The sequence below is a fragment of the Salvia hispanica genome, chromosome 3, assembly GCF_023119035.1.
Source record: "Salvia hispanica cultivar TCC Black 2014 chromosome 3, UniMelb_Shisp_WGS_1.0, whole genome shotgun sequence".
NCBI lineage: Eukaryota > Viridiplantae > Streptophyta > Magnoliopsida > Lamiales > Lamiaceae > Salvia > Salvia hispanica.
Window position 1 is genome coordinate 15,481,605 of NC_062967.1, and position 70,143 is coordinate 15,551,747.

The following is a 70,143-nucleotide window of genomic DNA, read 5'->3' on the forward strand; positions in this document are numbered from 1 at the left end:
GAACTTACTTTCATATTTTGTTGATTTCACCTTTATTTTGTAATTTGAATTTGTATTAACTACTTTCATGTGGGTGTTCATCATTAATGTGTGAATTCAGTTCTTTGATTTGTGTCTTACGATTGAAATATGTGATGCATCCTTTGAACAGATGTTGCTAAATTAAATTTTTTTCTTAGGTTTGAGGTACATACATTTTTCCTTATCAAAAATTATCTCTGAATTGAAATGAGTCATTTATTTATGAATAGACCAAAATGGAGCATTAATATTTCATCTCAAAGTACATCATACATGTGAGAGAAGACCTTTAACCTTTATAGACCAACCAAACCATACTAAAGAGTAAAGGGAACTTAATATCCAGGGGAAAAGTACACACACATCTTACTGGACATACATAACTTTTTATTCTAAATTTATAATTAAAACCACATATAATAATAGGATATAGAAATAAACAAACTTAGGCCACTTGTGCATGAGGGATCATTCTTGACATCAACTCTACCATCTCACTCCTCAGCTTTCACAACTGGGACTTCCTCAGCTGCCTCCTTCACCTCCTCAGCCGCGGGCTTCTCTTCCTCGGCCGCGGCTTCCTCTGCCGGAGCTGCAGCCTCCACCTCAGCCGTAGGCTTCTCCTCTTCGGCCTCGGCTTCCGGCTTCTCAGCCTCCTTCTCTGGAGCTGCTTCCTCGGTTGCAACCTCTGGTGTCTCGGCCTCGGGAGCCGGAACTTTCTCGGCCTCAGCTTCTGGAGCCGGTGGCTCGACCTCTGGCGCAGCTGGTTTCTCCAACGGAGCAACTTCTTCAGGTGCTTCTTGAGGTGCAGCTTCGTCGGCCACCACCGTTTCTTGCTCCGCCACGGCGATCACTTCCTCCTTTGGCAGAGTCTCCGGGACTGGCGCCGGTACGGATTGAACCTTCATAAGATAGGAATGTAAATTTATGTAACTATTTATGGTGTGAAATAAAGTTTCATAGAACTATTTGGTTATGCGACATTTGATGGGATATGAATTTAGACAATAAAATTTGGATGCGAACTAATTATAAACCGTATTTAACATTGATATGTAACTAAGCAAGATCAACTTGATCGGAGGAGAACTTGATTTCACTCGATAGTAGTTTGATCATGTGTGAGATAATCTATAACAAAAATTTATGTATTACTAGTAATGTTTTTGTATGTACTAAAGAAAAGGAATTGAAGTAGTACCTCAGCTGTAGCCATTGATGAAATTTGTGTGTGGAGGAAGATGTGATATCTCTAGTATTAAGAGGAGAGAGAGGATTGAATTGCTAATTTGATGATGGAAAGTGGATTATAAGAGAAGGTATTTATAGGGAAGTAAATCAGCTATTTCATAATTAAAATATTGATTATGAAAAAGTAAAGGGATGGGAAGCCACTAGGGATATACATCTCATCATGATCAGTTGTATATACTTTAGGCAGGTCTAGTTGTAAATTTTCGACTTTACAATAAAATGGGGTTTAATTATAGTTCACTTTTTGGTTGAATTGCAAAAATAGTCTGACATTTAACAGCAACAACTTACAGATACATATTTCTAATTGAAAATTCTAACTTCAAGTCCAATGAGAATATTTTGATTTATTTTATAAATTATTTTGAAAATATATTTGTCATTTGATCCTCAAAACGGCCTTAATCAAATTGACCACATCTTATTCGGGTCTTCTATGCCTAAATGTTTTTTCTGAAAACGAAGTCTCGTGCCTAATATTGAGAAAATATTTTTTAAAAAAAGAAAATTTGTTGAAGTATTTATTAGTAGAAAATGAAATTTATCTACTAGGAAAAATTTATCATAATTAAATAAAGATTAATTTTAATGAATAAATAAAATAATAATAATAATAAAATATGATTAATTTTTATGATTAAAAAGGATAGAAGTATAGAACGCTTAGGAATGGGCCGATGCACATGGGGAGGTCACAAATCCACATCATGCTTTCATGTTCCATAAATCTCATAAGTCTAACTTTCTATTAATTGGTAATGCATGCTCTTATATTAATTTATAATATTTATTATACAAATCAGTATAAGCTTCTTTTTTTGTTATTTGTTTTGCTTTTTGAAGATATATATATCCCAACTTAATTAAGTGTGAGATTTTATTTGGCATAAGAACTAATAAAAAAAATTAATAAGTTAAAATGAAAAGTAATAAAGTATAAGGATAATAAAATAAGAGAATAAATAGAAGTATTTTTTGTTAAAAATAAAATGAGTCACTGAACTTGGAAAGTTTCGAAAATGAATACAAATAAATTCACTTCGAAAACAACACGAGCTGTAATGTAAATTGGAAAAGTACAAAACATAAAAATAAAAAGTAGTTAGAAGAATAGTGTTACTCAATAATAAAATCCACCACATTAGTAAGGTAAAATTTGTGAAAATATTTTTAAAAATAAAAAAGTAAACCAACGGTAGAGAAGGCCAAAATAAGTGTCTCGTTAGTATTTTTCTTGAATAGGAGTAATTATGACAAATTGACTCATTAGATACCAAGAAATATTCTGAATAATTTGCATAATAGCATCTAGTAGTGATAGATAATTAAATTATTGTGCAAGATTGTCGTTTCTAACTCAACTGCTGTAATTCAACTCAAAGGGTAAAGTGGAGAGGTGTATAGACCACATCTCCAGCCGTATAGACCATTTTACAGATCATATTGAATTACCAAAGAGGTGTATCTCAAGCCGTAGAGATTACGATTCTAATAAACTTTTTGGTAATTGAATATGGTCTTCAAAATGGCGTACAATAAATCATTACAATCTAATCCCAATGTTATCGTCACATGCAAATTATCGGTTTAGTGAATCATCACATTTCGTGTAATTTGTCTACTAGTATTAACTTGAATGTTCTTCAAAAAAAGTATTCACTTGAATGTTTGTGCATTCTAAGCGACTTTCCACCGCTTCACATAAACCTTTTGCATTTTATTTCATTTTATCATACTATAAAATATACAAGAGAACGGAGTATTTTTTAATTAATCAAAATAAAGAAATTGACTATTTTAGGAATGAATAGAATATAAAATTCAAAATTATGCAAATACTCAGCGCATGTGGCAGCATCCCATGCACTGACTTAAGATTAAAAAGATAGATAAAAAAAAGTGAATAAGACTTAAAGATTAAATGGGAATGAAACAACAATAAATAAATTAATGTTATTTATGAAAAAAAATTGGTTGATTATTCTAAATACAGTTTTAAAACTTTAACATTATAAAAAAATTTAGACCTTCCATCCCTAAAATCCTTAGAGCCTCATAAACGGTACTCCATCCGTCCCTGAAAGTTTGTCACACTTTTTTTCGGCACTCATTTTGTGAAAATAATTATAAATAGTTTTAAGTAGAAGAAAGGTAAAGTAAGAGAGAAAATAATGCAAAGAGAAAAGTCTTAACTAAATTATTTTCTATTTTACTTTACACTCTTTTCGCTCTATCTATTTAATATTACTTGTAGAAGACGAATGCAGAAAATAAGCATGTCAAACTATGAGGGACGGAAAGGAGCAACTCCCATAAACTTACGTTATCTAAGATTTGAAAGATAAAAATATCTTTAGAAATTGTACAGTAAAGCCCTGGGATTTTTTTAAATCTGCTCTAATCGTCCATCTTATTATCATTACAAGAATTAAAGATGAATCTGTAAACAAAGTTTTTCACCGATTGATGATCATGAGTGTATAGACGAAAACTACATAATTAAAGGCTTTACTTCAATTTTGTAGGACCCGCAGTGTGTCACTGTCAGCCAATAAATAAAAATCAAGACGCTGATGTGGCGTCGTTTTCGAATTTCAATCACATACACATGGCGACCGCCCTTCTCTAGTCCGTGGGCCCCGCCTCATAGCCTTTCGGTAGTCGCACACACTTGACGTGGGCCCCAAATACGTGCCGCCACATGGTGCCACGCTGGATCACAGTCAGCACCGCCCACCTGACTCTGTGATAGTAATTGCTTTTTGTAGAAAAGGGCTGAAAACTTTTCGATTCTAAAAATTTAAGACTCTACTAACATTAATTCAAAGAAAAATAAAATGGTACTGAATTTTAAACCTAGGGATATAATAGGTGGAGAAAATGATGTTGCTTTAAAAATGTGTCAAAATATTTAAAAAAATAAAACTATGCTACTTTGATTGAGTAAAACAAATATAATATAAATATATAATGTTGTAAGTACATAAAAACAAAAATTAATAGAAAATAAAAATATGAATTAATTTATTTTAATTCTCTCTTTTTTCTCTCATTTATACTCTTTTTTTTTTATCTCTGTAATTTCTTCTAAAAATACTACTCCATAATTGGTACTTAGTATTAATTCTAACTACTGTTCTTACCAAACAAGAGCGGATCCTCACTATATGGGCCGATAAGGCTAGAAACACAAACTTGCACAAAATCAAGTAGTCATGATTTATACTATCTTGCGCATAAGCTTTGCACACCATCTTACTGCGTTTTGTTACAAAAATTAATATCTCTAGTTTGTCTCTGTTATATATTTTACCCCATTATTCACTAAAATTACACCCAAATGTCATTATCTACATTAAAATAAATCAAAACAAAAATAAAAACCAAAAAAGTCAAAAAGGGACTTCCACCAACTCACTTAATTTATTACACACTCCACTAACTCACTTCATTTATTACACACTCCACCTCTCACTTCATTAATTACACACTCCACCAATTCCTTAAAACTCGTGCCATAACTAACAAAATCAAGTAGTCATGATTTATACTATCTTGCGCATAAGCTTTGCACACCATCTTACTGCGTTTTGTTACAAAAATTAATATCTCTAGTTTGTCTCTGTTATATATTTGGATTTGATCGAATGGAGGTAGTATAAATTCATATTTTAATTCATATTTTTATATATTTGTAAGACGTGCATATCAGAACTCATTACATATGAGTAGATGCGGTGAGTGAAGAGAGGATAAAAATATGTGCAATTTTTATTTCTGTATATCCTAATAAAATATAGTCATTTCTATTTTTATAGAATATTATCCTCCAACTCATTACCTATATATCATTAAAAACTAATAATAATATGAGTTTTACTATCACTTAACACTACTTTAATTACTATCATTCTTCTCATTTCTCTTAACTTTATTAATTGTGCATTAATTACCGTGTTATTTTAAATGCACATATATTATGGGACGACGAGAGTATATAACTTTTAAAAATTGATTAAATGTGTCATTTTTCCTAGACGAATTATCCATAAAATAATTTTATATAAGATGACATTGTTGATAATATGCCTTTATTAAAGTATGTAAGTGGCAGTATATACTTTCATACATGCTTATATGTTTGTATGTTTTTCATTTCTAATTTTTAATTGACATTTGAAAATATTAATATTGGGAGAGATGTAAACAATTAAAAACATGCATGACTTTTATAAAAACTTTAAACTATTTTCTGATGATGAAGATTTGTGATCATTGCATCTTCCTTGATGCATAATGCAATCATAGATTCGACTCCTAGATGAAGCAATTTTTTAATAATAAAATATTTTAAATCTCATTTATTATATTCAAAGATTGACCAAAATAAGTCGCCGAAACACCAAAACTTACAATATTATTAGGCTCGTTCTCTGATCTCCTATTTTTCTATTTGACACAAATGCATAATCTATTCACCATTACTTGTTAAGATCAAGTCAGCAAAATTATAAGTAAAACTTAACAAATTAATATACCAACCATCAAATCTACAAATTTCAATCAAATAAAACAACAAAATAACTACAAAAAGAAAAACCCGGCACAATATACAATACATTAATGGATCTTCGCTACCATAAACAAGAATGTTTGAATCAGTAAATCTCATATGCATATTTATTAGTACTAGTATACACTGTTAAAAATGGAGAACTGAATGCGAATGCAGAGAAATACTAGGAAGAAGACGGGTAAAAGTGCCTTAACAAAAAGAAAAGAAACCGTCGATAAAAAATGAGAAAAAATTGGGGATTTCCTTTATTAATGATTACATTGTGATAAGCATAAGTTTGCCTAAAAATAACACAATCAAATGCCTTAGAGCATCCACAGTGCCGGCTAGCCGATTCGCGTTGCTAGCCGATCGGCTAGCCGAACCATTGTAGTCGCCAGCAGCGAATCGGCCAGAAAATCGGCGTGGGCTAGCCGATTCAGAGGCGCTGGCCGCCATTGTGGCGTGCCGATCGGCCGCGCCTATTTTCGTTTTTTTTAAAAAAAATTTTGAAAACCTATATATACGCGATTTTAGTTTCATTCTCATTTGCACCATTTGTTTTAACGAGTTTTCTCTCTCTCTCTAACTTTCTGTACAAGAGCATCATCGAGCGATGGACAACAACAACGAGTCCAGTCCGGCGACGAGCGGCTCTCATACGCCCACGGAACCCGTGGGATCTGGATGGGGCCGAGATGGGTGGGCGAGATGGGCCCAAGGTTTAACGTCCCTTGGGGGCAGTTGATGGGGATGATGGCTGGAGCACGGGGGGGAACCAGGGAATATGCCGTGGGGGATGCCTGGCGGACGGCAAGGGAGCGGCGGGCAGTCAGCGCCGGGGTGGGGAGGTATGCCCCGGATGCAGCAGCAATGATGCAGCGAGATGATGGGGATGATGTGGCAGGGAGGGATGCAGCACGGTATGCATCCCGGGATGCGAGGGGGGGACACGGTCTATCGTCCCTCTCTTGATTTTTTGATGGCTTCGTCTCACACGTCGACCCAAGTGGAGACGCGCAGTTCACTGGCGATGACCTTTTGTCATTGCATGATATGGGGATCGATCTCGGGGATCCGGACACTCCCGTTCCAGCGGGTCGGGCCGCGCCGAAGAAGAAGAAGGGCAAAGGGAAGGGCAAGGCGGTCGGCGAGTCCTCGCAGCCCGGTGTGGACGATACTCCCACGCGGAGGAAGTGGACGGAGGATGAGTACGCCGGCGTGGCCAAGGCATGGTTGACGGTTTGTGACGATCCGCTGGTTGCGAACAACCGGCGGGTCGTCAACATGTGGGCGAAGATTAGAGCGGCCTACGGAGGAACTGCCCGCATGGGAAGGACTACGGCGGGGAGGAGTGCCGGAAGGGGTGGGAACGGATCGGGGCCGCGGTCGGCGGATTTTTGGGGTTGTACGCCAACGCCCTCCGCCCAGGTGACTAGTGAGGAGAATGAGGAGGACGCCCGAAGGATAGCGATGAGAGAGTCGGTTCCCCTTGCCGGGGAAGTATAAGGAGTTCCTCTTACGGGAATGCTTTGTTCTTGAAGGACTCCGAGAAGTTCCGGGCGGGGTGCGACGCTGGGTGGCCGAAGAAGCGAGAGGCTGAACTATTCCGGCGACTACGGCGGCAGCCGGCGGATCCCATGACCTCCCCCCGGATGCGAGGAGTTTCCGTCCCCTCCATCCGCTACTCGTCGCCCTCGCCCGGTTGGCCAAAAGCGGGCGCAACGGGCAGCGAGGAGAGGATCCCCCCTATCGCTCATGAGGTCATTTCGGCCCCCCCACCCCCACGCGCGTACACGTTATTCTCGCGTGCGAAGACGGAGGAACGTATGTTCGAGGTCTTCCAAGAGTGGAAGGCCGCAACCGACCCCACGGAGAAGATGTTCCTCTACTCGATGCTCGAGAACATGCGGGTGGATTTGGATGCCTCGAGGGCACCTGGTGGGGGGTTCAGACGCGGGCTCGAGATACCGGGCGGCGGCGGCGACGCGAGCAGTAGAGAGTGGCGGGGCTCGTGTGTGGAAGCTCTTTTTTTTTTGAAAAAAATCATGTATTTTTTTTAATCTATGTACCTTTTTTTTTTAATGAAATGAATGAATTTTCCCGTATATGTCTCGTAAATTTAATTCCATAATTTAATCGTAAATTTTATTCTGTAATTTAATCGTACATTTTATTCCGTAAAATGTAGTTATTTTTGAATTATTTTTATTGCTGTTGGCCTATGCTGATGTGGCAGGTGGATTTTTAGTGCTGCTGATGTGACAGGGAGAGAGAGTGTTTGGCCTATAGCTGGCCTATTACCATTGTGGATGCTCTTATATAGGCTAGGAAAAGTGCGAAACGCTAACTAAAATGGCATAAGAAGTTCAACTAATTAATGAAATGCTAACTACTTATATTTTGATTTTTCAATTTTAACATACACTTTCATATACAATCATATGCAGTTTTTTGTTTAAAACAAGTACTATGTTGTTTTTCAAATCGTTTAACAAATTGAGTTACGATTATACACTTGTATACATGTAATGCAATTGTGTTTCTTTTAAGAGCACTTTAGACTGTTTTTAGCGGTAATTAAGTACTCCATCTGTTCCACTAGAAATGAAACGTTTTGCATTTTGGGTTATTCCATTAAAAATGAAACGTTTCTTAAAATAGAAATAACTTTATCTCTACTTTTCTCTTTCTCTTACTTTACTCTCTCTTCTTTAACTCACAAAACAACACTACATAAAATGTTGTGCCGAAAAGCAAACGTTTCATATTTATTGGGACGGAGGGAGTATATTTTTGCACTCAACTCGGCACGTATTTAAAGACGTCTAACAATTTAATATGTTGATGGACTTGAAATTGTGCCTAAAATCCTTTACTATATCATAGTTAAAGAGTCTTATGTAGCCACATATACCTTTTAGCTATGCCGTTCCAAAGATCAAATTTAATAGCGTATACTCATGGGCCAGCAGTGTTAACTTCCAATTACAACCAATTACATATTCTCGCATATCATATGCCCGTTAAGCAATATATATATTTCAAATGCCTACTTCATGATCATTAACTGGAGGCAACTGAGAATCATAAACATAAAGTGTTGTGACATAATAAAGCAATTGTGTAATCGAGATAAACAGAAACATAAAGAGAAATAGAATTTACGTGGTTCACCAACGTTGTGTTGGCTACGTCCACGGGCAGAAACGGAGAACAGATTTTATTCAGATTGTTTTTAGATTAGGGAGTTATGCGCCCTACTTCTATATAAATAGGCACACAAACGACGGACTAGGCCCAATAAAAAATTAAGGCAGCGAGACCCCCGTTTAGCTAGCGGCAAACTATATAGTATCAAGACGTACTAACATAAAGGATAGTAGTACTTGCATATGCAAAACTAGAAATTCATGAAATTAGAATATTTAAGCTTAATTGATATATGCAAAAAATTCACAATGTTACTAAGATGTAAGTAATTATCGATATATAGGCCATCTTCAAGGGACAACACACCTCGATTCATTATTAACATGCACAAGAAACATAGCCATTGAAAACAAACTTGAATTCCTAATTAACCAAACCAACCTTACAAGCCGATGCCAAAAGCCAACCTAGCTAGGCTTAAACGGAGCAGCTGCATTTGCACTGCGATAGGCACTTCTTGCAATCGGCGAGGCGCGGATAGCCGGTGCCGCAGTCGCATTTCTTGACGCATTTGGAGCGCGACGCGCCGCCCCAGAGGCACCGCGCCGTGCACTGCATTATCGGCACGCATCTGGGGCAGCCCGACTTCAACTGCCGCACGATGCAGTTTCTGCAGCCGCCGTTGCCGGAGGGGCTGCAGCCCTTGCACGGCGGAGCCACCAACAACAGTACCAGCATCACCAAGCAGACTATAAACGGCGCCCCTCGCATCGGAAAATATTGTTATCAGGAAGGGATTGGTTTTGGCAAATTAAAGAGACGGTGCAGCCTTTGTATTTATAGACGTTCTTATGTTATGTTATGCCATCACCTGATTTAATTCTGTGTCTGATGATTGTTTGTTGGCTGATTAGTTTCTTTCATTGTAGTTAAGTGGATTTGACTTCTTGGCTGTTTACTGATAAATTTGGTGTGAAAATTGAATGCCTGGTGATGGCCACAGGGTTTGCCTTGGATTGCTAAATATTAATGGCTCCTCCAAATTGAATTCCAACACTGCCGCGTGCTTCGGATAGAAAAGAAAAAAAATGGTCAATTTATTATTCTAGCATAACGTAAGAGATACTGACTCACGACAACAAAGTTGATGCTACTACTATAACTTTGTTCGATACTTAGATTAGGACAATAAAAAAGGGTTTATCGACATTATTTTTATTTGATTGTGTTCTAAGGTTTATAAGAGCATTCACTATAATTTCATCCACGAGTCAACATGCCATGTCATTATTTTTCGTGTCAAGCCACAACGCTCATAATGTCTTTGCCCTTTGAAACCATATGTTTCACCGATTAATATAAAACTTATTTTTTCTCTCACTTAGCACATAAAATAAAATCTCTTAAAAATATCCGTATCATTCCATAAATGTGACATCTTTTCTGAAACGGAGGTAGTATCCGAAGGGACGTAAATACTTTCTGTTTAACTCATCCATTTTTACTCCGCGTATCTTAATTTAAACTTTTCCTGTATTCAATTTTTTAGTTCTTGTTCTGAATTTTAGGGTAGGACTGATAATTTTATTAGCGATTATCGGTTTACCATTAATTGAACCGAAATTGCTTGGTTATTAAATAACCAAAAACCGAAGATCACTATTTCGGTTCAGTCACGATCATTTATTTAGGATGCAAATAGTTAACCATTTGGCTAAACTGTGATTTAACCGATAATTAATTACATTGTAATTGTATAATATTAAAATTTAATTCTAATTACAATATGAATATATTACTACTGAAATGGGTTCGGCCCATATATCTCATCTTAGCCCAAGCAAGCATCACCGATTTTTTACATCCGATCATTAATTACATTGTAATTGTATAATATTAAAATTTAATTCTAATTTGCGATTTCATACGTCCACCGAGGTAAATCAAATCCGGGATAAAATTCCAATGCAATTATGCAAGATAACCATGGCACATCTATTGAACTACGTGTAAATCTCGAAAATAAAATACTCCCTGTAGTATTAGTAGAGGAGCTACTTTCCTTTTTGGTTTGTCCCAATCAAAGATGACCCATTACTTAAAATGGAAACACCTTTTATCTCTACTTTATTCCTTCTCTCCTACTTTATTCTCTCCACTCAACACACAAACTAAAGTTGCATAAATAACCATGGCACATCTATTGAACTACGTGTAAATCTCGAAAATAAAATACTACTGTAGTATTAGTAGAGGAGCTATTTTGAATCATGATTGAACATTACCAGTACTCCATAATTTATTAAGTGACACATTTTTCAAGTACATTTATACTATTATTACTTTATTAGTATGACAGTTAAGTAGTCATAATCAACGGTGTTGAGGAAAAGAAATCAATCCTACGGTGGAAATGATCCCACAGGGCCCACATGTATATTCAACTTCAATCTTTCCAAAAACCCCATTTTTATCTTTTCACTGTAACGTTCTTGGAAGGGGAGGATGGCGTTTGGGGCCTCGCGGGGGCTCCGGGACCTTGGGAGGGGTCTGGCGCATTAGGGGGCCCCCACGTGGGGCCCCGGGGGCCAAGGGTTTGGCTAGACTCCCCGCCCGGTGCCCCCGAAAATGCGAATCAAATTTCATGTTGTACCCTGAAAAAACAAAAAGAGGATCATATATTTTCGGTTGAATGATGATTTATTTTGATGTGAGTCTCTTTAAATAGAGATTTAACGTCTGCAAAGGAAAAAAAAAGGAAACTAGGGAAAGGGGAAATAAATTAAATTTAAAACATCCCGAGATCACTCATGATCCCGATTTTTTTTAATGATCTCCCTTTTCCCCCATGATCTTCTTTTGGGCCCCCCCGGCTTTTCTATGATCTTCTGTACTGGCGAAATTTTTTCCCCCTCTTCGAGGAGGCCCGGACAAACCCCAAGTTTTTTTGGGGACCTCCAAAAGAATTGGTTTCAATGGCCGGGGGGACATGGTATTTGATCGGCGGGGAACATATTTTAAAAGGTCGATTTCGTCCGCCCCTTGCCCTTTTCAAAGTGGAGGTCAGTTATGCTTGCGGTGAAGCGTTGGATGCGAAAATGTGCTCATGTTGTTTTTCCCCCTTGTCTTTTCTTGGACTTGATTGAGTTCGTTTAGGGGGACCCCCCAAAAAAGTTCGCAAAAACATGAGCAAGTGATCTATTTCCAAAATTTTCGCCGCATACCCCGCCTTGAGCACCAGACACGATTTTACCGAAGACATTAACCGAGTTGATCGGGATCCCCAAACCCCGATCATCGAATAAAAAACCGTTAACCCAAAATCACTTGTTCAACATGAAGACCATAACCCATGTTTCCAAGTACGGAATTCTCCGCCAATGTGCATAAGGGGGCGGGGCCCCGGGCCACTTTGTTCACGGGGTTTGTGGAGTGATTGTGGCTCGAAGACCCCACAAAAATCATACTTTCCATCCAGTAGGATTTCCTTATCTTTCTCAACACTGGAACCGGGGAGGGGGAAGGGTAGCGCCATTTTAACCTTATTAATAATTCCTTGATGGCCCCTGGCTAAGATCATCCTTGAGATCGAGACTTCAATCCCTAGGAAATTGGGATTTCCCCCCTAAATCTTAAGGAAAAGTTAATTTAGTTCGAAAAACAAAGGGATCGCAGATAACTCCGTGATCGATGTCACCCAAAAAGGAGCAAGTAGGAAATGCCTTTAGGTGCGCCGATGGAAGAAGGTGTCGAGATTGAACAAACCCGAGAAGAAAAAGGGGCCCCGGGTATGGTGGAGAACCGGCCGAAACTTTTTTGGGGGTAAGGGTCTTGTTATTTGCTACGGGGCCCGGGGGGGCCTTGTTCAAATCGGGTACGAGGTAAAATCTTTTAAAGATCCTATTGAGAAAAGCGTTATTGCCCCAAATGGGTAATGGACCCCCCATGGTGGCAATACTAAAATAAGGGCAATTTTGGGGTTTTTTCACAAGGGGAAAAAGGTTTGGTGAAATGGCCGGGCTCGGGAGAAACCTTGAGAAAAAGGGAAGCTTTGGTGGTATGTCCGGTTCCAAAGTTTTGATTTTGAATACCCGGGTGCAAAATAAGATTTTTAGGGGGATAAAAGATCGGGTTTTTTTCTAGGAGGGCAAAAATTCTTCAGGGCCAATTTCCCGACGGGAAAGTAGGGAATCGGTTTGGGGGAATGGTGGGGGTTGGGTGCGTGTGAAGAAAGGAATAGTTTGGGTTTGAAAATCCCCAGAGCGAGTGGTCATGTGATGTGATGATTTTGGGGGAATGGGGGGAGAGGGGCAATTTTTGGGGGAAGGGGAGATAGCAAATTTTGGGTCCGTAGATGCGGAGAAGGAGGGACATTATCATGAGAGTTGGCGGGCATTTCGGGTTGGGGAGGCGTTTTCGGGATTTGGGGTGTTAAAGAAAAGGGGGAAGGGTCAAATTTAAGGGTGATGTGGAGCGGGAGAGTATGTGGGGGGGGCGGTCGGGGTGATGTGTGTAGTGGAATGTAAGGGGGGGGGTTGTTAAGAATGTGAATATGGAGAGGGGATGGTAAAGATACCGGGGAAATGGAGGGGGGAGTTGGGGATTGAAAGACTTGAAGGGGGAAAAATTTTCAAAAATGATATCGGAAAACTACCTTTCCATTAGATAAGAGAGCTTTTTATCCTTTGTGTTTAGGGCTTAACAAAGGGAAAGTGGTGTCACTTGGAGCTTTTTCTTTTTCGGGGCCAGTATGTGGATAACAAAACCCAACCTTTAAATCGGGGTGATAGGTCGGGGCTTAAAGGCCTCTCATGGGGAGAGGGGGCCCGGAGAATAGGGGTGGGCATCCCGGGTTTATGAGGTGTACCCTTTTTAAATGCATCATCCCCGAAATATGTAGGAGGGGCGGGGTAGAAGAGCGAGCCCGCTCAACAACATGACGATTTTGTTGGTAGCCCTTTTTTTCGGGGGTGATGGGGGAAAAAAGATGATGAATCCCCTCTTTTGAAGAAGAGAGGTAAGAGCCCATATTCTCATTTTTCGATTGGAAGATAAAATCTTGGGTTTAATTGTGTTTCAACATTGGCCCTTTAAATGTTTGAAGGCATCGGACTTCCCTTGGGTTTAAAATAAACATTCTTTTTATTGATCGATAAAGTTGACAAAATAAACAAAACCATTCCCGAAGGGGTTGGGGCGGCCCCCAAAGATCCTTTTAACTAATTGAAAAGGTTTTTTGTATTGAGTTTGAGAAGAGGCATAAGGTGGCGATGACTCGCCCGACAAGAATGACATAATAAAGAGACTTATTTAATGAAAGGATATTTTCTTTTAAATCTTTCCCACAATATTGAAAGCCAAGGCCAAATCTTTGCCCAGGATCTAAAGGCTTGAAATTCGGAAAAAGGGGAAAGGGCCCTAGTCTTAAAGGCAAACAGATGAGTTAAGCTTGAACTCTTGGGAATTAAGGCTTAACTTTTGGGGGATTTTGAACAAAAAAAAATTGTAGAGGGTTGTCAAAATGACCTTTTAGGAGTATGGCCTTTGGGGATTTGATCCTTCACAAACAATAAGATGGATGAAATTCAAAAACACATTGTTATCACGAGCAAAAGTGAGACACTTAGCAAATTTTTGGTGACTTTGGGGACATTAGGAGATTATTGAGCAAGAATGAATTTTGTGGAAGGAAAAGGGCTTAAGTATTGGCCCTGACAATACCAAGGGCCTCCATCACCAATTGTAGAAAAGGGTTTTAATGGTTTGGGGAGGTGTTCAAGGTTGAAAATCTTAGTAACGGGTTAGTGGCGCCCCATTGGGGGACCGGAGGGGAAAAACCTCTTTTGAGATATTTTGGGGCATAAACAAATTGGGCAAAGTTCCCCAGAGGGGGGTGTGGTTGTTCAGGGGGAATGTTTTCTTTTTGGGCGGGGGGCTTTAGGAGTTTTTTGTTTCCGGGCCCTTTTCCCTTGAATGGCCCGTTTAAAAACGCGGAGAGATTGAGTTGTTATGTAGGTATATTGGAATGAGAGAAGGTTGTTGTGTAGAGAGCATATTTGTAACAATGGTTCCCTCTGTTTCACCCATTGCTCGGATAATGAGCGGCGGAAAAAAAAATCAGGCCTAGGAAAACCTATGCGCTGATACCATAAAGGAAAAGCAAGAAAAGAGGTATGCAATATATTTTTTGCTGTGTTGAATGATGATGTTATTACTGATGTGAGTCTCTTTAAATAGAGATTTCAGAACGTCTGTACAAGGAATAAAAAGGAAACTATGGAAGGGAAATAAATTAAATTTGAGGCAATCCCTGAGATCACTCTATGATCCCTGATTTTGTTCTATTATTGATACTCCCTTTTCTGGCTTTGCTCCATGATCTTCTACAGCTGTGACTGCCACCTTTTCTGGCTTTTCTCTATGATCTTCTAAGTCGGATAAGTTGTATCCTGTGCCTCCGATTGAGAATGGGACCAAGGGCAAGAACCATTTGCCTAAGGTTGTGTTGAAGCCTTCAAATGGCACTGCAAGAGCTAACCCGAATGCTAGTAAGGATACCAACCATAAGGAACAGTTTCCCTCTCGATCAGTGTTCTCTTCAGTTCATCGAAAATCTGAAGAGCCTGTGATACAATACAGGCCGTTGAAGCTTGTTTATGACCATGACATAAGGCTAGCACAAATGCCTGTTAATTGCAGTCTGAAAGTTTTAAGGGAAATTGTAGGTAAGCGTTTTCCAATGTCAAAAGCCGTGCTGATTAAGTACAAGGACAGTGATGGGGACTTGGTGACTGTAACATGTTCAGCTGAGCTTAGGCTGGCAGAGTCATCAGTTGACAATATGATTCCGAAAGACCCTGATACTGAAAAGGGAAATGCGCCTGGGATGTTGAAGTTGCATATTGTTGAAGTGAGTCCGGAGCAGGAGCCGCCTTTACCGGAAGAGGAAGAGATTGTGGAGGCTGAAGGAGATGAGAATGTGTCCCAATCTTCTGCCGCGGAATCTCTTGGGGATGCTGTGGACTCTGAGATTGATAGCATTGACAAAGTTGCTCAAAAGGAGAAGACAGGAGGAACAGAGGATCCGGAGTGTAAGGAAGTGGAGATGGATGATTGGCTATTTGAGTTTGCGCAGCTGTTCCGGACCCATGTAGGGATTGACCCTGATGCTCACATTGATCTTCATGAGCTTGGGATGGAGTTGTGCTCTGAAGCCCTTGAGGAGACAGTGACTAGTGACGAGGCTCAAAGTCTTTTCAACAAGGCCGCCCTCAAGTTCCAGGAGGTGGTTGCTCTGGCTTTTTTCAACTGGGGAAATGTTCATATGTGTGCAGCAAGGAAAAGAATGCCTGTAGATGAATCGGCTGATAAAGAAACGATGAATGCACAGCTTCGAAATGCTTATGATTGGGTGAAAGACAAGTATACCCTTGCTAAAGAGAAGTATGACGAGGCTCTAATGGTCAAACCAGACTTCTATGAAGGATTGTTAGCTCTAGGCCAGCAACAATTTGAAATGGCTAAACTTCATTGGGCATTTGTATTAGCAAAGAAAGAGGATCTATCGAAATGGGATCCGAGCGAGACCATTGGTCTCTTTGACAGCGCAGAAGAAAAGATGAAAACAGCAACAGCAATTTGGGAGAAGCTGGAGGAGCAGAGAGCTAATGAGTTGAAAGATCCTAGTGCAAACAAGGATGAACTATCGAAAAGGAAGAAGAAACAGGGTAATGGTGCACAAGGTGACTCGGGTCATGTAGGGGACATTTCACCCGAGGAAGCAGCAGAGCAAGCTGCTGCTATGAGATCACAAATTCACTTATTTTGGGGCAATATGCTTTTCGAAAGATCTCAAATTGAATGTAAACTCAACATGCCTGGATGGAACAAGAATCTGGATGTTGCTGTGGAGCGATTTAAACTTGCTGGAGCTTCTGAAGCCGACATCTCTACAGTTCTGAAAAATCACTGCTCTAACGAAGAACCTTCTGTTGGGAAATCAGAAAAAGACTGAGGTTGTTGTGCCTACTGGTGTGGTTTACAAAGATGACCGAAAATTTCCACAACTGTAGGTTCATGTGTGACCGATGCAGTGCTCGATAACCCTTTTATGATGGTATACTCGATCGTGGTTCTAGAATGGAGTCGGAATTTTATTTTTAGCTCTTCAGCTGGATCGCCTACCCGTGGGATTTAATCGACCCCATACTTTAATGTTTCCTATCATGTCCTTAGCTTCTAGACTTGAAAGCTAACCTAATTTTTGCAATGGTCATAAAGAAAGTTTTGTTTTTTGCATGTACTTCTAATTTGTCGAATCATGTTTGCTTCTCATCATCTTCTAGAAATCTGATTTTGAGCTCTTTGAGACCTTTGATTGTGAGTTCTTTGGGTTTAGATATGTGATTTGTCTACAGAGTTTCTTGTTTCTGAACCTAAAATACTTATTTACTTGCTGGAATGTTGATGATTTTCGTTGTGGAGTTCTTAGGTATATGGTCACCTCCATACCTGAAAATTGGGAGTACATAAATATTAGGAAGTTATAGCAACCTAAAATACTTATTTAATTGCTGGAATGTTGATGATTTTCGTTGTGGAGTTCTCAATATTTGTGGCTTCGGTTTACTAAATATTGGTAATAACTACTATCTTAAAGTTTAAGCTAAAAAATCAATATTGACTCACAGTCTAGTTTATAATTTCAGTATTGACAAGCCTAATTTATAATTGACAATTAGAGTATTACTCCATTATTTATAAGGGATAATATTTAATAACTAAAAAACATAACGAGCAACAAGTTTTTTTTAATTTTCAGAACACTAGATATTTGTAAAATTCATGATAAATTCCGAAAAAGAAAAACAAAGAAAGAAAATATAAGAGAGAGAGAATGGACGATGGGGTAAGGGCTTCTAAATTTGCCACGTGGCCACGCAAAAAAACCCATGTTTCTGCCAAAACAAAACAGAAAAGAAGAATACAATAGAAGGTTGTAGAAACTATATTTTGGTAAAACATACTCCTATCCTATACTTGAATATATAGAAAAATAAAAAATAAAAATAGAAAAATAAAGAAAAAATGAAGAATGTATAAACCACAAATTATTTGCAAAAGAGCGAAAAATGTTTAAAACCAATAAGCCTAATCTGTGTCAATCTCAGAGTCACAAACGCATGAACAAAAACCCAAGCACTACAAAGTAATCACGCAATTCGCCACCTTCTTCTAACAAAAACTCATCACTCTGTTGTTTTCAATCTACTCTTTCTCTGTTTTCAACTTCTCCTCTCTAATTCGAAAAAAAATAATCCCAAAATCATGATTTCTTCAATCGCTTCAACGTCCACAAAAATGGCGTCAACCGCTTCCGTCAATCAATTCCCCCGCATATTCCAGCAGAGCTCCAAATTAATCCCCAACGCCTCCTCTTCTCCGTTCAATCGGATCAATTTCCCGTCTCTCTCAGCAAAGCCGGCGGCGAATTTCTCCATGAGAGCGGTGGTGAGCGACGACGAGTGGGGGCCCGATCCAGAAGCGCCGGCGGTGGCGGTTTTGGAGAAGAAGGCGCCGGAAATCGACGCGCTGAAGAAGCAATTGATTGCCAGTTTCTACGGAACGCAAAGGGGGCTGAGCGCCTCCGCCGAGACGCGTGGGGAGATCGTGGAGCTCATATCGCAGCTCGAGGCTAAGAACCCTACCCCTGCCCCCACCGAGGCTCTCACGCTGCTCAACGGGAAATGGATACTCGTGTAAGTTCTGCTTCCGCCATAACTTAATTGGGGATTTGTGTAATTACATTCGAATCAACACAATTGCAATATCGAATTACATCTTGTTTGTGAATTGATTTTGAGATGATATGTAATTGATCTCTGTAGCTATACATCGTTTTCGGGTTTGTTTCCCCTGCTGTCGAGGGGTGCTGCTCTGTCTCCGGTGAAAGTTGAAGAGATATCGCAGACAATCGACTCCGTTTCATTCACCGTGCAGAACTCCGTCGTGTTTGCTGGACCGTTGGCCACAACTTCCATCACCACCAACGCTAAATTCGAACTCCGGAGCCCCAAACGCGTGCAGGTTTGCTGTTCTACCTCTTTAGCATCGTTCGTCTCATTTAAAGTGGAGCATTTTCTCTGATTTTGTACATTATTGATAATGTTTTTAATTTAGGGAATATGTCATTTTAAATAGCACGTCTCGGAAAATGAAAACGAGTCACTTTAAATTGGTCGGAGGTAGTGCTTCACTTCTCTTTGTTATGAGTAATTAGGTTGTAGGAGTATAAGATATTAAGGTGTCCTTCGGTTACCAGGACTCATTATCGTATGATTATTTCGCATAGGATTAAGTCATGAGATTCAATCTCGTGAACCAAACATAATACAAGTAGTATTTAATAATGAGATAATCTTTGTATTTTATGCAGTAATATAAAATATCTGAATTAAATATATCAAGCTTTATCAATTACTGTGAGTCTTACAGATTAAGTTCGAAGAGGGGGTGATCGGCACACCACAGCTGACGGACTCTATCGAACTGCCAGAAAATGTGGAGTTTCTGGGGCAGAAGATTGACCTCTCGCCGTTCAAAGGCCTGCTCACCTCCGTGCAGGACACGGCCTCATCCTTGGCCAAGACTATCTCCAGCCAACCGCCATTGAAGTTCTCCATCCCTGATCGCAACTCTGAGTCGTGGCTGCTGACTACATACCTCGACGATGACCTCCGGATTTCGAGAGGAGATGGAGGCAGCATATTTGTGCTCGTCAAGGAAGGCAGTCCCCTTTTGAATTGACTCTTTAGACACCACTCTCTCTTTTCTCTTGGGCTTGTGAAATAAATATGAGCGATCAATAATAACTTAGATCAGATACTATCTATGTAGTTGGAGTTATCAATGTTCAATACAATATTATGACAATACAACGGAATGGTGATTGGTTTTAGGGCATCTGCAAAACGGTGCTTGGGTCACTCACAGGGGATGGAACGCATCCAAGATGTGTTGGAGGGATTTGTGGGATGGGCATCGCGATTTGAAGTCAAGGGCAGCCTGACGTCCTGTCACGTGCCCCTTGCTTCTCGATCAATGGGGAGGATGTGCCCCGTGAATGGGATTCGTTTTGAACTTTTATTTTACAAAAAATCAAAATATTTGATATCTCTACTACTACATAACGGAGGGTGTATCTGAAAAACTAATCACTAACTAAATTACAAAGGAAGACAAGATACATTGAGCTAATAATTTGATATCTTCAAGTTAACTCTCCTACTAATAATCAATGAATCAACCTTAACTCATCCAATTGACTAAACAAGAACCAACAACATAGTAGTAATCCTAGTTTGCAATATACAGAAACAAACGAGTACAAACATCATAAAACACCTCAAGTATAATCCCATGAATCTCCTCTCCATTCATACCAAGATAGTAATTCAAGAGCATCCTCAAATCCTTGGGCCGACGAATCCCTCCGCCCACGATCATCTGCTCCATCGACTCCCTAAAGTCCTCCCGAGGATCCCATGTCGACATCTCAGCCGCCACCATCACCACGAACTTAGTAGCCGCCGCCCTCTCCCGCCGCCTAACTCTCTCTGCCTCATTCCTCCCTTCCATGATCATCTGATCCAGCCTCTCCTGCACCATCGCGTGCGCTATGCTTGAGATGCTCTCGTACCTTCCCGAGCCACTCGAGCTCTCCGCCTCCTCAGACGAGGAAACGCTGATCCTACAGCTGCAGCACAATCCTCTGCTCCGCCGTTGCTGCGTGATCGAGTTCTTGGATCTTTGCTGCATTCTTGAGTTTAAACTATTGTGTCATGTCTTTGAAAAGTGATTTTATGTGTGAGTGAATTGGGTTTTGGGGTGATCATGATTGTGTCCTGAGGTTAAAGTGTGTGTTGTGTGTGAAAAAAGGTGGTGGCGTGACTTGGGTTGGGGAGGAATTGAACAGATAAGGAGGGAACCATTTGGTTTGTTTATTATGGTAATGATGGTTATGATTTTACCTTAGATCTGAACTGACTTTAGTTACTTTAGTGTGACATGTATTAGGTGGCATGTTTTCAAATTTTAAGAACATAGGTTGAATAATGATTACTCCCTAATTTATTTACATGATTAAAAGGGTGTGCTTGTCTAAGTTTATATTTTTAATGTTGTAAATATTTAATTGTGATGTCAATAAGAAAATCTACAATGAATGAACTAGTCTATATTTGTAAAATTGTACATTTAATTTTCATGTCAATAAGAAAATTGAAATTGAATTAACAATTACTATCATGAAGTCAATTAGAAACGTGCCCACGCGATGTATGGAAAGGATCCACATTAAGGACCACTGTACGAGTTATACCATCACACTTTGTTAAAGTTAAAAGAGACAATTCAAACATGTAGTTTTGGACAATTTACTTTTTCAGGACAAAGAAATTATTATTACTAATTTACCATAAATAGTGTTAGTTTATAGTATTTAGTATTGGAAACTCTTACACATATATAGATATATTGCGATACATTTCAAAATTAAACATGCGGGATATAGAAGATGAGAAATATAAGAAACGAAAATTGAAAATACATAGAACAAAATAAACTAAAATTCAGGAGCCTATGTAAGATGAGGTATACGTTGATAGTGCTCTAGATTGTTATTGGCATGGCCTCCCCAGATATGAAGCAGTTTCTTCATTCACGGTGGTAGCACAACATACGAATGCAAAGAAGACAAGGGTGAATTGTGAAGCTCTGTCAATGAACTTACATGCTATGAAAAGTGAAGCTAAGATTTGTTCCATTAACAACGTTTTGATGTTACAATCGATACGCTATTAGTGGAAAGCTAGAGGATAACCGTTAAAGGGAACACATGCACCAAGGCCAATCCACCGTGCAGCCACATGTGCCTCAACTGGCATGGAAGACTCCCGAACCGTTACGAGAACCAACGATCCTCCCACATGCACAGGTGGGCCCAACGAGCTGAGCCGTCCTCAGTTGGGCCCCCAACGAATTTTGGTCCAAAAGTGGTCTATGCCAAAACCCCAATAGAGTACTCCAACAATTAGCCTGGCCAAAGTCCGATTGCAATAACCGAGGTACAAGGTTCATGAGCCACAGGCTCTGGCCTGGGTGGTGCAAGCACTTGATCTTCTAAAAAATTCACCATCAAGTGATTAATTATTAATCATTTTTTTCAAATCTAGATTGGAGCAAATTATTATAGTTCGATTATCAACTCATAACTAGATCGATCTTTTCTTTTAATTCAGCAAAATTAAATGGTTAGACACAATAAAAATTAATTAAAGCCACTCTTTTAATTATTTAGTTCACGATTTTCCAACAATTAGAACTAATACATTTGCTATGGTGATATTAAAAAATGGCAATTTGAGATAAAAAAAAGTTTTAAAAGTAGTAGGTAAGTTTATTGTATGTAAAAGTGCTTATTTGTCCTTTAATCTAAATTAATATTATCACATGATAGAGCTGATAACTTTAGTGTACGCAAAAGTACTTGTTTGTCCATATATTTATAAATTAATCACAGGGTAGAGCTTACCAACATGTGAAATGAGGACGAAGAGATCAATTTACAAGATTGCAAGATTGAACTCGTGAATTCATACCCAAAAGAGGAGTCATTCATGAGTTGTCAAGCTTCAGTTTTTCGAATTATCATGTGCTTGAATTCAAAAATTGGGCATGTTGAGTCGGAGTACGAAGGAAAAATAAAGCTGAAATAAAATAATTACTTGTATTTAAGCACATGAATATAATCCCAAGAGCTCATGTATTGAAATATATATACCAAATAATAACATTTGTCACAATGTACATGGCCCCTAGAGTAGTAATTCAAAGCATGAGATACTAACATAATATACACACTACACTACTCAAAAATTAACTAATGAACTTTCTTGCTAAACAAGCTCCTAATACTAAACAAGTGACTCCTCCGTATCACTTCACCCGAAACGCCACCGCTACCACTGCCCGCGCCGGCCCGGCCTTCACCATACCCACAGCTCAAATGATTCCGGTAGCCAATACACGTAGGCACATTCAAACTCAACACTCTCGCCTTCGAACCCCCAGCTTTCGTCAAACCATAGTTCCCATCTCTTTTCGCCACCTTTTCCCGGCCGCCGCGGAGCTGCCAAACGGGGCTGCTCCTTCCCAAGTGAACCCCGGCTCTATTAGGGCTATGCGCCCATCTCCTCGCCTTCGACTCCCCCGCCGAGTTGCTCCTCGAGCACGGCGCGCTGCTCGCTTTCCGAGCCACCGCCGCCGGGCGCGGCCGAGAGCCGGCGGACCTGCTCCTCGAGAAAGGCCATATGTTGATATTGAGCTCGGCCGCACTCACCGCCTTATTCACTGCCCCACCGCTCTTCTTCACATGGCTGAAATCCCTCTCCTTGTTAGCGGCGTGTGCGTTTTTCTTGAATAGATGTCTCCACCGTTTCGACTCAGGTTCAGTAGCTTCGGTGGGTTTTGGCGGAGGCTCGGGGGAGAGATGGAGGAGATGGAGGGGGAGGAGGAAGCCGCCGGAGAAGAGCTGGTCGGCGGAGAGGAGATTGGGCTGAGGTAAAGAAGGGTTTCGGAGCATCCAAAACTCGAATTCCGGTGAATTGGTTGTTGAGGGAGTTTGAGGGGAGGAATGTGGTTGTTCCATTCTCTCTCTCTTTCTGTCTATCCAGTTTTACGTTATCTTATTTTTATGAGGTCTTTGTTTCACTAATAGGAAAAAAATGTGGTTTTGGGGTTTGGAGATAGAAAGAGACCCTACATGGAGTGGGAATAAGCATTCAGTAGTACTAAAGGCAATGAAAGGGACGCATATACTCTCAATTAGACCTCCCAAGGTTTACCGAACCAGCGGTTAAAATCGAAACCGTAACCGCCGGTTGCGGTTCCGAACTGAAATAGTGAGAATTTACCCGAACCAAAACCATCAATTTTTGAACTGTGGTTCGGTTCTAGTTCAATAATTTTCAAACCGAAACCGTGCCGTAACCACCGGTTCCGGATGGTTTCAAACCGGAACCACGAAAAACTGTCAGAAAACCGTGAAACCAAGCTGGAACCGTGAAAAACCAACGGTTCGAAACCGTGAAAAAACGTAAAAAACCGCCGGTTCAGAACTGAAACCGAAACCAGCGGTTTTAGAACCGAAACCATAACTGCGAAACACCCTCGCGGTTCGGTTCCGGTTCGGCAATTTCCACAACTAGAACCGGCGGTTTTGAACCGTAACCGCCGGTTCCAGAACCGTGGGCACCTCTACTCTCAACCAAGTTGACTCCGTATTCCTTTTTTTAGTTCTCAACTAAGTTAAGTCGTTTTGTTTTTTTCTAAAAAAAAAAACCAAATCTGTGAACCATTGCATATTGTTTTGCGCCACATGCCAATTCATTAATGAAATTATATAACAACTGGATTTAATTAGAATATATAAATGTATATAATTAAAAAATATATATTGAATAAAAAATAAAAGTTATTACTTTAGAGATGATTAATCAATGTTGATAACAGAAGAAACGATTTTAAAGACTTTTGATTGCATGTACCAAGATTGGTTGCACTAGAATGATAAATACATCACTATGATATTGTTCTGTTTCCAATATAAAATAATACCAAGATACAAGAATTGTGAGATTATTTTAGTCATGCGAGGTTTACTATGACTAATTATTCCATAATTATTTATCTAGGATTAAATTGTCGGATTGAATCTCATAAATCAAACACGCTACAAATTTAAACCCGGATACATTTTTTGCAAAATCGAACACCCCTATATGGACTAATTTTGAGAGAATTTTGACTCAATCACATATGTACAACCGCTACTGTGACTGCCAGCTTTAATTCCTGAAATGGAAATGAAAAAAAATGAATATTAAAAGAAACTAAGTCAGTTACTAAGTTGGAAGCTCACAACATTTCCCATACCAACTCGGAAGCTGTTTCCTCCACCACCAACACTTGTTCACTTCTCCTCATTTTCTCTCTTCCGTTTCCAAAACCTAGTAAGATTTTTCTTTTGAGTTTGAAAATTGCATGCTACTGTAGTTTGGAGATCATAAACGCCGTTGAAGATATGCTTGAAAACGTTCATTTTTTTTCCGTTTACAATAGTTTTTTTTTTGCTCATTCTTAGGAGGATTTTCGTTGACAGAGATGCGATCTGATTGCGCACTTCGAAATCTGTGAAAAAAACAAAATGTATGCATGTTTTGTTTGTGAAAGCTGAGCTGATACACATTTGGGGATATTTTGAAGTGTTAATTTGAATGACTGAATTTGGATAATGCGTACGGTGTCTGGTGAAATTTTTCGTGAGTAATCGATGCAAATGTAGATATTTTGTTAGTTGTTACTCAGAATTTTTTGATAGACTCAGCGGAAATTGTTATTTACTCTGAAGCGCATAAAACCTTTGCCAAATTGCTCTGTTGGCTGTTATTAGTAGAATGTAAATGAAAACTTTGATGTGTTTATAAGCTTATACTGTTTCGTTGTGGTTATATTCAACTGTTTTCATCCGTTCCTTTAGGTAATGGCGTACTGGCGTAGCATCATAGCTAGATCGAAGTTGTTCTACCAACAGCACCAGCGATTTTCGCCTCCACTTTCGCACATTAGTGGCAGAGACCGTGAAGAGTCGCCTGCTAAAAGGAATCCGGAGATGATCACCAATTTTCTGATATCCAGAAACAATGCAGGCAATTCTCGGCTTATGCGTTCTGAGGTTCCGGCAGGCTATGGGCTGCTATCAGGAAATGTATCCCGACTTATGCGTGCTGAGGTTCCCGCGGGCTATGGGCTGATTTTCCATAGAAACATGTCGAAGGTGCCTTTGGACATTGCGGTGGCTGAAAAGGCTGTTGAGGCAGCTCCGGTGGCGAATGAAGTGGCCACTGCAGCAGCAACTTCAATTTCTGACTATAACATAATTCAATTTGTGCACTGTTACACAGGTTTGGAATGGTGAGGGTGTTTCTCTGAAGCCAAAATCTAATGCTTTACTTGAACTTAACACTTTGTGTTATACTGTTAAATTGTTGATTGGATTGATTGTGGTTGGCAAAGTCATCTCATTGGGAATTTTTATTAGGTGGGCATCAATTGCAGTTGCGGCTCTTTTTATGCGTCTCGCGCATATTCCTTTTGAAGTAAGTAGGGTGGGATATTACCAAAATTCCAAGGAGTAAGTTCCAAACCAATTTCTATGCATATTTTGGGGATTTTCCATTAATTTGGGTTGGGATGAATAAGAACAACAAGGTTACTATGTTGTGAATGTGAAATATCCTCAACATATGCATTTTGGATAATTACTGTATGGATAGAATTGATGTTTTGGATGTAGTATCTGATGCAACTTCTATCTCATAACTATACACACAATTGTGTTGTACTGTTTTGGAAGTTGCGGCCGTTGCCATAAACAGAGAAACGGTAAGGAGAAAGAATAGAAAATTGAACATAGGAAACAATTTTACATTGAAAATGCTGTAACAAGGAGTATAATGGGATATGAGTGAGGCACTATACTTTTCTTCCTTTTTCCCACTTGAAGACCTGTGTCCTTAGCTTTGATTTTTGGAGATGTATTAGTGGATGTAATTGAATATTGACTTGCAGCCCATTGAGTTTACTGACAGCGGAATTGATATGGTGGTTATGGACTGAGGGTGGTGTTTACTTTTCTGTAAGATCACATTCCCTTTAGTTCTATATAAAATTTTCTTATGCTCCCTCTGTTTCCTCTGGTTTTGCATCCATCTTTCTATACTATTTGACTCTTTTAATAAACAGTGTCCTATAAATAATCTACTACACCATCTATTAATCACTTCCAATTCAGATTGTGGAATTGGTGGTGAAAGAAGAACCCTCATTTAAAACTGGTGGAATACTATGGTTTACGGATTTATCAGGTCCTACTTACGTGGAACTTCCTATCCTTGTGGCATTGACATATTGGGCTAACAAGAATGTAAGCTAACTTCTCCATCATATTCTAACTGCGGCTGTTGTTTTGAATTTGTTTTTCTGAAATCTCACCCCTTAACTATCACTGATCCCTCTTCAGTTGGATCCATTTCACTTTACCAAAGGCGCCAGAGCAGACGAGGAAAGTTCCATCCATTACGGATTTGGAGTAGTATCCGCTGTCGGTATCGTTATAGGATTCCACACGGTTTGTAGTGCATCACCCTCATTATGTGTTTTCAACAATAATTCATCCCCTTAAAATTATTCTCATATTTCGTTTCCAGACCTTATCAAGGATCTATTGCTGTGTTTTTCAATTTGTTCATTTCATGCTTTCATTACAGTAAAATGTTTTAATACTATTGACTACATAACGCATTATATTCATTATCTAGCTTTTTTGTGCTTGTTTTTATTGCTGTGTATATACATTTAAATCTAGTGTTATCATAATCTTTGGTATTTTTGAACAATCTCCATGAAATGAATAATTATTTCGTGCGTATTTTGCAGGGTTTGTACTTTTACTTGTGGACCTATAACCTCTTTGCAATAGCATCTTCAATGGGTGTGTTCTCCTTCTGTTCTTCTTCTTTATTTGAATAATTGAATCTGTTACATGTATTTTGATCTGTTTGAAATGTTGTATTCATAGTGATGAGAAAGCCTCGAGTTCAGAAATTGTTAGGGATATCATTGACCATGCCACATAAAGCTGGAAAATAGCGATCCTGAATTTAGAGAGACCAAAAATACTAGTACTATTCCGATTTCCGTATCTTGAAATTGTTGTTTTGTCTCTTCAGTCAATATGGCTACGTGGTTCAAAAAATGTGTAACCCTACAATGGTGATGTGGATTCAAAGAGACTAACTAGGATGTTAAAGTGTGAACGGCAGACATGTTACTCCTATTCCCTTTTCTTCATTGATTTTGTCTAAATTGTTCACACTGACAGACGTATACTCCGTTTTCTAAAAGTAAATTTTTTTTATTTTGATCCGTTTATTATAAATTGAAACTTTTTATTTTAGAAAACTTTTTTATTTTAGAAAACTTAAAAATTGAAAATTTTGTTTTTATCTTTATCTTACTTTTATTATTTTTTTGCTTAAAATTTACTATATCATTTTAAAAGTTTCTATTTGAGTATGATATAGTATTCATTTAATTACAACGAGTTGCATGTTATCGAACAATAAGTCTACGTAAAATATATTTTTATATCACTTGATTTAGATCATTTCTATTAAAGATAGTTTACCAATTAAGTTGAATTGTAGACTTTACGTAAGAACAATAAGTCTACGTAAAATTTACATAAGATTCGGGCTTCAACCACAAGAATTTCGAGCTTGAAAGTTTTAAGTTTTAAGTCATATTGTTACTTCCTACAGAACTAATCCATTTCTATTTTTAAAACTTTTTTTTGCTATATACTAGTACTCCCTCCGTCCCGGCTAAGATGACACGTTCCTTAGCCGGCACGGGATTTTAGGATAAATGGGTTAATGTGTTTAATTGGAGAGAGAAAAGGTAAGTGGAAGTATTAAAATAGAGAGGGAAAGAGAGGTGAATATTTTAATAAGGGTGGGTAAAAGTGGTTGAGTATATTAATTGTAGAGAGAGAGTTTTCAAAAAAGCAAATGTGTCATTTTGGTTGGGACAAACTAAAAAGGAAAACATGTCATCTTAAGCGGGACGGAGGGAGTACTACACTACTACTAATATAAACTACTCCCTCCGTCCCACTTTAGGAGTCCCGGTTTACTACTTTTGGATGTCCCACTTTAGGAGTCCCGGTTTACTACTTTTGGATGTCCCACTTTAGGAGTCCCGGTTGAAATATTCCATAATTGGTAATATGCCCCACATTCCACTAACATTTTTCCACTCACATTTTATTATAAAACTAATATAAAAAGGTAGGACCCACATTCCACTATATTTTTTCACCAACTTTTCTTTACATTTCTTAATACCCGTGCCGAACTCAACCGGGACTCCTAAAGTGGGACGGAGGGAGTAATTAGTATTCCCTCCGTTCCATAGTAATGGAGGCGTTTCTTTTCGACACGAAGATTAAGAAAAATTGTGTTAGGTGAGTTAAGTAAGGGAGAGTAAAGTGGAAAATGAAAAAAGTTAGAGAGATGGAGTGAAAATAAAGTAATAGAGAGTAAAGGAGGTGTCGAAAAATGTGTTGACTTTTACTAAAAAATAAAATGACTCTATTACTATGGAACATACCAAAATGGTAAAATGACTCTATTACTACGGAACAGAGGGAGTATTTATTAACACTTCTTTAATTCTTTTTCATTCATTTATTTATTTTATATTAAAACTCGTATATTGAACAAGCCTCCATAATTAGAGGATGGATAAAATATTTTGTAACTAAATGAAAATTACTAATTGCATAATAAAATACTATAATTAGCACTAATAGCCCTAGCCCTAGCCCCGTAGCATCTAATGTTCCAACACTAAGTTTATACTTCCAAGAAAAAAATATTGCCCACGGTTCATTAAAAAATATGGTTGAAGTATTATTAATCAAAGATACTCGCTTCATTACAGGAATAATGATTAATTTGGTGAAGAGACCAAAATGGAGTAAATAATAATAATAATAATAATAATAATAATAATAATAATAATAATAATAATAATAATAATAATAATAATAATAATAATAATAATAAAATATACTCCCTCCGTCTACGAAAATTCGTCTCGGTTTGACCGGGCACGGATTTTAAGAAATGTAATGGAAAGTGAGTTGAAAAAGTTAGTGGATTATGGGTCCTACTTTTATATATTAGTTTTATAATAAAATGTGAGTAGGAATGAGTTAGTGTAATATGGGTACCACTATCAAAAATGGTAAAAGTGAAATGGGACAAATTTTGGGGAACGGAAGGAGTAATAATAATAATAATAATAATAATACATTTAGTAAGACCAAAGTCCAGGTCCACTTTAAGCATTACTACTGAAAATATATATAGCAGTGGCATACGAACTGAAAGCTACAAACTATAGACTTTCAGCAGTTAAAAGTTAGCTACAGCACTATAGACACACATACTAAATAGCAGTTCTTGGATTCATTGGTGACAAATAATCGGATCAACGTCTCAAGCCACCTCTTTAGAGGAGCGCAGGCGATATATCCATCGGGAAAGGATTGCCTAAAACATTGTCCATGTAATAGTGAGGGTGTGCAGCATCCATCACCACGAACTGCATGTCCTCAGACGGCTTCCAGTGCCGTTTCCTTTGGTTGATGAACCAGTTGTTTATCTGCTTCTGATCCAGACCGGTCGATTCAGCCAACGCCAGCTTCTGAGATTCCTGAGTTTGAATAATGCACTTTACAATCTTGTTGTGTTGATCATTTTCATGAAAAATGTTTTAAGTCCTGAGATGATTTGCATACCGATGGATATGGCCACTTGTAATGCCTGCTCCACCAGTCGAGGAGTTGTTGACGGGCTTCTTTAGGCAGCTTTCCTTTCTTTCGTTTCTTCATGAATTCCTGTTTGAGGCTGCCAAGATATCCGCTGTATTTCCGTAGAAGCTGGCCTTTCAGCTCTCTGTCTTCTGCTTGAGGGTCTATGAAGCTGTTATTAATGTCGACCTCTTCTTCAGACGAGCCGTTAGTCTCCATTGCTTCGGTACAAGCTGATAAAATGGAAGAATAATTAACCAAGTAAAAAAAAATGATGTCTTCATAACTTGAACATTGGAAATGTTTTGGACTGTAGAAGTAAATCGTCGTCGTTGAAGAATTGCAATAACAAGACATTATTTCAGGTATGAGAAGAGTGACTACTACACATGGCTTCTGCTAAGCATCAATCAAATATTGTGAATTAACAATAAAAAGTCACCATCTTTAAAGTTCAAAATGTTATCAGAAATTCAATATCCACACCTGCAATTAAAAAGGTCTTACATAGATTCTGAGCCAAGAATTTATAGTATAACAATTATCATGTACAAATGTTTTTGACTAAATGAGAGTAGGGCCACAATGGATACTGATTGTTCATGTAAAACAGAAAGGGCCTCCAATCACAAAAATTACAATTTGAAATAAGTTAAATGGTTAGCTGGTAGTAATAAAATATAGTAGTAGTACTACTTAGTATGTGCATTGAAAATTTGAAATATCCTTAAATCCATATAGTATAATCAGTAGTTTTATAAATGGAGTAGATAAATCTGTCTGACACATGCAACAAATTTAAAATATCATATCTATGTCAGGGATACTGTAGAATAAAAGAGCTCATAGACTGATAGACATCTTAATGGTAACATAGAGTATTTCTCAGAATCGAACACTCATTAGCAGACTATGTATGCACATCTTTCTGACTTACCATAAAGCATAATTAAGAGCAATATTTATTGACCATATCTAAGTGTAGCCGAGTTCAACTTGAAGGAATGGCTTATACACATATAGAAGTGTAACCACATTTAACCTATAGAGCTATGGTGAAATTTATGAAAGTAGAAGTTTAAGTAAAGAAACAAGTGTCTCCTTATGAGCAACTTCAATGGACCTAATTCACAACAAGGATGGCATTATGTGCATAGCATTTTTAATAGTCTTCAAGAAATGCTTGATTTAGCTCAATACTCTTTTTTTTTTATCAGAAGTTGTTGGGAAAGCTGGTATTGTTAAATTCATACACATTTAATTTATTGTTTCAACCTCTCCACAATTCATGACACTAATACTGGTGCTAGTCTATAAAAATCTCATAAAATAAAGAAAACAGACTAGAAAAACTCAAAGGTGATACACCAAAATAAATCACACATTAATTGCAAATCCATACTAATACCCCCAACATATTATACTCCACATGACTTGAAATAAGACATTATTTAATTATCTGCATCGACAGTGGAATATCTAACAATATATATTTCCAGACTAATGAGTCCGAAATATAAGGGTTAGCAGAGGGCTCTCTTCATGAAACTGAATTTCAGAGTAAAATCAAAATATTATACTACCATATGCCTATATCAGGATATATAGTATACCTAGAATGATTAGCTCAAAATAGGGCATGATTGATGATATCAAAAGAAACATAAAAAATAGTGAATCCAAAAATATTATTTTTTTAAAAAAATTAAACAATGGATCTGAAAAACACCAAACAAAAAATCCTAATTTATTTCTGGGAAACATGCACATGCAGTCATCGATTAGATACAAGAATTCAATTAGTAAACAGTGAGAGAGATCTGTGAAAATATGCATAGAAAAAGAGAGATGTTTGAATTAATTGAATTTACCAGCGGAGGCGGAGGCGGAGGCGGAAGGGGAGAGAGCGAGGGCTTTGAATTGGCACTCAATTCTGGATAGAAAAAGCATGGCTTCTTTGAAGGGTTTGGAGAGCTCTTGCTCGTATTTCGTCAGCATCTCGCAGTAGGCCTCCATGAACTGGTCCAGCGCCGGATCTTCTCCGACGGAGCTCGTGCAGTGCCGGCTCATCGCCGCCGCCGACGCGCACGCCTCCTCCAGCTTCGCCACCACCTCCGCCGGCGCTCCTATCTGTTCCAATTTTCAATTTTCAATTAAAATTTCTACACACCTGTCTCTATCACCTCTCTCTCTCCAGAAATCAAGGGTTTTGAATTAAGCTTTTTTTAGAGAGAGAGAAAGGGATTATACCTTTTGGCAATTGGCATAAGCAGACAAGAGGCGGTGGTAGTGAGGATGAGCCATGATTTTAGCCTTGGTGTCGTTGGTGCTATCCATGAAATAATAGCCTGTGCTGGTGATGTCATTGGTGGAAGGGAGAGGGAGAAAAGGGGGGTTTCCGGCGCCGGAATCAGGCATGATTATGGGGCAGTAACCGTTGATATTGTTGTTATCTCCAAAGGCCATGAAGCAGGAATTGCTGCTTGAGCCACCACCACCACCACTTTCCATGTCTCAATATGTGTGATTGAGTAAGTGCCCTTTGGTTTTGGTTAAAAACCCTTGAAGAAGATTTGATTATGATTTATGTGGTTTCTCTCTCTCTCTCTTGGTTGTACACACGCATAAGCAATCTGTCTTTATTTGCAAAGAGGCTCCCGAGTTTTATGCTTACTTGTTCAGCCTTTTTACAGAAAATCCTAAATAGTGGTTTGTTGTAGTTAGTGTTAGTCTTTAGTCAGTTGATGAGGAAAAGTAAGGGTTATATCTTTAGGCGTTGGAAATGGGAAGGAGGAGGAGAAGGGAGAGAGAAAAGGTAGGGTGGGTAAGGGTAAGGGTTGGATTGTGGAGCAAAGCGTTACCTTCCCAATGAAAACTCTCGCTCTCTTTTCTTTCACTGCCACTGAAACACTGCCAAGACTGGCAAACTAGGGAGGGAGAGAGATTGTGTTAATGTGTAAAAGAAAAAGGGAAAGGGAGAAATGAACGATCAAATCGAGGGTAGTTTAGTGAAGCAGATGTGGTTTTTGGGGCACGGAATCACAATTCCTGTGCTAATTTTTGTTTACTGACCAAACCCCTGCCATACATCTATTTGTCCACTCTTTCATTATTGGTTTTTCGTTTCTCTATATCCAATTTCTTTATTACTGTAATAGCCAGGATGGCAAGGCAATCCATTTCTTTAATTCTTGTAAGAGCAAGGCCATCCACAATGCTGGATGGGGAGGAGGGGCCGGACCGAGGATCACGGCGTTGGAGGTGGCGTAGGCGGGGTTTGGGCTGCGACTGGGGACTCGCTAGTTTGAGGCCCGTCTCGGCGTAACCTCAAATCTTTTTTATTTATATAAAATTCGAACTTTTGCCTATAGATATCATATCATTCTATAATGTTGGAGTTCAAACTCGAGTTGCACAATTAAATGATCGACCACATTCGCTCAAGTATAAGGAAGAATAAGTAGTTTTTTGTCTTTTTAATTTTTTTATTTTTACGAATTGTAAATTTCTATTTTCTAGGTTTTATAAGTTTTAATTTCTAAATGAACAATGAATTTTCCATGTTATAATTGTCCAACATTTTCAATTTTACGACTAAAATAGTTAGTATAGTTGTGAATAATGCAATGTAATGTTTGTAGTCTAGATAGGGCCTGCAAGATTGTGAGAGTTATGGTCTGACACAGAAAATGGGAATGATGACGTGACTGAGACTTGTGGCCAGGCCCCAAGACAGGGTCAAGGATGCCCTCATACATAATGCCCTTTCGTCGGGCCACAACTATTTGTCACGTTATTATAATTTCCTTCATTTTCTGCATCAGATCCTAACTCCCACAATAAGGCATACACTCCCGCACCTCTTCCTGTGCCTTTGACGATAATTTATTATATTCATTGTTTTAGTCGTAAAATTGAAGTACAATAAACAATATTACTAGCATGCAACACAAAATTACTTCATTAAATAAATTATTTTATTTACAAATACTTGAAAACAAAATGGAAAATGCAAAAGTATGGCAGTGCTGGAAAACGTTGGTGCGCGTCCAAATATCTTCGATCGGGTCTTCATGTCCAAATCCGTCAGAGCATTGGAGGAAGTACTTGTCACAACCAACGAGTGCATCAATGACACACAGAAATATCGGTTATCACATCCGAAAAGTCTCAACTATCTTGAGACGAAGTGAATAACAGTACTCCCTTCGTCCCAAGATAAGCGAGTCACATTCCTTTTAGGGATATCCCACTATAAGTGAGTCATTTCCCTTTTTAGTAAAAACCTCTCTTTTACTTTATTCTTCATTACTTTATTCTCTCTTCTCTCTTTTATTTTTCTCTTTCTTATACTTTACTCTCTTCACTTTAACTCTTTAAATATTAGTAATTCTTTAAATTCCGTATCCAAAATAAGTGCATCGCTTATCTCGGGACGGAGGGAGTACTATTTTGTACGAGAGGCCACCTCACTATCACAATTCTAATCTTGATGCTTAATCCTCACATCGCATCATTCGATAAGATCTGATGTTATTTTATACTACCAGTGGCTATACATGTGATTTAGTTTACACCTAAGTTAATTCGGCTCTGTCACAATCATTCATATTTTAAAAATATGCTCGTAGTAACAAAATTTAGAGTGAACTTCAAAAATGGTCCCTGGACTTTAAAAATATCACCAGTAGTCCCTGGACTAAGGGTTAATATCAAAAACGATATTTTGAGACGAAAATGCCCTTTTGAGGGGTTTTGGGGTTTTGGGCAATTTGGTCTTTTTACACTTTTAACATTTTAAATCTGATATTATTTTAGTTATGTACTAAATCTGATATTATTTCAAAATTATCATTCTTCTTCCCTTTTGTCATCCTTCACTTAGTTTCTTTATTTCAATATTAGATTTAATTTTACAAAATTAAATTTTAAATTTCAGTTTTTAAATATCAATAAATTTTTTTAATTATAAAAATTATTAAATAACAAAAATTATTAGTCATAATCAATATTTGATAGTGTCTAATATTTAATCAATAAGATATAACAACGTCTTAGTTTTAATCAATATTTAATAGCTTTAATCATAAATAGACAATATAACACGATTTATTCTAAAATAAATATGCGTCTAATGTAAGACTAATATAATTTTCGTTTATTAATTTGAAAACAATCAATCAAAATGACTAGAAAATTTCAACAAAAATACTCCTATACAAAATTTTTAGTCGACTTCATAATATTCAATCACAAGAAATTATAACAACCGAACGAAGGCTAAATAGAATAGCTCTTATTTTTCCATCACGGTTAACATTATTTTTCTGTACTTCTTCAATTCAGCTTAATATTATATTAAATAATAAAAATTAATAGTTTTAATCAATATTTATAGTTTCCATGAATTAATAGTTTTAATTAAAAAAATTTATTGATATTTAAAAATTGAAATTTAAAATTTAATTTTGTAAAATTAAATTTAATATTGAAATAAAGAAACAAAGTGAAGGATGACAAAAGGGAAGAAAAATGATAATTTTGAAATAATATCAGATTTAGTACATAACTAAAATAATATCAGATTTAAAATGTTAAAAGTGTAAAAAGACCAAATTGCCCAAACCCCTCAAAACCCCTCAAAAGGGCATTTTCGTCTCAAAATACCATTTTTGATATTAACCCTTAGTCCAGGGACTACTGGTGATATTTTTAAAGTCCAGGGACCATTTTCGAGATAAACCCATAGTTCAGGGACCATTTTTGAAGTTCACTCCAAAATTTATGAAGGTAAATAGAGATTTTTTTAGTGACTGGTCAATTAAAATCATAAAGGTAAAAGTAATTTAAACATGATTAATTTGTTTTATTTAAACTTTATATTCATAGCGTCCCAATTTCTATTAATTCTTGAAATATTAAAAATTATGAAATTTTAGTTAATTACATAATGCATCAGAACTTCCCGCATCAGATATATCGCAATTTCAGTATGTTAGAATATTGTACAAGCTAGCTTAGTTAAATGACAACGGACTATCAGTTTATGTATCAAGAAAAAATTTAACAAATTTATAAGTTTGATACATCTAGCAAATAAATTAAATAGGAGTCAAAGTTATTCGAAATACTCCATACAACTATAACCTTTGGCAGAGCATGCATGTTTACACTTGAATTATGTAGGAGTAATATTTGGGTGTAGTTTCCTTTAAAAATTAGTAATCCACATCTAATTATCGCGTCATATTTTTCAACACAGACTAGTCACGGCGCCTATCTAAGTAGATATTTGTAGTAAAGAATTGAATAGGGCAAAAGATATACGTATAGGTATAGGGAAAGCAACTAAATAATTTGAAAGCACTAAATAATTAATTTTTCTCATCCTCCCTTCCCACCACATATTAAAGTCAACTTCAACAGTTACGGAGTACTATGTTTAGATTAAATCATTAATAAGTATTACTCTTTTTTCATTTTACCGTAGTTGAATATTGGTAGTTCCCTCCATAGTAATTTTAATTTTTTCATAACAAAAATTAATAATTGTAAAATCCTTTTTACTAGTGAAAAATTATTTTAAAATATAAATATAAATAATTGAGTCTAATCATTTAAAATAATTTAAAATTAATAATTTAAAATCATTTTTTCATAACAAAAATTAATAATTGAGTCTTTTAATGAACTTATGTTTAAAAATATTGAAAGAAGTGTCTAATCATTTTGAATAAACTCAATATACAGACGTCATGGTTGGAGAAAGTATAGTAAGATGTTGAATTGGTGCAATGAGCTGTGCAGCAATAAATGTAAACACAAGCCAAACTAAACTAAAAAGATTGATTGGTATAAAGCGTAGACACACGAAAAACCAATTGTAAATAAGGAATGCAGTTTGATAAATTTTGAAAAAGAACAGACTACCATATATGTTGTGGATGAAGCAGAAAATTGGTTTAACTAAGTGGTTTTCCACTGCACTTGTCAATGTGCAACACAACACTTGCACAATAATAAAAACAAAAGAAACAGATATAGAAAACGATGAAGTTACTTTTGCGTCGCGGAAATGTGAGTCCGACACTACTGTTCATTTGATTTTGTGGTTTTTGGGTATCCCCAAAAATAATATCGTGACAGCAAATAATCATATGGAGTAGTGTTATTTGTCTGATTCCAATTTACGCAGGGAAAATACATGTAGCTCAGCTTTCATTTATCGATTTTTTAAAATTCATGTATGTATAATAAGAAGAATCATATTGCATACAATTACACTAGATCTATATGACTTGATGCTGTAGTATAAATTTTGGTGTCCCATTTAATTTTGTAATCATCAACTAGGTTACTTCCACCAAATTAAGGGCATAAAGTTATTTATCACTTGATTACGAGAAACGGCTAAATGTTTACTATACCGAAAATTTGGTACTAGTAAAATCATATAGTAGCTTTTATTATACCAAAATTTGCGTTATACTAAATTTTTGGTATAATCATGTTCATCACGGGATAATTACAACGTACATACAAAATGTTTCACTAATGTTTCAATTGAGTATAAAATGTTTTAAGTTAACAAATATCATACAAAAAGTTTGATTAGTGTTACGAATTAGTACATTTCATCTAAAATCACTAACACTATTACTTTTTCTTATTTTTCTCCAAAATTATGCCCTAAAAAATATGATATTATTTCTCTAAATAATACCTTATGCATTGCCATATGGGCATTTTATCAAGCAATGAATTCACATTTAACTTTCAGCTAATATTTGTAGCTAATTTTAGAGTCGAAAGGATGAAAAATAAGAAAAAGTAACGATGTTAGTGATTTTTAGACGGAATGTACTAATTTGAAACACTAATCAAATTTTTTGTATAATATTTGTTAACTTAAAATATTTTGTACTCAATTGTAACATTGGTGAAACATTTTGTATGTAAGGTGTAATTATCCCTATTCATCACAGATACTATAATATTTTATTTTTAATATGGTGTATCGAAATTAGGTATACATGAATTTTATGGCATGCATGCCTTTGGTACAGTATACTGGAATCGCGCAATACCATTATAATACTGTTATTATATACTCCCTCCGTCCCCGATTAGGAGTCACACTTTTCCATTTCGGTCCGTCCCCAATTAAGAGTCATACTTCATTTTTACCATAAATAGTAAGTAGGTCTCACATTCCACTAACTCAATTCACTCACATTTTATTATAAAACCAATATAAAAAAATGGGTCTCACATTTCACTAACTTTTTCATCCAACTTTTCTTTACATTTATTAAAACTCGTGCCCGGTGAAAGTATGACTCTTAATCAGGGACGAAGAGAGTATTATATATGTATGATATGGAGTATATAAATGTATAAAATACTGTATGAAATTTTTGTATGTCGCAGTATATGAAATTTCATACTGTTACCGTTCGATAAGGTATCATATCAGGAAAAAAAAACTGATAAACCCAAAATATTGATATTATAAATATCTGAAAGTATGATAAATCCGTATTTTGATATTTTTCTCTACCACTCATTATTTTAACCACAGTATCAATTATTAATCAATCATTTAGCATTAGGAGTACATTATCTTTCATAATTATGATATGACCTCAAATATTTGAAGAAAAATGTTGGTTTATAATTGAGTTATTTATGTAAATAGGAGTACATTATCTTTCATTACTTTTTTTTATTTTTTCCTCTAGACTTCAATTTTTTAACACAAATAAACTAATTCTAATTTTTCTAACTTTTTCATAAATGAAAAATCAAAATGATCTGAGTAAATTATAACTTATGTGGTACTACATCATCTTGATATTAATAATTAAAATATAAATTTAAAATTTCATGTCATCAAATTCCACCTCTTGTGTCATATTCATATTACTCCACTTCTATTTTCCTTGCTCTAGTCTTTTCCTTTCCATTATATTCCGTGTTTTCTCCCGAGACTCTCTTCACGCATCTCTTATTTTCGTCCCACTCTCATTTCAGATTATGGGAGAATATTCAGCTGCTAATATTCACATCTTGTAAGAAAGTATTGGAGTGGATGTTGAATAAATACTTTGGAAATGTTTATGATAGGATACTTAGCTATATAAAATGCCACAGCAGGGGATGCTGTGGTGATCCAAACCCTTCATTCTTAAAATGAAAATAAACAATACAAGTATATAAAATTAGTTTGTGGTGTAGATCACCACAGCATCCCTTGCTGTGAAAGTATTGGAGTGGATGTTGAATAAATACTTTGGAAATGTTTATGATAGGATACTTAGCTATATAAAATCAACTTTTTGGTAATCGGGTTTATTTTAACAATGTATGGTTATGATGCCAAGTTTCATTCAAGTCTTGTGTTCTAAATTAAAATGAGGAAAAATTTATCCCTCATTTAAAACTCTAACTTTTAGGATTATAATTTTCGGCCTCAATTTAGCAAAATTTTAATTTTCAGCTGCCACATACATATACTCCCTTCGTCCTGGTCATTTTTGTGCACTCATTTTATTAAAATGATAATAAATATTTAAAGTGGAGAAATGGTAAAGTAAGACAAAGAAAAATATTGAGAAGAGTCTTATTAACATTATTCTCTCTCTTGCTTTACCATTTCTCTACTTTAACTATTTATACCCTCCGTCCCATAGAAATTGGCTCTTTAGAATTGACACGGTTTTAATGCGTAATTTGTTAGAGTAAGAGAGAAAGAGAAAAAGTAGTTGAAATTGTGTAGTGGATGGTGGACTCATAAATGAAAAAGTAAAAAGAATGAGAAAAAGATTAACATAAATGGATATGTGACTATTTCTATAGAGCGGACGGAAAAGGAAATATGACCAATTTCTATAGGACGGAAGGGAGTATAATCCAAACTCAATATGGTTCCAATTTCTTCAATAAGAATATACTACTAGTATACTCCTGATTACAGCACCAAATCAACTTTTCCAAATTAAATTCTTAAATTCAAAATAAATATACTCTCTTGATCTGTATGTTATTAATTGACATCAATTTCATTTTTCTTCCATCCCTAATTAATTGATACCCTTACATTTAAATAATACTTTGGATAATTGACCCCACATTCCATTAACTTAATCCACTGATATTTTATTATAAAATTAATACTCCATCCGTTCCATAGTAATGGTGGAGTTTCTTTTCGGCACAGAGATTAAAAAAAATTGTGTTAGGTGAGTTAAATAAAGAGAGAATAAAGTGGAAAATGAAAAAGGTAGAGAGAGAATAAAGTAGATGTAGAAAAATGTGTTGACTTTTACTAAAAAGGAAAATGACTCTATTACTATGGAACGTACCAAAATGGTAAATTGACTCTGTTACTATGGAACGGAGGGAATACTTCATATTAAAGTAGGATTCTCATTCCACTAATTTTTTCCATCTACTTTCCAATGCACTTCTTAAAATGCGTACCAAGTCAATCAATATCAATTAATGAGGACGGATGGAGTAAATATAATAATAAACTATAAGTGAAAAAAATAATGAAATATGGTCTCAATTTTATCAAATACTCCATCCGTCCTATTAAAGATGAAACATTTGATTTTCGGTCCATGATTTTATGTAGCGTTGTTTTGTGAGTTAATGAAGAGAGAGTAAAATAAAAGTAGGAAAAAGTAGAAAGAGTGTTTTTGTTTTTAAAATATATTACTTCCTCTGTCTCCAAAATTTGTCACCATTTGACCCAGCACGGGTTTTAAAAAATGTAATAAACGGTGAGTTGAAAAAGTTGGTGGCATGTGGGTCCTACTTTTATATATTAGTTTTAAAATAAAATATGAATGAGAATGAGTTAGTGGAATGTGAGGTTCACTACTAAAAATGATAAAAGAGAAAAGTGATAAATATTTAGTGGCGAACGAAAAATTAATTAGGTGACAAATTTTCCGGAACAGAGAGAGTAGTATTTTTAAAAGTATAATTCAGAATGAAAAATGTTTCATTTCCATTAAAAAAAAAAGGTGCAACCTGTATCTAATGGATAATCCAAAATGAGAATGGACGGGGTGAAGCATTGAAAATAGTAAGAAGGGTTCAATTATTTACCTGTAAATATTGACGAGAAGTCGAGAACTGTTATTTAAAGCTGATGATTTGTGGGGTAGTCTAAATGTCTATTCACATTCGAAATTTTCATTTTCCCAATACGAAATAATTATTGTATTCTATGTAGAGAGTCGAGGAATCTCTATTCCACTTGTCCAATGACAGTGGTGAATAGATTTAATTTGAACATTTTTTGTCTGAAAATATTCTGGGGAACACTGTTTCAAATTCTCTACATGCATAAAAATACATACGAATCAAATGCTACTAAGTACTAGTAGTATTTTATACGGAGTAGGAGTACTTATTTATTTAATGGCAACTTTATGTGTTGTTACAATTGCATCAAAGTAATCTATGTTTTCTTGTCAGTTTTATGACAGCAATATTTGAAGAAACATTCCAACCTTTTTAGGAGTTATGGTGTATGTTTTATTTCCTTGTATTAAAATTATAGATTATACAATAGTCACAAAAATAAGCTTATGTGACATTTCAATTAATTTGTTCAATTATTGTGTGTGAGACATTTCAAAAAGGGAAATACAGTATATTTTTTTTAAGTGTGATAAAGAAAATAAATTATTAAGATTAAATAGCGCGGGCAGGAAAATAAAGGTTTAAAATTAGATCATTTTATAGGATAGTGAAAATGCTTGCTATTAGTAGTATTATTAGTGACCGAGGTACTAGAAGAATTCTAAATCAATTTCATTTTTACTTTATTTTTTATGACTTCTGAGTCGGTACACAAAGAAAAAAAAGCAGTGAAACATATAACTAAAATTACGACTCAAAGTCAAAATCTATGCATTTAGGGTTTAAAATGGTTATCATCCCAATCAAGGAGAATAATTAAAATAGTAATAGGCTAATTCTAAGTATGCTCTACAATCCCCTCTCAGATAATTCTTATGAGAAGATAAACCTAAAAAGCAAACAACCAAATAAGTCATCTAAAATGATTGATAGATTGAAGAACATTGCCTTCATGGGATGTTGGGAGACTAAATATGGCTAAGATATAATGAGTTATATGGATTTATTTGATTGTATGGTAGATAAGATGAGGCTTATGTTAGGAAATTAAAACTTAAAGTTATTTTTATCTTAAAGCTCATTTTACTTTCACTCAAATTTTATTACTAGGAGTATTAAACTACTCCTTCTGATCCATTAGATGCGAATCCATTATATGTGAGACATTTCTTTTGGATATAAGTTTTTAGGAGTGCAAAAAAATTAGAGAAAAAAAAATAGTAAGAGAGAAATAAAAGACTTGCTTTATTACATAAAAGAAATTTCTCATTTAGTGGATAGTTTAAAAAGGAATACGCTGATATGTTAAGATTGGACTCATATTTAATTTTTTTATCTACTTTTTTCTAGTAATATTTGATGTGGAAAAATATCACGTCAAAATGCAGGTGTAAACTAGATGAGTAGTACCATGTAGCAAAAGCAGTGAAGCTGAATTGTTGATTGAAGGCACGGTGGAGACAGTAAGAATATTGAGCTGTTCAAAGCTTAGGTTTTAAGTCATGTACGATTAGCATTATGTTCTGTCATATGGATTTTACACCCCAATTAATTTTCAACCATTTTTAAATCAATACTAGTGTTCAGACGTTACGGAGTGTATGTAATTGAAGACTGATTACAGCTGAATTGTTAGTATAATCATATACAGTAGTAATATTATATTTGTAGGTAGAAAAATATAGGAAGCTAGGGTTTATGTAGGATAGCTTTTCTGAGTAGCATTTGCTTTAAGTCTTGTCTATCACCAGCAGTGTATCTGCCTATGATAGAAGATGAGGAAAGAACAAATTAAATGAACACATACTAACATACAAGAAAACTACAGAGAGCATCCTCAATAGCGGACGTTCCGGAAGACGTTCGACTGACGAGCGGCTCCTCCATCGCAGGTCTCATCGGAGATGTTGGAGGGCATCATCCAAAGTATGAGGCGCGATTTGGGGCTCCCACCTCTCACCGGGAGTGCCGTCGGGACTGACCAAGGGGACGACGAGGAGTGAGACAAGGGTTGTGTGTGTGAAGGGATGTCAATGTAGCCCGTAACCTGTGGGCTGACCCGAATAGTTCGTCTCAATTGAATTGAGTCTTTTAGTACTAGTACTCCTTCCAACCCAATTAAGTTGATCATTTTCCTTTTTTTATAACACAAAAACAAAACATTCAATCGCTCTTCTTTTATTCCATCACTTATTTTACTTTTTTTTTTTTAACTTTTCTATATTATTCAACTTTTTAACATAATTTCTTAATCTTGGTGCAACTTAATTGGGACAAAGTGAGCGGAGTATTATTTTACGTTAGTGACATTTTCAACATACATAATGAAGAGAGTGATGAATATTTTTCAACATACATAATGAAAAGAGTGATGAACAAATATAAGATCGTTAATTCTTTTCTAAAATAGGAGTAGTTTGGAAAATGACGTTGGATAATGAAATCTAATTCGATATACTTTCAAAAAGTAAGTTCAGCAAAAAATAACACTAGTTACAATGCCAAAAGGAAATTTAGCTAGTAATCACCAATTTAGGGCATCTTCAATTATTTATACTACCTCAAATTTAAAGAATATTCTCTATATTATGCAATTTTTAGTTTTTAGTTTTATTTTAGCGTAAACTTAAAAATATGTACTTCTTTTTGCTCAAAAAATAAAAATGAGATTAACTTTAAAATACTATTGGAGCTAATCGTCTATCTTATTTTTGATTTTAGTATCCAAGAAACATGTAATTAAACTTTCTTTTCCTTGCAATTTTCATAGTCTCCCCGATCCTTTATTTCAGTACTCTCTCTTCCTTCAAAATAAGAACTTTTAAAAATAATAAATTTTAATGTATAATTGATAAGGTAAAAGATAGAAAGAAAAAGTGATTGGATCATTGTCATGACCAATGAGTCTCACCTCGTTAAAGAGTAAAAAGTTTTCTAAAATAGAAAAATTCCTGGTTGGGCATCATTTAATTGTCGTGGGTTTTAATTTTTTTTAAATATGAAATTAATACTACTCATGTTCATTAAAAATAGAAATTATTTTCATATTGATATGTTCCTTAAAATTAGAAACTTTCTAGTACTAGTTAGTAGGAGTACTATTTTAGGAAAAAAAATTCTCTATAATAAGGTGTGACATATTCTCTACCAAAATACTTCATGCACTATTTTTCCTATCTCTTTTATACTTTACCAATTGTGCATTATAGCTCTTTCAAAAGTTTCTATTTTTCTAATCATGAATTGATTAGAAAAGTAGTTCACCAAATTTCTTCAGTTAAATCTTGTTAGAGTTGTCGTAGGTTTTGCAATAGCATATCGACTCACTCGCACAGACTCCTACTTGCAAAACGGATTCTTTTGGGATTGATGTCATCGACAATATATTAGTAGTTCAGTTCTTAGCGACAGCTATTAATCGTGTATCGTATAGTCTCCCTATCACCCAACACATTGCTATAGACGTAGAAGTGGTTGAGGACTTTGATGTCGTTATTGGAGCCAGTGAAACTAAAAATGCATATCAAATCTATAGTCATTGGCTGGTGATGAGAGCCCCGTGCTAGCGGATGGTACATGTGCCGGCCTTACATAGTGATGGATAATATTTCTATTCCAAGTGCATGCACTCAAATGCCCTTTTTAGCTAAAACACTGCCCTAATGCTCTTTATCTCTTTTAATATCTATCAACTCACATTCAATTGACATTGGCCTTTATAAATTAGTATAGTAATAAAAAATGGTTTACTCCCTAAAGTGTGATCGGCAAAACCCCTTTGGTAGAATACAAGAACACAAAACCCCTTTTCTGAGTAAGCTATAAATGCTTATTACTCGGGGGAATATTTCTTTTGGAGTCTTTTATTTTCCCAATAATAAGCAACAAAATATTTTTTTAGATAGAAAAATGCTACTCCTACGTCATATATTAATCTGATCTCTTTGGTGTTGTATTAATATTGGAGCTCATCACTTTCTACTTTACGCCAAATTAAAATTTACCACTTAGGTTTGTCAATTGGTTTTTTAGGTGACCTTTTTTCAACAATTGTATTTATGCTTAAAATCAAGAGAGAAATTGATAAGTGGGGGGAACTTGAGGTGACCTTTTTTCTTTACTCTTTCTATGTGCTAATTATCTTCTATTTGAATGAGGTTCCATATTACGCAATTGCCCTTTTTATGGAGTATGTTACTATTTTTCTAGGGAAAAAAAGTTGCTTCATCTAACATGAGCTATATAACTAACATCTCTACTAACGTTTGTCACTTACATAAGTAAAATAGAAGAAACCCTCATTGAAACACATGAGTGTAACAACATTTAAATACATATAAATCAACTTATAAAGTTTTTCCATGCAATAGGCGATCACAATTAGTGTCACATGTTAAAAAGGGTTAGTAAATGAACACTCTTTTTTGTAAGAAAGAGGTTGTTGTCAAATGATTATTTTCACTATCTCTGCTGTGGACATGACTCTCAAAACTCACCTCCAAACATTGTAGTATATGTGATTGGGCAGCAACGAATAATTAGAAATAGTTACAGACTTACAGGAGACCACCTTTTACCAATAATATAAGTAGGCCACACATCATAGACATATGTCTAGATCACCATATATAAGGTAGCTGAGAAAACAAGACATTCTTTAATTTGCAGAGACAGCCCAGAAAAAAGAAAACAGAAACCCCCCAAAAATTAAATAAAATTTAAAAAAAAAGCTGCAATTGGAACAAATGGGATAAATTCCAAACTTATCTATCAAGAATATAGTACCCTATGTTTGGGTGTTGATGGGATTATTTTGCAAATAAAAGCTATTTCAAACTTTTTCCAATTTGCATTTGTGTAGCTTGTTGTTTTTCACGAGAGGGAAAGACACCCATTACTGATTACCCCATCCTATTCTTTTTACATGACATGACTAATAAAAGCACTCTACTCCATCACCATGTAATTTTCTTTCTTTTTACTTATATTGTTATTTAAAAAAATTATTAAAAGTATTTATTTTTGAGCGATTTTAGTAAACTATTAGGCACGGTTTTGGTGCTGAGAAAACCCTAGATGTGGAGAAAAATATATTTTGAAGATAGCTAGTACAATCGAGAGTATAACTTTTGACCGACAAACTTATTGCTTTTCTTCATCAATCCATGCCACTATGAATGGAGAAAATTTGTTGTGGGGATTGCATACCACATCATACTATATATTCTTTCATAACTTTTCTAATTAACACAAGTTAAAGTATATAAGCATACTACAGTCTACACACACAAATATATACATATATATATATTGGGTTTTGTATACTATAAAACCTTCGTAGTGTATAAAATACTAAGGATTAGGAGTATATAAATCTAATGTCAGTATTAATACTAGAATTTAATTATTCACTTATTCGTTGATTATTTACATATATATGCAGTAGTTTTCAAAAACTACTCCCTTCGTCCGGCATTAGGAGTTCCGGTTGAGTTAGATGCGGGTTTTAAGAAATGTTTGAGTGTGTAATAATTGGAGCGTGTGATAATGGAACGTGAGATCCATTTGCATTATTATTTGCTTTATTCTTTGGGTGTGTTTCTACTTGTGCTTTTTAATATTTTATTTTATAATATTTTTAATTCACTTTTTATGGAAATGTCTAACCAAGACTCCTAATGCCGGACGGATGAAAATAGTGAATCGGAACTCCTAATACCGGATGGAGGGAGTAGTAATATATAATGAAAACTGAAATGTGACATCATCGACTTTCCGACTATATGATTCCCACTCCATTCATTATGAGAATAACACTTGATGGTTGTCTGTTTGAAAAATAATGATATTATATTGCTTTTGGGCACATGCTGGAATTGAGAGTAGTGTGTTTTAAAGAACATTTTAAAAAGTGTTACTTAAGATAAATTTGTTGGGAAAAAATGGACTTCTAATAATAAGGCCCATCCCAAGTATTCTTTAGGTTAAGAGTAGAATTCATTAAATATAAGGCCCAATGGCCCATGCCAAGTATTCTATTGGTTAAGACTCGAATTCTTTAAATATAAGGCCCATCATAGGCCTCGTTATATAATTCTAGGTAGAATGGGATTTAGGTTTTGAGGAGCCTGGGTATTAGACTCTTTTTGTGTTGTTATACCTAGATTCAATTGTAATTGTAGAACAATTGTGTCGCCTAGGTAGAGTGGGATTTAGGTTTGGAAGAATTCTAGGTAGCCTGGAACTATGTTTATTAGAGTTTTTTGTGTTATTATAAATTGATTCAATTGTAATTATAGAACAATTGTACCGAAGAATAGTTCCTAGATCAGATCAAAATATATGTGGTACCAAGATCAATAACTTTTTTTTTTCAACCAAGATCAATAACTTATATAGAAAGGTTACATCACACACACTTTAAGGTATCCAAGAAAATCCACCAAAGTTTCCATCAGTTCAAAAGAACAAATTTAAGACCACACCTACTAGAAAGGAAAGAAAAAAAAATGAACAAAATCAAGAGTTCACATTTATCTAGAAAAAAAAGACAATAATTCAATTGCCTATATAACTAATACTACTAGTATATAGCTTCATTTGGTAGCTTCTTCATCCAACTGCAAGGAAGCAAGAAATTTCTTGAGACAACTATTGTAGACACAAGGCCTTTCCAAGTGAACCAAGTGACCTGCTTTCTTTATGCCCTCAAATGTGGCTTTGTCTCCCAACTGCCTAAATCACACAAACATCATAAATCAAAAATCTTAATTAATCTAAATTTTTTCCCACAATCTCCAAAATGAGCTAATTAAGTGTTCTAGCTAGTATTCAAGAACATACTCTTTCATTTTTTGGGCAAGTTCCAGCTTAAATATTTGATCTTCCTCTCCCCATAGAAGATGTATTCTCTATAAGAAATGAAGATACATAATGTTATAGATCATTTGTTTTTATTAGATGCTTAATTTTTTATAATACCTGAGAAAAACATGGGATGCTTGTCTCTTTGGTGCTAACCACAAGGCCTTCCAGCAGCTCAGCCCTTTCCTTTCTATTGCTAAACATCACCTGTCATTACCATTAAAAATGAAATATTTATTTTTTTAGATTGCCACACTAAACATGACAAATTTCCTAAAATAGAATTAATATCAACTATGTTTTTTTCTCTATAAATTATTTACTCTCTAATTAACTCATATAACAACACTGCATAAAATAAGTGCATTCCACCTCGAGGAAGTCTCTATGGAGGCGATCGGGGAACCATAACTTCTTGTATGCGGCGACTTTGAGAAGTGCCTTGCAACCCTTGACGGAGGTGGGGAGGAGAAGCTCAGACGAGGAAGAGAAGCCGAGCTCCTCGAGTGTGGCGTTGCTAATGGAGTCCGTCATGGCCAGTATCGACCCGGAGATGACCATGGCGTCCACCATCTCCGGGTGGAGCTCCGCCATCTTGAAGGCCACCATGCCGCCGTAGCTGAACCCCACCACCGTGCATCTCTCTACACCCAGCTTCTTTAAGCCCTTCAGCAGACATTGTGCCTGGAACGTCGGCGACCTGTCCGGGCTGTCGGAGAAGGAGCCGCCGAAGAAGAGGAGGTCGGGAACGTAGACGGAGTACTTCTTTGTTAGAGATCCCACCTACCAATTCCAAAACACGAGGTTTAAGAGTTTAGATTTGACTCAGCACGAGATTTAAAAAATGTAAATAAAAATCAATTGAAAAAATTAGTGATATTTGAGTTTCATTTTGATATAGTAGTACAATTTAATTTTTAGTGGAACGTGATACATACTTACTATTTATAGTAAAGTGGAAATGGACTTTTATTATGGGAATGACTAAAATGACAAAAATAGACTCTATATATTATTAATAGGGGACGGAGGGAATATAAAATAAAATATACCTGGAATTGCCAGGTGACTATGCCCTCACCGGCGAAGCCATGGACGAGCACTACTACAGGTTTAATGCTCGTCTTGGGCTTCTTCTTGAGGTTGTCTCGAGGGACCCAAATGTTCATGACGGTGCCCTCGTCGATTTGGACGGTGTGAGGGACTATGCCGGCCATCTTCATCAGCCCATGTATGAGTGGCTTCTGAGCTGCTACTAGATTCACCATCCTCTCTCTATTCTGTTCGATCAGCTACAAATAATCAAAAAATATAGTTGGTGGTAGATATATAGTTATAGCATTATCAATTCTCCCTATGTTGAATTTGATGAAACATTATGTGTATGCATCTTGTGATTGAGAGATCTTGTTTATGAACTAATAGCTGCTGTTTATATACTTCACCAAATTAGATGTGTATAATACTCCGCTGTAAGTATTTTCATAACATATTTTAATCGGTTAATTTCATTAATTATGGGAGTGGGCCCTCCTCCTACGCACAAAGCAATCCAACATATGCCAAAAAAATATCCTTGCTTTGTCACGCCACCAAATTCATTGTTCCTTGCACGAAATCATCCTTAAATAATTGTTGAATTTGGGTAACTAAGACAAGAATTATACTATGTTGTTGTTTGAGTTTTGGTCAACCACAACTTTAAATAAACGAAATTGCCTTATAATAGTGCGTTATACGGAGTCATTTAAATTTACAAGAGAGAATACACTCTTATTTTTATTAATTGTCAGGGAAAATAAATTTAAATTAACAAACTATACATTTATAATTTCGTTAACATGGATTATAATTTTGCAGGTTATTGTCGTTCGGTTGAGATTCAAGTAGTCAATATAAATCTATTCTTCCTTAAAAGAAAACCAAAGAAATGTAGTTGCCAGTAGGGTAGCCAATATGAGAAACAAGTGTTTTTATTTCATTATTATTCGTTATTGTCACTCGATTTCAATATAATAAAATGTTGGATATTCGTTAATTTGTTACTAGTAGGTTGCCTACTTATGATGTTGCCGGTAGTTGAGGTCAAAATAAGGCGCTTGCTATATTATTATGTAATTTATATATCTTTAATATATCTTTTCGATATATTAATATTGATGCTATAGTAAATGTTTTGGTCGACGCCTATTATTAGAATCTACTCAATTACGAGATTGTTACCGTTTAAAAAATTTTGAACCGATTGGATTTTTGAATGATTAGTTAAAATAATCATATTTATATCAAATTAAGGTTAAATTTGGACCATAAAATCAAAAAAATGAATTGTGGAGATCTAAGATTTTTAGCGGTCATCATTTTGATGTGAATAGGACATTAATGGATAAAATGATATGACTTTCAATTATTTTAAATATACATATTCAATTCGAAAACCCTTCCCAAAGTTGTGTATTTTTATACAATTAATTCTAGCTAAAATAAAATTATATCTATACATATATATTAATATAAAAGAGAGTTTTAGCTTTCCTTTAAAATATTTATAAATTATCCTTATTCCAAAATATTTATAAGTTATGGTATCAATTTAAATATTTGTGGAATAACTAATCACCATTTTATATTTATGTATATTTATTTAACATTGTCAATTACTTTGGCAATTATTTTGATGATTATTACTTATTAGTCTCACTCAATTTAGGAGTTACTTTGTTGACCACAATATTCAAATTAGTGATTGGACAAAATATAATTATTCGTTATTATTTTGTAACCGCCACATTAATGATTCATTTTCAATACTTTATATCTATAAACATGTATCATTTGCAAGATTTTATTTCACTTCTTCATCGTCTCCCCTCACTCCATCACAAATTTGCGGCAAAAGTAAAAATTAGCTTATTACTAATTTTTAGTTATTTATCTAAAACAAAAATCATTCATTGTTTATTTTCCATGCATGGAACAAGGATTCAAGGCAGGGTTCCAAGGAATTTATATAATACTTTCAACTTTTTGTCTATAAATATGTATCATTTGCTAGCTTATAATTCATTCCTCATTGTCATGTCCCATTGCATCATGGATTCTTTGCGAATTTTTCTCGATATGGTTCTTACTCTTTACCTATAGTAGTACATTTATTTGAGATTAATTTGTTTCAACGATGTTAGTTCATATTACAGTTTTTTCTTGATGCTAAGTTTGTTTTATATTTTTTTAGTTTTATTTTAATTTTTATGTCCAAACTATAATAATTCTATCTTTACAAATATAGAAATCACATAAGCTCTGACTATCATAATATTTTGAAACTACAAAATTGCACATTTGTCACCAACTTCATCACTCCATAGTATGTATGTTGTAACGATAAGTGTCGTAATTAACAAATATTTTCATTTTATTTAATTTTATATCTATAATTATTTAACATATTATTCTATATAGTACTACTACATTTTTGCATTTTTTAATCTTATGTAACGATGTTGTTTTTAATTTATATAATTTATGCAAAATATCTAATTAATAGAACAAAAATATTATGTGTCGCCCATAGCGCGCGTAGGCTAAGGGTGTCTCCGGTGGCGCCCCTCCCACTAGCCCTTCCCATGCCACGTTAGCACTAGCCCTTCCCATTCCACTGCCACATCACTAGCCCTTCCCACTGCATTAGCTCTTCCCACTAGCCCTTCCCACAATTAAATTAAAATTCACTGAATTAAAATTTGACACAAATACGAACGGGAAATACAAATATTTCATTAAAAAAAAACATACATCATTCGAAAAAAAAAATTACATAGTAGATAGAAAAAAAAAACAACCACATCAGTGTCCACCCCTCCGCGTCCAAACCTCTTCGATGATATCCTCCTGAAGTCGAATATGGGCATTTCTTTGCCGCATGTCGGCAAATGCGCGCAACCGCTCAACCTCTCCATGAGGTACCCCCATGTTCACATTCGCGGTGGCCACGCCGTGGCTTGGACCGGCACCCGTGTCATCTTCGCTGGTCCACTGAGTCAGTTCGTCCCCTTCACTTTCGACAATCATGTTGTGCAAAATGATACACGCGTACATGATGTCGCCGATGTTGGGAATATACCACTGCCGTGCCGGACCCCTCACCATCGCCCATCGACTCTGGAGCGCACCAAATGCGCGCTCAACATCCTTGCGCGCTGCCTCTTGCCGGGTCGCAAAGTAGGACTTCTTTGGCCGATTGCATGCTTGATCGTCTTCACAAAGACGGGCAGGCATTGGGGTATATCCCATGTTGTGGCGGGTTGCCGTTGGCGACGAAACCGATGGCGGCACCATAAACCGAAGGGCTTTTGGTTATAAATACTTTAAAGCCCAAAAAAGAATAATCTCTCTCAAATTCAAGCTCTAGTTAATGGGCCAAAACATTGGGTTCAACTATATATTATGAAACAAAAGCATAGTTAGCAACATTAATTTTTTAATAGCACTATAAAATACTATTTGAAATTACTTCCTCCCTCCACTGATAAATTTTTCATTTTACCATTTATATCTGTCCATCAATAAACTTCTCATTTGTTTTCATTACTTTTCATAATGGATCCCATATTTAATTAAATTTATCCCCCTAAGCTTTTCAAAAAAAAAAATTCATTATTCTTTAAAACTTTTGTTGGGTCAAAACTTCCCTTATATTGGTTGACGGGAGTATAAATTTTAATGGCAAATTGTTGATTATGGTTTCCTTTGGTTTTTTTTAACACTTTTAGTAATTCTGCACAATGGAAACTTTAAAATTGGCACTCTACCGACACCTTTTCCAAATTTAAAATAAACAAATATATCTTTATTTGTAAATGCAATAAAATGAATAAAATTGTTGATTATGGTTTTCTTTGGTTTCTTTAACACTTTTAGTAATTCTGCAAAATGCAAAATTTAAAATTGACACTCTACCGACACCTTTTCCAAATTTAAAATAAAACAAATATATAGCACTACTATTTATATGTAAATGCATAAAAAATGAAATATATATAGAAGAGAATCCAATTCATTGACGAAGACAGAAAATATTCATTGTCAGGGAGTCAATTATGTAACTAGTAGCCGTGATTTAAATATTATTATAATCCTTCCAGCACATAATTTCGTTAAACAGCATCTGTGTTGGGTAGAATCTAACATTAAACTAGTTATGACTTTTACACGTAACTACATAGTAGTAGTTTATAAAAATCAGTCACCAGATGGTACAACAAGGTAGACTTTCTAAATTAACATTTTATTAAATTAGAAATTATAGTAGTATAATAATTGGGCACACTCACATTATATATTAAGTCAATTAGTGTAGTTGAACTGCAGCTCCAAGTAAGGCGAAAACAATGTAGGAGTAATAATAAAGCAATTGAAAAGGCTAGAGACAGAGACCTGATTGGTCCGAATACGGAGCCGTTATATTGGAACGTCAACAATTATCAATATTGAGACCTGATGTAGTAGTTGCTTGGGTTCGTCGTTCAAACAATATGGTAGTATATATTCTAACTCGTAGCTCCTTTATGTATCCTCCCTTTATGTTTTGGTCTTTTATTCTGGATTGTATCGGTGAATACTTTTAATCAATCCACCGTTGTTTCTTAAAAAAGAAGCTAGAGACAGATTATGATTTCAAATAGGAAATTAGGAATTCAATAATTAATTGAGATCTGCATGAAATTGAGCTAAATAAAGAGATAATTTCTAGAAGAAGTAATAAAAGTATTGTATATTTATCTTTTATTTTCATAATATTAATGATCAAAAAATATCCTGCATCATATTTGGACAAAAATTATCGTATATTTGTCTTGATGTATGACAAATTAGTATATTTAGGGCTTATTCAATTTGCAAGATTATATCTTGGGATTAAATATGTATTGTATTTGATTTATAGATTGAATCTCACAACTTAATCATACATGGATAATCATGTATTAATCAATCATAACCTTCATCTCTAACTAAAATAATTTCACAACTCAATCCTGGATTATATCTTGATAACTATTTTATCTAGAGTGCCATATTAATTGTATCATATATGTATATATAGGCAGGGATGTGTTAAAATGACAACCCATCTTAAAATAACTCCATATCACCATTCATAGCCAATCATTTGTACATGTGGACGAATAATCAGCTGTCATGTGGCAATCATAAAAAATTTGCAAGGGTAAATTTACGCGGACTGCAACATCCAATACTCTAGACTGCAAGGTGGCGCGGCCTGCAATATCCAATACGCTAGACTGCAATCTATAGATTGTTATAAATTGTTGTCTAGCGTTTATAATATTGCAGTCTAGCATATATAATATTGTAGTCTAGCGTGGTATCACAGATATCATTTTAAGAGTGTTGTCATTTTAACGCACCCCCGACAAACATGTACAATGTGCTAAATTTAAGTTTGTTTTAACTGTATTGTGTGTTGTGCCTTGTGGTGCGAGTCGATTTGTTTCAAAAATTAAACACACTAACATCTTATAAATTGAATCATATGAATTGAATCTATTTTGAGAGATTTACTTATAGCTTACTATATGGATTCACATTATTTTGCTTTTAACATAAAGAAGGTTGTTTGAGCAACGTGATTAATAAATGGGGCTTTAATTCCTTATCAATTAATAGCAAACCCGGGAATATACGAAATTCATTAATAAAATTACCGACAACAACCATAAAATTGTTCGTGATTATCGTTAAATTCCGTGCTCCAACAAATTAGACTTCATACTTTTTTTGGGACCTCTAACTAACTCTATTAAAGATTAGAAACAAACCTTTTTGACATTTGGATATATAACATAATCACTTCATGTTCTAAATATTTTTTTATTCACGTAACATTAAACTCAATTATTACGACAACAAATTGCAATTTAATTGATCGACGTTGTTCGTTTAAATATTTGGTTGATGTATGCGACGGGTAAGTTATAACTTAGTTATCAAAAATTTTACTCCCTTGCTTAAAGTAAATGTGGATGTGACCGGTGTTGATTTCAGCAACTACTTGTTTCTAAGTTCAAACAAACTATATTATCAACTACTTCATGGTGTTGATATTTCACCTATATTAATTTTTTGGCATAAAATAAATAAGTACTATATGAAGAACAGGTGAAGAATGGTTGGGTATGGTTATGGCACAATAACATAATGAATTCAAATAGTAGTAGGAGTATTAATTAATTAGGTAGTACGAGTAGTATTTTATTTTGCAATAACTTTTTAAATTTTTGATCTAATTATGGAACTTTTGGAGTGTCCAAAAAATCAAATGTACTTAAATAATGCTATTGAAAAAAGAACACACACACATATATAAAGTTAATAAAATCAAAATGTTTCAATTTAAAAGTAAGCTTCACAGGATTAAATAGTAGTGTGGGAATCATTCTCAATTGATTTTGGAAGAAATCGAGGTGTTTTATACTATGATAGTTGTATAATTGGGTAACAAAGGAATTGCATGGTTGCCTTTACAGCAAAATTATAGTATTACTAGTATCATTGATGCTGCCTCTTTTCTCAAGTCAAGCTTTCTTGATTCTAGAATATATCATCCTATAAAATTAGGTTTGAGTGCAAAATACATTATTGTGTTACGTAAATGCTCATATCAATAGTGTAACACAATACAACTAATATCTTATTTTTATTTTTATAAACCAATTAGTATATTTTTTTTAAAATTAGTATTTTGACACGAGTATTCATGTTTCATTGGTCTATATATAACTTAATTAGACTAGGTATTTTTATTGTATCTGCTGCTCTATTTTCTTTTTACTTAACTCTCTTTTCTAAACACTATTTTTTAAAAATTACGTGTCAAAAAAATACTTTACTTATGGTAGAACATAGGGAATACTACACAATTAATATTAAGAATACGATATATTCCTCTGTTCCACACAAATTATAGACATGTGAAATGTACAGATATTAATGCACAATTAGTAAAGTAAGTGAGAGAATGGTAATGATACTTAAAATAGCGTTAGTGTATAGTATGACCCACACTATTATTAGTGTTTAATGAGTTGTAATAATGTACCATAGTGGTATAAGTTGCAAATAAATTAATGGATATAAGTAATGAGTTGGGAACAACTTTCCATAAATAGAAATGTCCATATATTTTTATGGGATGAATGAAAATTAAAAATACACATATTTTTTAGAACGAAGGTAGTAATATTTTTAAAAAAAATTCATAATAATAATTCTCTATTTATTATTTATTCTGTAATAGTGTTAACTCAATCCCAATCTACTAGCTAAATAGGAAGCGTGTTACAAATTTAGTTATGCTTCATTGTCGATATGACTTTGAGTCATACCAAACTTGCAACTGATGACTGGGGGGATGACGCAATGGGTGGTCAAATGTAAATAAAATCAGTTGGGATTTCACCCAGAGTTATCGATTATGTACTAACGCAAAGATTTTTTGTTTGGTTTTTGCAGTATAGCATAAAAATTGAACTTTTATTTGAAGATCTGAAAATTTATATACTGTAGGAAACAATCATAAACCCTTACAATTTAATAGTATTATTAATAATAAAGAATGCAACTTTAACGGTAAAAATTTTATTTTGATTGATCCAATGCCAATTAATAATTGTAAAAAATATTAAATGAGACATATATGGGTGTGACACCAGGTGTCTCAAATACATAGTCGTTTTCATTAATATGAGATCTGATATTTTGCATTCATGCTATTCACAATCGTTACATTTTCGTTTTTAGATTGGATAAACTCATTTTTTATACAAACACTGTACCATCTAATTATATAAACATTATAATATGTATTTGACGACACATGTTTGAGATAGACGCATCGATATCATAGATGAATTGATTTGTACTTCTAAGGTTTTTTATATTATATAGTACAGTATTAAAGTTCTATACATGATATAGTAGTAGCAAGATTTAGAGTGGGATCGAGAATTAATTAGTGCATTTATTTGATATATGTATTGATGGGGCCATAACTCCCGAACATGTGATCTGTCACATTAATACCTCGCAACACTATATTGCACCTTGTGCTTTTAACATTTTTTGCCATTTAAGTCATATATTATTCCAATCATGCACGGCTGGAAAAAGTTAAGCAATGGGAAAAGGTACCTGGGGTGAATATGTAATGTAGAAATAACAAGAAAGAAGCTCTGTCTATACCATTTTTCAACTACTATACTTATTTCTCTTATAATATAACAATTTGGTACACGATAGTAAAATAGAGTGAACTACATGAATGGTACCTGATCTTTCACTTTCGCACATAAATAATAGTGCCTGAATTTTATTTTATATTATTTTTGGTACTCCGTGACAAAAATAACCTTAGGTACCAATCATGTGATTTCTTTGTTATGAAGGATATTTTTGAAAATATTAATTAAATGGTACCAAACATGTGATTTTTTCCCCTTACTTATTTCTTTTTTTCTTCTTTCTTTTTAGTATTTTATCCTCATTTCTTCTTTCTTTTTTCTCCTAAGTTTATGTTTCCTCTTTTTTCTTTTCTCTTCTTTTTCTTCTTTCTTTTTAATGTTTTATACATACATCTAATTGCATTCACAATATAAATCAAGAACAAAACACATAATTAAATTAATTATTTCAAGTAATTAAATCAATTGAATATTTTTTGTAAAATTATTTTATACTCATTTTAGGATTGAAACACCTAACTAAAAATATTCAACTCTTTATATCATTATGAATACAATTCACAATTTTAAATTTTTATTAAGACTATATTGATTTGTTATTAATTTTATATAAAGTAGTAATAATAATAATAATAATAATAATAATAATAATAATAATAATAACAATAATAATAATAATAATAATAATAATAATAATTATTATTATTATTATTATTATTATATAATATTATACTATGATTCATAATTTAAATAATTATACTATAACAAATTATTAATTACTACTATTTTTTATTATAATAATTAAATATAATTATGACTATAATTATAATTAAGTATATTGAAATAAAAATAAAATAATTATTAATTTATAATATCAAAATAATAATAATAATATCAATTAATAATAATAGTACAAAGACTGAGGAGAATGAAAGAAGATATTATAATATCACTTTTGGTACTAGTTTTGTGTATGCCCAAAATATCCTCTATGACACAAATAGGGAAAATGTACTACTACTATTTGAGGTGAAAATTGCATTGAGTACCTAAAAATGTGATTTATAGGTACCAAAAACGATATAAAATAAAGATCAAGTACTATTTACGTACGAAAGTGAAAGATAAGGTACCATTTATGTAGTAGGAATAAGGAATATTTTATAGAGTCCTATTATCCACAAATCCACTCTTAAAGACCGAACCACCGAACCCTACCAAATTAGGGCTTTTAGATCTAGTTTTTTATGGATGAGATACAGAAATTTATAAATTATTTTCGCCTTCATCACGAGCCTATTTTAATTCATCTAAAGGTAAATAAGTCATACTAACATGTTACGAAGATTTAACTTCGTTCTAGAATATATTACTTCATTCAAGTAGGTTTTTACTTCATTCTAGTAGGTTTTTACTTCATTCCAGTAGGTTTTTACTTCATTCCAGTACGTAAATGTGGTTTCGCCGTCGCGTGTCATTCTTTCTCTCTACAATATCTATCACCAACGCCATGGCGCTAATATGGTTTAATAAACACATGGAATAATGTAATAAATTGTTGGAATGAAGTATGTGTAGAAACATTTGAAGTATAGAATGAAGTAATAAACCTATATAATGAAGTAAAATGGGCTTGTAATGATGCCGAAAATTTTTTCATAGCAGCACATCTCATCAAAAAAACTAGATCTAATGGCTCAGATTTGGTCTTTAGTTCGGTCTTTAAAATTGGTTTGACATTGATCACAACTCATATTTATAGTAGTAATATATAGATATAAAAGAACTTGTACTAAATTATCTGTAATTATATTAGCGGTACTCCTAGGATATATTAAAAGATAAGGAGTATATAATCAATACTTTTATATGATTATAATGATTTGTTTTACACGCACCACCAATAGTATTGGGTATGTAGAATCACATGCTATTGTTAAATATTTTTCTGATTTTTAAAATTTAAAAACTATGTGTGTTATAGAATCACACATTATACACTGTAATCACTTGTACCACCACACTAGTCAAACTGTGAAATTAACTTCCATGAACTTCTCATGCAATAAATTTACTTTATTCCTCCATTAACTTCATATAGTGCTCCAAAGTCCAAATGCCACTCTAACCTATCACATGCTTTTTAATAAAAAAAAAGCTATAATATTTTTAAAAATAAATTGAGAATTTGGGATTAAAATGGACAAATTTTTTTATAGGATTACCGTAAAAAAGATGCAATACCCAAATTTGTGTAACTTCCAGTTTGCTTTATTTCGACCCAAAAAGAAGCCTAAAATAGTAAACACACATTGAAGCAGCGGCGGACGTAAATTTCGCTATCAGAGGAAGAGGACAATATTGTCATTTCCGACCACTTATTTTCCTCCTGCCATCGCATTTGTTTTCATCCAAATGTCTAATGCCAAATGGGGCCCAACGTCGGTGCCAGTGGCCTCTTCGGAAATAGTCGACCTTTCAGGGGCATTATCGTCAACTCAACCATGCCCCACAAATATTTAGAAAGTACACTGTCTTTCATAAATGAAACACCCTTGATACGTTACTCCCCCGCCTACTCCCAGCCAGCTCTAAATTTTATGTTAAAATTCGTTAATTCTTTTTTAATAATTTGGGTCAACATGCAAACATTATTTTCAGTAAATTCTCTTCCTCCCTACGCTACAATCTACATATAAAGGCAAATATCCTTACTCCTTCGGTCCAAAAAAAATAGGACATTGTGAATGACATGAAAAGAGAAGTAGTGTTAATGGAATGTGAGATCCATATTATTAGTAAGAAAGAATAGAAAAAAGTAAGAGATTATTATTGAAAACTTTCCTTTTTTGAATGTGCTCTATTTTTCGTGGACAACAAAAAATGACAAATATGCTCTACTTTTTGTGGACGGAGGGAGTATTTGGGTTACTGTATCTGTATCCATTTCTTATTAATAGAGATGACACCGATATTAATAATACTGTGTTACGTGGATATTGATTAAAGTAAGAGATAATAAAGTAAAAAAAAATGAAGAGAAAGTAAAATATTAAGAGAGATGATTACTTTTTGCCAAAAATAAAAATGATTTAATTGTCTAGTAGCTTTCTGAAATAGAAAAACGACTTAATTGAGATGAAATGGCACAGGTAGTACTCCCTCTGTGACTCCGTCCGCCATTAGGAGTCACATTTATGAGCGGCACGAGTTTTAAGAAATGTTAAGAAAAATTGATGGAAAAAAGTTAGTAGAATAAGAGTCCCACTTGTATATATTAATTTTAAATGAAATGTGAGTGAAATGAATTAGTGGAAGGTGATACCTTATTAGCATTTATGATAAAAGTAAATTCAGACTCCTATTCGCATACAGACTAAAATGAAAAAATGAGACTCGGACAAAGGGAGTGCAAATAAAAAATACTACTGCTACTAATATTTACTTTTATTCTAACAACTGAGAACTATTTTCTGTATAACTATAAAATAAAACAAGTTTAGATACTCGTTAAATTACATAATCGTTCTAGATTGCATGACAAATGACATCACACTATTGACACTGACATCCACATAACAATTTCAACACTTTGAATTTAGTAAAACCCTACCTCATCACGTTAAAAACACTGTATTCATCCAAAATTTCAATTTTCCTAATTTTTTCATATAAATAAGTCCGGATATATATACGTGTCAAATTTGGCAGTATATACCTCTCATAAAAAAATACTACTCCTATTTTTCTATTTTTATCAAAAAAAATGTAATTAACTAAAGTATGAAGAGTCTTCATCACCCTCACTCATAAGCGGTTATAACTAAAGCCTATAACTGTAGCCACATTTTCTGATTTTCAGCAACAAAATATTTCGAATATAACTATAGTCTATAAATATACTGATTTAGGAACGAGAGAATAGTGCGATTTATTTTCACGAAACACACTTTCTCGAAAGGGAATATCGTATCAGAATTCCCAAATTTTTCCTATTTCCGAATTCTGAATATTTAATCGTATAATTTGGAAGAATAATAAAAAAAAAGCTTCCAATAATTAGATTCTTACTAATAATTTCCTATTTGAGTCGACAGAATTAATTATAGTTTACTCAAACTGGCCTCACACACACTCTCTCTCTCTCTCTCTCTCAAGCTTCGAATCTCAGAAGAGTGCTTTTAAGGCTTACCAATGTTGACAACTCAGAGGATCACGCCTCCTCCTCTACAGCTCAGCTCTCCGGCAATGCGAGATTAGGTTAACTTTCGCGCTCTCAATTTCAGTAGCTTCAGCTCAGCAGCGGCGATGGAGCGCCGACCGGCGGCGTCGTTTTTAATTGAGCTCGCGGTTGTCGCAGCGGTGATGCTCAATTCGTGTGCCGCGGTTGGTGGAACTACTGATCCTAGCGACGGTACGGATTTGAGAGCTTTTGCTCTGCTTCTTATGGTCCTTTTTTTGCTTTTGTCTTTTTCGTTCTCATCCTGCTGCTGTTTGGCTTGATTTGATTGGAGAATTTGTGAAAGTGAAAGAGCAAATGAGTTTCATGGAAAGTGCCTACTTTCTTTTGGCAAAACTGAAGTTATTTTTTTTTTTTTATTTTACTATTGCGGCGTGGCTCTGTTTTTGTGTGAGAAGATGAATGCTTGAGATTTTACATTCGCAGTTTCTTTTTATTTTGAAGTTTATATTTCTGCTTTTTGAGCTGTGTGGTTTTAAAGAGTATAGTAATGTTGTTGTGAATATTTTGGAGCCTCGTGCAGGCGCCTTAGTTGTGTATATGGAAGGAATGAGGAGAGTGTTATCTAGTTTTTGGTTTCTTGAAAATGTATAAGAAATGATTGTATATAATTAGCTATAAGTACTCCTATTTACTAATTTCTGCATCCAGTTAATCTAATTCGTATCACTTATCTGATCTTGTGTGCTTTTCTTTTGTTCGAAGAAACAGATCCGAAGAAATGAACATTGAAGATTTGCTGCATTTTGTGTCTTGTTCTGCATCTTTTGTATATACAGAGAAAATAACCAATCTTTTTGCACATAAAAGATTGACCACTTATCTGTAACCAATAAACTTAAAATGTTTTGTGGTACATAAAAGATCGATCTTTTTTCCCCTGACATTTTTCATCAGGAATTGACTGAAAATGACTCTACTGCGGGGATTTAAATAACCCAATTGCTGTTTTTTTATTAAATGATCTCCTTTAGGGCACAATTCATGTAGTTGCTTGTGGAATAGGCTTGTGCATTGGTCTTGATGCTTCATGGCAATTCCTGATTATTTGTGTTTTAATTATTTGATTGATTGCCTTTGAGGATGCTGAACTGAACATTTTCATGCAATGTCCAGCTCAAGGGCTCCAAGTTCTCTACACTTCATTGAATAGTTCTTCACAGCTAACAGGCTGGAAATCAAGTGGTGGTGATCCTTGTGGAGAATCATGGAAGGGGATTACCTGTCAAGGATCTTCTGTCGTCTCTATGTGAGTGTACTACCCTGTGTTTTTGTTGCTTTATTTTACATGTCCCCTAGATATGAGAAGCATTGTTATGATTTAAACAGCCAGATATCTGGATTGGGACTGACTGGAACAATGGGATACTTGCTCAACAACCTTGTGTCACTCAAGACATTGTAAGGAAACAATTTTTTCATTTATAGTGATAGTTCGGATTCTTTTTATTTTCTTTACGCTAAATCTTTTTTTCTCAATATGTGGCAGGGATTTGAGTAACAATAATATTCATGATTCGATTCCGTATCAGTTGCCTCCCAACCTGACGAGCTTGTAATGTCAACACTGTATATGCTTTCGTTTGCAGTCAATAAATCTTCTGAATCATCAGTTCTAATGTTAGTCCGTGTCCTGATGCAGAAACCTTGCAGCAAATAATTTGAGTGGAAATATTCCGTATTCCATATCTACCATGGGCTCACTTAATTATGTGTAAGAGGCTCATTATTTAAGAGTTAGCATATTAACAGGAAATGCTAGCATTGTGTGATCTAATGGTTTTTAATCTTTCTTTTATTCATGGTTTTAGGAACGTCAGCCGAAACGTATTGTCTCAGGCAGTTGGAGATATGTTTGCGAATCATTCTGATCTAGCAACTTTGTGAGTGGATTAATTATCCATCTTCTGATGCCAATTCGTGAACAATATCCATGCCCTTCTGAGACTACCGTGATTCCATAATTTCCTTTGGCTTACTCACAATCATCCTAAATCTCACAGCGTCTCTCATTTTTTTGATTAAAACTTTACTCTTTACTAGTAACTCTGGGACATTTTTGTCTAGGATGTCTAATACAAGCCTATTTCAGGGATATATCCTTCAACAACTTCACTGGTGATCTACCACTTTCATTTGCCTCACTGACTAATCTTTCAACACTGTGAGAATGACTGATTCCTAATTTTTTCTTTTCCACTCTCATGTTTTTGTCTTTTACCTTCTATTAAGATCACGTTAATACTTCGTTGACAGCCAAGTACAAAGCAACCAATTAACAGGTTCTCTCAACACCCTTGTCGATTTGCCTTTGACAAATTTGTAAGTATCGCCTATGGACCTTATCATGAGTCCTTTAAATAAATGGAAGGCCTGACAAGGCTACTGCTTTTTCATCAATATATCTTATCTGTTTTTCCTCTACTAAATTCTGCAGAAATGTTGCAAACAACCATTTTAGTGGGTGGATACCACAAGAGCTAATTTCTATCCCCAATTTTGTGTAAGTGATTGATGTCGTTTATGTATGTTGAGGATGATAAAATTAACTGAACATTTTTAGTGATCTTGTCATTTTAAACTGTCCCAGCTAACTTTTCTCACATATCAGATATGATGGAAACACATTTGCAAATGGCCCCGCTCCCCCACCACCACCATATACCTCACCTCCTCCCGGTAGATCTCGCAACAACAGTAGGAAAGCTCCTCCATCTGGTCATACACCTCAATCCAATACTCCAAACAAGTCTCATGATGAAAGCAAGAATGGGTCAAAAGTTGGACTTATAGTAGGCATAGTTCTGGGATCTTTGTTTGCTGTAGGCTTCTTTCTGCTTGCACTGTTTCTTTGCTTTAGATGGGGAAACAAGAAGGAAATTGCAGCACGTCCCTCGACAGGAAGTCTTCCTCTCAGTGGTCATAAAGGTGACAACTCTACATCCTCATTAAGTTGCAATTTAAAAAACTTCTTTTTTTTGTTAACATTAACCTACCTTTCAACACTTACCCTGACTTTCAACTGTAATAGTACAATGAAAACCTATGACCTTATAAGTTTTTGCTGCGTGGAGTTTTTTGTTTAGATGCATGAATATTGCTATAGTTGGCAAATTCATTGTTAAGAACCATGCTGCTTTTTCAGCCTCAACTAATCAGCTCTTTCAATCTATCTCTGGCTGGCTTTAATTTTCGAGATAGCCACTCCTCTCTTTTTTCTGTAGCCTTGCTTGCTTCGAGTAGCAACCTTTTAATTTCATATGATTTGAATAAAATTAAGTGCTTAGGAAATTGAAACAGAGATACAAGTTTATTGTGGTTTAATATGTTCATTTGTATTACTGCATGAGCTTATTATCATTCATCTTCATTGTATTTTATCTTTAGTGAATGTTGTAGAGATGCAAGAGCAAAGGTCAATGCCCACAGCTACTGCATCTGATCTAAAGCCCCCACCAGCTGAAAGTGTTCCAGTCGAAAGGTTGCAAGGGAAAAATGGATCTTTGAAAAGAGTGCAGTATCCTATAACTGCTACTTCTTATACAATTGCTGCTCTTCAGACAGCAACTAATAGCTTCAGTCAAGAGAATTTGGTTGGTGAAGGTTCTCTGGGTCGCGTTTATAGAGCTGAATTCCCCAATGGAAAGGTAACAACATTATGGTCCTGGGTTAGGTGCCATCTTTATTTTTTGAAATCGGAATACAGTTAATAAGAAAGAGGACTAATGGATAGTTTCTTAGTTCATGTTCTTCTAGAGCGATTATATGTTTCATTGCTCCTACAAGTTGTTGCTTTCAAGTGAAATGTGCTTATATACATATATTTCTTACTCTTTTTAGCCTAGGAACATGAGCAATAGATTTTATGATTTCTGCACATGCTAAGATCATTTTTTGAAGTATGAGTTATATGAAGGATGACTGTTATTATGGACAGTGATGTGCTTACCTGTGTCTGTAAGTAGGATACCTTATATATAATGTTTGTGTCTTCAGATAATGGCCATCAAAAAAGTCGACCATGCAGCACTGTCACTGCAGGAAGAAGATAATTTCCTTGAGGCCGTCTCAAATATGTCACGTCTGAGGCATCCAAATATTGTAGCACTGGCTGGTTTCTGTGCTGAGCATGGGCAACGCCTTCTTGTCCACGATTATATAGGAAATGGTAGCTTACATGATATGCTGCACTTTGCGGATGAGAGAAGCAAGATGCTGACATGGAATGCACGGGTTAGGGTGGCACTTGGCACTGCTCGAGCTTTGGAGTATGTTAATCTAGAATAAGTTTTGAAACCTTAGTTTTATACATGAAAACACCATCACGTTTTACTGGATTGATTCCTAAAATTGATTCATGTTGCTTAGGTACTTGCATGAAGTGTGCTTGCCTTCCGTCGTCCATAGAAACTTAAAGGCGGCGAACATATTACTTGATGAGGATTTCAACCCACATCTTTCAGACTCCGGGTTGGCCTCGCTGGCACCAAACACAGAACGGCAGGTAATCTATAGGGTGGATTTCCTTTGTAATTGGGTTCGCTTCTATTCACTTTTTCTTTAATACGAATTCTCAGATAAGAAGCGATTGATTTAGATTTGAAATACACAGCTGTCCTTATCGGATGAAATGCATGTTTGTGGCTTAAGTAAGCATAAATTAGGAAAGTCTCTGTTGGATTTTCGTATCAATCTGATCCTTAAACGTTTAATTTGAAGCCGCATTGCTGACTGACCAAGGACTAATGAAAGGTCTGATTTTCCTGATAATGTTGATAGGTTTCTTCAACCCAAATGATTGGCTCATTTGGTTACAGTGCACCTGAATTTGCCTTGTCCGGAATATACACTTTAAAGAGTGACGTATACAGCTTTGGTGTGGTTATGCTGGAGCTTCTGACAGGACGCAAACCTCTTGATAGGTACATATGATTTCACATTCCTGCTGATGGTATTGCGCTTTTGAAAATCTAAGTGACGCGTCCAATCTGTTTTTCCAATCTATCTCTTTCTTTGTTCAGTTCACGAGTAAGATCAGAGCAGTCACTTGTTAGATGGGCGACTCCTCAACTCCATGATATCGATGCTCTAGCAAAGATGGTCGACCCGTCCCTAAATGGAATGTATCCAGCAAAGTCTTTGAGCCGTTTCGCTGACATCATAGCACTGTGTGTCCAGGTAATGTTCTTCACCATTAATACGTAGTGCCATAATACATGAAATTGAGACAACAACTAGCTATAACTGTTGTTTCTCAATGCAGCCCGAGCCAGAATTCCGACCCCCAATGTCGGAAGTTGTGCAGGCACTGGTCAGATTGATGCAAAGAGCAAGCATCGTGACCAGGCGGCCGAGCGAAGATACTGGTTTTGCGTTCAAGAGCACTGCAGACCATGAGGCAAATGACGTGTTATAGCAGGTATCAATAATCATCATCAATAGCTGAACTCACATCCTTTGCAATTTTGTACGCAATTGTACGAGGGCGAATATGCAGGCGGGTTTAAAGCTAAGGGGAAAGGAAAGAAGAAGGAAGCTTGATAACTGGAAAAACATAAAATGCAGATAAATGTAATTAAGATGCACAGAGTAACTTATTTATACATTATCATTGAGGTATCTATTATTCCATGCCAATTGTCTTGTTTATTTTCCATTTGCAAACTATTTCATTTTTCACTTTTAAAGAGGATCAATATTTATTATTAGCTAAGTTGCACTTTCATTTTGCTAGCTATGTTTATTTTGGTTTGTCGTTACTAGTTGCACAAATGTTAGGCTCTGCTTTACTATGTATTCCACACACAACGATGAAGCAATACTAAGTCCATATGAATGGTGCATGTAAGGCCATTTCACAAATGCTCAAAACCTTTGCTTTTCTCTTTTCTTAATCAATGCAATTTATTTGATAATAACTCAAATTAATCATCTCATTTCTGTTGTTTGAATTGATTCTATTAAAAGGGGAAAAACACAAAAACAATCCATATCCAGTTGGGTTAAAAGGGGTAAAACACAATCAATCCATATCCAGTTGAGTTAAACAACTCCATCTGTCTCAATTAAGATGACTCCATTTTTATTTTTCGCATGTGTTTTAAAAAAATTATAATAAATAGTTAAAGTTGAGAAAAATAAAGTACTAGAAGAGAAAATAATGTTAAAGAGAGTTTCTTCTATATTATTCTCTCTCACTCTACTTCCTCCACTTTAACTATTTATTATAATTTTTTAAATACGTTCAAAATATATAAAAAAGTCATCATAAATGAGACAAAAAATACTTAACCTATTCAACAAAAGAGTCAAATAATTCTCTTATTAGTCGCTAAAGGACATGGAAATTTCATTTTCAATATCTCTATTTATAATTTGAACTTTACAGCTGGGAGTTTTCATACTAAAATAATACTAGTATTAAATGTAGTAAATATTGCACATCAATTATGCCACCTCCCTAGTCTCATCCCAATATCCAGATTTTTTTTGTCAAACGTGTTTGTTCTGTTCTGGTTTCTAGCAAATTCTTTTTCTAGGTGATGCCATATTAATTTCCAAAGTTTAACTATTTATAAAAATCATGCTTATTTGGCAACCATTTAAATAAACACTACTACTAAGTAATACCACTTGTATAGTCATATTGAGTAATATTAATTCCCAAGGAAAATATCCCAAGTTATTTTTCTTTTCTGATTTGATTTTCATGAAGAAATTAATGGATTATAATTTCAAAAGGCAGGTCCCCTCCTCTTCCATTGGCAGTAGGTAGTACTGCTAACTGCATCATTAATAATGACTGCAGCGGGATCTGATTAGCAGCACTTAAATCAGGATTAGTGTTCTTAATTCTTTCTTAAACTTAAACACTCAATAAATACCATATGAATACGGACAAACCGTAGTTCGATTAGGTTTTTTTTTACCACAAAATTTTACCCCCAAAAGTAGTTCTAGGGTTTACGTAATTCCATTTCCGATTCAGCCTCCATTTAAATGTGCTTTTGATTTCTCTATGTTTTGACAGAATACATTTCACCGGCGTTTCTGAAATCTTCGAGAGGAAGATTGCTGTTTCTCGAGGGAGGGAGGGAGTTAGATTGAGAGAGTAGTTTCTTTTAGTGGACCATCCATGGCGAAAACAAGACCTGGGAAGAGAGATGCGGATTCCTACACAATTAGAGGCACCAACAAAATCGTGAAAGGTATATCGAGAGATGTAAACTCTTGCTGTTTTGCTTTGAGAGTGCTGCTGCGGAATTAGGTTTTCTTGTTTCATTGTGATTAATGGTGGAAATGTAGCATTGCAGTGGGGAACTCGTATTTTGCATGCATGTTTCTGGATTCTATACATTTTTTTTTCCTTTTTCTTTTATTTTTATTTTGATAGCAAACAAATCTTTGATGTAGTTGCGTGAATATTCCTAATTATGAGATTACGTGCATAAATGTTGCACGTATATTCTAGTATCAAGGAATAAATTGGTTAAGATTTTTAGGTGAATTGGCATTTTCTTCAATGTAGGACAAGTTTCTGTTTATTGTTTTTGTTTTAGCCATGAAATTGGGCTTCTGCTATTCACACACTATATGGATGTCTGTGGACATTTAAGTGTCTAAATTTAGTTTTTTGATTGTGTTTGAGTGGGAATTCAGCTGGAGATTGTGTCTTGATGCGGCCATCAGAGAGTAACACTGCGCCTTATGTGGCACGGGTGGAGAAGATCGAGGCTGATAACCGTAACAATATGAAAGTGCGGGTGAGGTGGTACTACCGGCCAGAGGAAGCCGTTGGGGGAAGAAGACAGTTCCATGGAGCCAAGGAGTTGTTCTTGTCAGATCACCATGACATGCAGAGTGCTCACACAATTGAGGGAAAATGCGTTGTTCACACTTTCAAGAACTATACTAAGCTGGAGAATGTTGGTCCTGAGGATTACTATTGCCGCTTTGAATATAAGCCTTCGACTGGAGCTTTTCTGCCAGACCGTGTGGCAGTGTGAGTGGTGCATTTTATATTGTGTGCTTTTGGCTAATAATGATGAATTATGTTGCTCTATCTTATGTCTTCTGGAGACACTAAATTGTTTTCATGTGATTGTGTTTTGAAGGTATTGCAAATGTGAGATGCCCTACAATC

The 70,143-nt window shown here is 35.2% G+C and overlaps 10 protein-coding genes and 1 pseudogene across 12 annotated transcripts in view; 5 read left to right on the plus strand and 6 right to left on the minus strand.

The window, feature by feature from the left end:
* Positions 1-248: 248 nt before the first annotated feature.
* LOC125214129 (major latex allergen Hev b 5-like) lies at positions 249-1,357 on the minus strand. Its single transcript, XM_048115028.1, has 2 exons — positions 1,223-1,357; positions 249-923 (listed from the first exon to the last, which is right to left on the minus strand). Exons 1-2 carry the CDS (start codon positions 1,235-1,237, stop codon positions 516-518), a joined length of 423 nt encoding a protein of 140 aa, XP_047970985.1. The 5' UTR covers positions 1,238-1,357; the 3' UTR covers positions 249-515.
* Positions 1,358-9,298: 7,941 nt separating this feature from the next.
* Positions 9,299-9,812, minus strand: LOC125216761. The gene has a single exon (XM_048118526.1). It carries the CDS (start codon positions 9,752-9,754, stop codon positions 9,461-9,463), a length of 294 nt encoding a protein of 97 aa, XP_047974483.1. The 5' UTR covers positions 9,755-9,812; the 3' UTR covers positions 9,299-9,460.
* A 2,889-nt stretch (positions 9,813-12,701) lies between these two features.
* LOC125209402 lies at positions 12,702-17,409 on the plus strand (annotated as a pseudogene).
* A 705-nt stretch (positions 17,410-18,114) lies between these two features.
* LOC125214973 (light-induced protein, chloroplastic-like) lies at positions 18,115-19,940 on the plus strand. The gene is made up of 3 exons (XM_048116235.1): positions 18,115-18,741; positions 18,871-19,069; positions 19,478-19,940. Exons 1-3 carry the CDS (start codon positions 18,311-18,313, stop codon positions 19,787-19,789), a joined length of 942 nt encoding a protein of 313 aa, XP_047972192.1. The 5' UTR covers positions 18,115-18,310; the 3' UTR covers positions 19,790-19,940.
* Positions 19,941-20,338: 398 nt separating this feature from the next.
* Positions 20,339-20,800, minus strand: LOC125209408 (probable transcription repressor OFP9). Its single transcript, XM_048109011.1, has one exon. It carries the CDS (start codon positions 20,798-20,800, stop codon positions 20,339-20,341), a length of 462 nt encoding a protein of 153 aa, XP_047964968.1.
* A 1,988-nt stretch (positions 20,801-22,788) lies between these two features.
* LOC125213027 lies at positions 22,789-23,727 on the minus strand. The gene has a single exon (XM_048113376.1). It carries the CDS (start codon positions 23,688-23,690, stop codon positions 22,923-22,925), a length of 768 nt encoding a protein of 255 aa, XP_047969333.1. The 5' UTR covers positions 23,691-23,727; the 3' UTR covers positions 22,789-22,922.
* Positions 23,728-24,985: 1,258 nt separating this feature from the next.
* LOC125213026 (mitochondrial inner membrane protein OXA1-like) lies at positions 24,986-27,835 on the plus strand. The gene is made up of 8 exons (XM_048113375.1): positions 24,986-25,053; positions 25,581-26,014; positions 26,142-26,234; positions 26,672-26,738; positions 26,895-27,026; positions 27,123-27,230; positions 27,539-27,593; positions 27,681-27,835. Exons 2-8 carry the CDS (start codon positions 25,584-25,586, stop codon positions 27,749-27,751), a joined length of 957 nt encoding a protein of 318 aa, XP_047969332.1. The 5' UTR covers positions 24,986-25,053; positions 25,581-25,583; the 3' UTR covers positions 27,752-27,835.
* A 2,122-nt stretch (positions 27,836-29,957) lies between these two features.
* On the minus strand, positions 29,958-33,522 carry LOC125212868 (homeobox protein knotted-1-like LET6). The gene is made up of 4 exons (XM_048113148.1): positions 32,730-33,522; positions 32,351-32,609; positions 30,468-30,712; positions 29,958-30,382 (listed from the first exon to the last, which is right to left on the minus strand). The coding sequence occupies exons 1-4, from the start codon at positions 32,988-32,990 to the stop codon at positions 30,179-30,181; spliced, it is 969 nt and encodes a 322-aa protein (XP_047969105.1). The 5' UTR covers positions 32,991-33,522; the 3' UTR covers positions 29,958-30,178.
* A 14,459-nt stretch (positions 33,523-47,981) lies between these two features.
* Positions 47,982-49,916, minus strand: LOC125215830 (epoxide hydrolase 4-like). Its single transcript, XM_048117398.1, has 5 exons — positions 49,553-49,916; positions 48,873-49,283; positions 48,618-48,707; positions 48,480-48,547; positions 47,982-48,371 (listed from the first exon to the last, which is right to left on the minus strand). The coding sequence occupies exons 1-5, from the start codon at positions 49,766-49,768 to the stop codon at positions 48,233-48,235; spliced, it is 924 nt and encodes a 307-aa protein (XP_047973355.1). The 5' UTR covers positions 49,769-49,916; the 3' UTR covers positions 47,982-48,232.
* An 11,951-nt stretch (positions 49,917-61,867) lies between these two features.
* On the plus strand, positions 61,868-67,708 carry LOC125215259 (protein STRUBBELIG-RECEPTOR FAMILY 8). Of its 2 annotated transcripts, none has more exons than XM_048116627.1 (16): positions 61,868-62,174; positions 63,117-63,249; positions 63,330-63,401; positions 63,490-63,555; positions 63,643-63,714; positions 63,812-63,883; positions 64,093-64,164; positions 64,257-64,322; positions 64,438-64,503; positions 64,612-64,928; positions 65,388-65,647; positions 65,997-66,268; positions 66,369-66,504; positions 66,780-66,922; positions 67,022-67,178; positions 67,264-67,708. In XM_048116627.1, the coding sequence occupies exons 1-16, from the start codon at positions 62,069-62,071 to the stop codon at positions 67,414-67,416; spliced, it is 2,163 nt and encodes a 720-aa protein (XP_047972584.1). In that variant the 5' UTR covers positions 61,868-62,068; the 3' UTR covers positions 67,417-67,708. The 2 variants fall into 2 exon arrangements, with proteins under 2 accessions (XP_047972584.1, XP_047972585.1); XM_048116628.1 differs by having other exon boundaries at positions 65,400-65,647.
* A 1,080-nt stretch (positions 67,709-68,788) lies between these two features.
* Positions 68,789-70,143, plus strand: part of LOC125211556 (chromatin remodeling protein EBS-like) — a 2,523-nt gene continuing 1,168 nt past the window's right edge. Inside the window, exons 1-3 of one of the 2 annotated variants that reach the window (XM_048111410.1) lie at positions 68,789-69,208; positions 69,660-70,002; positions 70,115-70,143. The exon at positions 70,115-70,143 is cut by the window's right edge and continues 40 nt beyond it. In XM_048111410.1, the coding sequence (XP_047967367.1) occupies positions 69,136-69,208; positions 69,660-70,002; positions 70,115-70,143 (445 nt within the window). In that variant the 5' untranslated portion in view covers positions 68,789-69,135. Of the gene's footprint in view, positions 69,209-69,648; positions 70,003-70,114 lie in introns of both variants that reach the window. The other variant, XM_048111411.1, reaches the window with a different exon arrangement.

Bases quoted from the DNA above. Each gene is read 5' to 3' on its own strand.
- LOC125216761 (XM_048118526.1), bottom strand. From the start codon at position 9,754: ATGCGAGGGGCGCCGTTTATAGTCTGCTTGGTGATGCTGGTACTGTTG.
- LOC125214973 (XM_048116235.1), top strand. From the start codon at position 18,311: ATGATTTCTTCAATCGCTTCAACGTCCACAAAAATGGCGTCAACCGCT. The intron at 18,742-18,870 runs GTAAGTTCTGCT...TGATCTCTGTAG, and splicing joins AACGGGAAATGGATACTCGT to CTATACATCGTTTTCGGGTT. The intron at 19,070-19,477 runs GTTTGCTGTTCT...TGAGTCTTACAG, and splicing joins GGAGCCCCAAACGCGTGCAG to ATTAAGTTCGAAGAGGGGGT.
- LOC125209408 (XM_048109011.1), bottom strand. From the start codon at position 20,800: ATGCAGCAAAGATCCAAGAACTCGATCACGCAGCAACGGCGGAGCAGA.
- LOC125213027 (XM_048113376.1), bottom strand. From the start codon at position 23,690: ATGGAACAACCACATTCCTCCCCTCAAACTCCCTCAACAACCAATTCA.
- LOC125213026 (XM_048113375.1), top strand. From the start codon at position 25,584: ATGGCGTACTGGCGTAGCATCATAGCTAGATCGAAGTTGTTCTACCAA. The intron at 26,235-26,671 runs GTAAGTTCCAAA...ATTGACTTGCAG, and splicing joins TATTACCAAAATTCCAAGGA to CCCATTGAGTTTACTGACAG. The intron at 27,594-27,680 runs GTGTGTTCTCCT...TTGTATTCATAG, and splicing joins TGCAATAGCATCTTCAATGG to TGATGAGAAAGCCTCGAGTT.
- LOC125212868 (XM_048113148.1), bottom strand. From the start codon at position 32,990: ATGGAAAGTGGTGGTGGTGGTGGCTCAAGCAGCAATTCCTGCTTCATG. The intron at 30,713-32,350 runs GTAAATTCAATT...CCATTTTATCAG, and splicing joins CTCCGCCTCCGCCTCCGCTG to CTTGTACCGAAGCAATGGAG. The intron at 30,383-30,467 runs GTATGCAAATCA...ATTCAAACTCAG, and splicing joins ACAAGTGGCCATATCCATCG to GAATCTCAGAAGCTGGCGTT.
- LOC125215830 (XM_048117398.1), bottom strand. From the start codon at position 49,768: ATGGTGAATCTAGTAGCAGCTCAGAAGCCACTCATACATGGGCTGATG. The intron at 48,708-48,872 runs GTGGAATGCACT...TGGTAATGACAG, and splicing joins TCCATAGAGACTTCCTCGAG to GTGATGTTTAGCAATAGAAA. The intron at 48,548-48,617 runs GTATTATAAAAA...CATTTCTTATAG, and splicing joins GCATCCCATGTTTTTCTCAG to AGAATACATCTTCTATGGGG.
- LOC125215259 (XM_048116627.1), top strand. From the start codon at position 62,069: ATGGAGCGCCGACCGGCGGCGTCGTTTTTAATTGAGCTCGCGGTTGTC. The intron at 63,250-63,329 runs GTGAGTGTACTA...TGATTTAAACAG, and splicing joins GGATCTTCTGTCGTCTCTAT to CCAGATATCTGGATTGGGAC. The intron at 64,165-64,256 runs GTGAGAATGACT...CTTCGTTGACAG, and splicing joins CTGACTAATCTTTCAACACT to CCAAGTACAAAGCAACCAAT.